Source organism: Ceratotherium simum, chromosome 11, assembly GCF_057802395.1.
Source record: "Ceratotherium simum simum isolate JZ-2026a chromosome 11, ASM5780239v1, whole genome shotgun sequence".
Taxonomy (NCBI): domain Eukaryota; kingdom Metazoa; phylum Chordata; class Mammalia; order Perissodactyla; family Rhinocerotidae; genus Ceratotherium; species Ceratotherium simum.
Genome location: NC_141910.1, coordinates 45,335,430 through 45,396,377, shown reverse-complemented (window position 1 = coordinate 45,396,377; position 60,948 = coordinate 45,335,430). Strand labels below are relative to the sequence as shown.

Genomic DNA, 60,948 nt, shown 5'->3' with positions numbered 1-60,948 from the left:
ATACTTTTTACAAATTCAGATCAAATTATTAATATTGTATAAGTAGGCATCTTCATCAGTTCAAGGGCAACGGGCAAATAAGTAAGTTCCAGATATTCACTATCAATCAAGACATTACTGAAACAAGGAACCGTCTCAAGTTCCGCATGTCCCTAGGTAACAGCTGAAATGTGAGGCTGGCAGCAAACTCCAAACTGAGCCACTGCCTTTGCAGTCCTGGTGTCCTCGTATTGAGGGGAGTGAGGACTGTGGACAGGCCTGTAGGCTCACAGATGTTTCAGTGGGATTTTTAAAAGATCCCTGATGGCAGGTCCTACAGACTCTTGCTACACTCCTATTATCTAAGAGAGGAAGCCGCCACAGCTGTTGGGAATGTCTCCCAGACGCCCAAGAAGAGCAGGACTTCTTCTGTCATTGCACAGCAGCTCAGCACAATCTGGAAAAGTCCCTCTCTCCCCTCCTCAGCATCATGAGGCTAATCAGGGTTTCACCAGCTCACACACCGTATGGAATATGTGGAACAGTAAAGAGAAGAATCGAGCACTGCAGGGGAAGAAAAATAAAAAATACAACCAACCAAAACTCCCAAAAATAAAGCGCTCAAGCATATACTACCTTTTTTTTCAACTTTTATTAAACGGCATTGACTTGATTGGAACTGGCAAAAGTGTTTCATGACTAGTGATGTATCCATGAGTAGCTGTTTCTAGAATTAGTACTTTAGGAAAACACACGGGCGTGAATAAAATGTAACACAGTAATGAGAATGGGCGCTGGATGCTGCAGCATACAGTTTCTTAAGCACCTTAAAGGATACAAACTCCTCTTAAAGGCCACTTCTTCACAGACACGTGAAACAAAACATTTAAACATCTAAAGTTAAACAATACAAGATTCTGAAAGGGAATGGCAACTGAAATGTTTACAGTGTGAACAATGGTGAAACACACAGCAACCTCTAAAATCAGTCATCTCCAACAGATTCGACGTTTGCTAAGTATTAAGCCAAGATAATGCATATTCTGGTGTCCCTTCTTCCAAGAACAGCCCAAGTTTGTTAAGTTTCAGTCTCTCTGGACAATACTGGTAGGTAATATTTATACTGACAATTCTCTTATAAAAAATCAGTGCTGGGACTTCCCATCACTGAAGAATAGCTATAGTATAAATCTCTCAATTCTTTAACCTAGTTCATCAGTGCAGTTTAGATCTAGAAAGCCATAAAAACTCAAATGGGCATACTGACAGTTAATGAAAAATATAACTGCACATGCACAATTAATATTACTCCCCCTTACTCTACAAAGTTGGAGAAGAGTCCATAATTGTTAGTGTTTAACAAAAGAAATCTCTAAAATTCAAAATAGTGCCATATTTCTCTTGGTTCATAATATAAAGAATTAGTGAAGGCATGATCTATTAATACTGAATCACAAACACAAGTTCAAGTGTGCTGAGTTTCCAATAGCAGGAAGGTAATGGTAGCCAGCTTTCAGAATAATGCTATAGGAAATCTAGCTTGTAGTCCACAGATAAAGCTGCTCCTGGAGTGATGCTGCCCTAAGTAGGACACAGAACTAGAGAAAGAAAAAGAAAACTTTTAAATAGAAATGTATATTTTGTATACATTTACATAAAACATATAAACACTTTATATACATTTTATATGTATATAAGAAAACACCATTAAGTAATGAGAACTAACTGCAACGATCTTTAATAGCAATTCTTTTAAAAAAGGTTTTAAAAGGCTACACCCAACAATGAAAAGTTCTCAAGACACATTTATTAGAATTTCCCAGAAATGAGATACCAAAAGGCCATGTCTTTTAAGGTACGCTTAGAGATAGAAGCCCATAACGTTAGCCCAATACCATGAGGCTTGTAACAGAGCCAACGGGCTCCCTGGTGAAGTCAAAGGGTGCCAGTCTGCACACATTATACCTATCTAGGATCAGCGCAGTGGGAACCAATATCTACACGACTAGCCTCTGGTACAACTGTTGAAGGCAGGGCTGGCTGCAGGCTGCAGTGGGGTAATTAAGCAGATGTGAGAAAGAGAAGCTTAAGTAGCTCATAAGGCAGCTATCCCATTTTTCTCAGGCCAAATGAGGCCACTTTTCTAGCTTCTTTCACTTCTCACCTTTCCATTAAAATTAAGGTGGTATATTTAGGCAGCCAAGCCATGGTCACTGGTGTTAAAACAACAATGAGAAAGTCCCACCGAGAAAGGGGAAGGAGAGGTCTCCCTTGAGGAATAGCCCCTCCCAGGCAAAGCTTCTACTCTTGATCCCTGAGGAAGAGGAATCATTAACCGACTGTGGATTTCCAGGATGGGTGGAAAAGAGCATTTTAAATCACCCCACATCCGCACCTTCCCACACATCTGAACACTTCTGAGCATCACACTCCCCTCTTCATTTTCCAGGACTGTAGGGCCACCGCTTTAGTCTGAACCCTAGCTTCTTTTCCACCCAGTCCTCACAATCCAAAGCTGAGACAAAACAACAACACACGCACACAAGCAGCTCATCAGAAGCAGCACAGGATAGACAGACCTGGGCTCACACACTGGAGCCAGTGGCCTGCGTGTGAGGAGCAGAACTAGATGCTTCCCTAAGGCATGCGGGATAGGGTCACAGTTACAGTCCTGGGTTTTCAGAGGAAAAAATTAAAAATCATTTTCCCCCAGAGCACTCTGTTCTCTGGTCATAAAATTCTTCCATGCAGTCAAGTGATAAATAGCTAGAGAATGCTTCAGAAGCTCATTCTATCTCTGGCCCTCAAGGCAGTGCCCTAGGGACCCACTATAATTAAAAATTAAGACATGTTCTTTATGTTCATCTCATTCCTGTTTCACATCTATAGGAACAAACCTTAGAACAATCCAGTTTTCATATCAATGCTAGCACAACACAAAAGCAAAGATGTCAAGTATCAAAAAAAAAATTCAGAATGTAACAGGAAGAAAAAGCCATCCATCAGAAAAACACAGCTTATTAAAAACAATAATGTGAATTTAGTCTTTTCAACTTCCCTGTTAACCTACTAATGGCTGGCTCCACGTCAAGTCTCTTACAGGTAATACTTATGTACTACAGTCATGCGCCGCATCACAACGTTTCTGTCAACAATGGACTGCATGTACAGTGGTGGTCTCATAAGATTAGCACCATGGAGCGTAGGTGTGTAGTAGGCTACCCCATCTAGGTTTGTGTAACTACACTCTATGATATTCGCACAATGACAAAATCGCCTAGCGATGCATTTCTCAGGATGTGTCCCCATCGTTAAGCAATGCATGACTGTATTCACTCTGAGCTCCCAGTATACACTACGGAGGTTCCCTCTTTATGAAGCTATGGTTGAAGAAAAGTCCCATCTCAGTTATCCAGCATCTCAGAAATCCCAACCTTCCTTATGCTGAGCTAACAACTCTGATGGAGAAGAGAGAGAATCCAAAGAAGAAGAATGTTAGCAGAAGAGGATTGCTCTTAAAACTGGATCAAACACTACAGGACACATTTTGTGATGCTTTGAAAATCTGTCACTTGAATAACTGCTACTTTTTAAAAAATTTCATTGAAAAGTATTAGTTCTGCCTATAAATAAGTGCTTCAGTGCCCTCTCTATCAGCTAAATTTTGCTCTTTCCTCAGCAAAGTAAGTGATCTCACTAACTTCTCAAATGATCTCTTTGCCTCGTCACTATTCCATCCTCTGTGGTCTTGATTTTGCTCCTAAGATTTATGGCTCGTTTTTCACTGCCCTGGCTTTATGAAAGTCCATTCTCTTTCTTTTTCTCCCTCCCCTCCCTGTCCCTTACCCCAATTCCTTTCTTATTCCCTTAGGGACTGTCAACTGATTTGACTGTTCCCTCCTTCATCCGTCCTCACTGATCTGTCGTTCTCTTTCTATTGTCCCCAAGATGGCACAACCCTTCTCAAACCCTCCCAGTGTCGACACCTGCGATTCACATAATTATGGCAGTATCTCCATAATACTTCCCCTACTGTCTTCCTCAATGTTTATAATTTAGCTGTGGAAATTATTTCCAGCCCAGGACCTCAAATAAAAGTTAAATCTTATATAACCATAATTTATAATGTTGGGAGCATAAGCAAGCCTTCTATCTATCTACACCCTGCACAAATGAGATTAATAACAAAAGGAGATTAATGCCTTTAGAAGTCACTTTTTAATCTATTAGCAAGATGATGCATTTATTGACTAATCAAAACTTCCCAACCATTGCACATATACAATTATAAAACTCACCTTTCAGTATATAATCAGTTAACAAGCTTGGAACTTTCTCACTGTCCTCTTTCATGGCACGAAGAACTGCAAAATAAAGGAGAGAAAGAAAAGGCAACAATTTCAAATTCAGATCAAAAATATTTAATTTCAATCATTGTAGCCTTGATCTTAATTAATTATATGGTATGACCAATTCATGCAAATTATTGGTTATTTTCTGGATGAGGGAATACAACTGCAAATGCTTAAGAATTTATTTTACTTGAATAAGTCCTTATTCAGGTAAGAACATTTAGTTATCTGAGAGTTATTTCTCTGATTTAAAATCTCTAAACAGTGGAGGCAGGAAAGAGGAATTGGGTTATTTACACAGAGCCTCAGTTTTGTCATAATAAATACTGGAAGGCGAGTGACCATACTGTGCACTTCTATGAGCTCTGGGGAACAGGAACACTTCAGTGCTGCAGATCTCACAAGCTGGAGAAGCTCTTAGATACATGAATAGTTAGCTTTACTCTCCAAGCAGCATCTCTCTCAGTCTTCTTGGAAACTTTTACAGAAAAGACTAAAGTGAAGAAAAGACTTCGATGAAGCAGCACCCTGCCAGGCTGCCTGCCCCTCTATCATCCTACAGAGGAAGCTGGATGAATTAGCCTCATCCTAAAGGGAATCTTTGACAATTTTATCTCCAAGCAAAGTTAAAATAGAAAAAACAGATTAAACAGCTAGTATTATAGTGGTTAAAAAATCTAGACCACCCAGGTACAGATAACCGCAAATGAATATTGCACTTTCACAGTGATTGCCAACTCAAGCTTTCTGCAGAGCATCCTGGGGAAAAAGTCTCACTATTTTTCCCCAGACGTGTAACAAGACAACATAGTGTAACTGTCAAGTCAGCCTTCCTGGGGTTAAACCTTGGCTCTGTCATTTCCTAGTTGTGGGACTTTGAGCAAGTTACTTAATCGCTCAGTGCACCAATTTCCTCATTTGAAAATGAGAACAATAATTAGACCTGTCTCAAAGGCTGATTGTGAGTATGAAGATACTAATTCAGATGTAAAGGACTTAGAACAGTGCCTGGCACATAATATATGATATGTAAGCATTAGCTATAATTATTAACACAACTAATATTATTCTAATTCTTATTACTATTATTATTGCACCTCTAATAGCTTTTACAAGGAAGGCTATGCATCCATAAACACTGGGATTGTCCCCACTGGGCTTCCCCATGGCTAACATCTACAGGTGGTGGCAGCTGAGGCTCAGGGTCTCCCCAAAGTTTTCAGAAGATAACCACTTTTTTTACTTTCAAAGTGAAGGTCATCTTTCCATCTACTGTCTTCAAAACAATCCTGTCCTCATAACTATATTAACTTGGACACTGATTCACACACCCTACATACATGCCTTCAATCACCCAAAGATTCCAAATTGTGTCAGTCTACGAAGACATCATCTAAGAATCGGCCTAAGGACATTTTGATGTGGGAATTATGACTTTGGTTTGGCCAAGTATGTGTTTGTCCTTGATCTGAGAAGCCGAGGTCTCTCAGTAATTCCTGGCTTCTCGGCAATATTTATGTTCCCTTCTTAAAGGCTACTATGTTCAGTATTTCTGCTTCCAATCATGTTTTAGTTTTGTTTTCAGTTCTATATAAAATCACATACCAAAAGCTAGCATTATTAAAAAGTACAGTGGCCTGGGAATCAGGAGACCCAGCCCTCTAATTAACCATTCTGCTGTGTGATCCTGGACACTCATAACTTCAGGGGTTCTCCTGGAAATCAGAGGGCTGGCCACCCAGTTAATCTCTTAATTCTTTATTTTAGACTGGCTGCCATCACTGGATTGATCCACATTTAAGTATGAAATGTTTTGAAAAGTGTCGTTCACCAAAGAAAAGAATAAAAGCTTTAGGCTAGCAGGCAGGCAGCTTGTAAATAAGACACTTATTTCCTTCTGCTCCCCATAACCCATGCCTCTATGCCCTTAATTTCCAAAATAGGTATCATCATCAATATCCACTCATGTGATGCTTTCTCATTTGGCTCCCTCTTTAATTAATGGTTATCACAAACATTTAACTTAGAAAGAACCTAATAGATCAGCAAATTCAATCCCTTCAAGAAAAACAAAGCTGAGTAACTGACTTACCCCAAATCCCACCTACATTAATTTATTTACTATGAGGTAAATAGAGCAAATATTTTTATCCTCATTTTTCACTGTGGCTAAGAGAGAGTAAGTGACTTCCAAGGATATCCCTGTAAATAACAGGGACAGAACCAGAATTCAGGGCTCATTTATGGCTATCATATGAGATATTCAAATATAATGTATATTCAAGTCTAACAAATTATTTTAAAATGCAAGCCCCCTTGAAGGTGGAGTATTTTTGCCTGTTTGTTCACTAAAGCATCCCAAGTGCCCAGAACATGGCCTGGCACAGAGTAAGCCTTCATTAAATATTTGCTGAATGAATGTTCTTAAAATATTACTATCAATTTATGTTTTACCTATTAACTACTACCTTGGGTTCTACATTCCTAAGAAAGGAGAGGTTTTTAGGCCACAGTTCTAAATCTTTCCTACTGAGTTATTGACAGCCATATTTATATAAGATCCATGAAGCACCTTGTTTATTGATAAGTAGATATGTTCTTAAACATACAAGAGGTAATAGAAAATCAAGTTACCTTTTTTCCCCCAAAAGTTCAACTTGTAAATATTTCAAAAGGTAAAGAAAAGCAGGAAAAATACAAATCAACTCTAGATTTAGTGTTGTGTTTAATGTCATAGCCATTTACGGTTTCATTTTCAAAAGAATAAACAATGACATCCATCACTTACTATCCTAAATTGACAAAAAAATAAACAACAACAAAATCAGCCAACTAAAATCAGTATCTAGAATCAGCAAAAGTAAATAAGGCAACAGTTTAATTTTGTCTTTGCTCACTTTTTGTTAATATTTGAAGATCTTCAACAGATGGTGGTCCATGTTTTTTCTCATAGGGAATGACTGTTGTCAAGTACTGCCAAGTTAAAAAAAAGTATGTGTCACTTAAATCTGAATTACCTTATCTGCAAAAAATTGATACAGTTCCTAGAAAGTCTATTTTATAACATGAAACATGAGCTACTTTAGTAATGAACAGGTATCTTGCTATCTCAGCTGGAGCTCATGTTTTGCCCACCTCTATCTGCTTCATACAAGCCCAGTGTCAACATAAATATCCACTTTTTTGCCTAAAATCCAAAATTTTAGAGTAGGCCTGAGGGTGATTTGTTTAATTTGTTCATTTTTAAAGTGAAGTCTTATCTAACAGTCTCCTTGCGTATTTTTCAACACATTTTTAAAACAGTATTTTAAACTAAAAACATAGCTGTAACAGTTCTGCATAACAAAATAATTCCCAACAGCCAAATCATTCTGTTGCAGACCATTGTTTTCTGGTTGAACAAAATGGTCACATGGAAAACAACTCTAAAAACACACACCAGCTTCTTCCAGAAGCCAACATAGACAAATTACCCAAATAATTTTAGAAGTGTATTATTATTCTTATTATTACTTTAAATTATTATAGTTATAAATGTTTAAAGGTATTAAAGAAAAAGAGAAAAATGAAAGGAGAGAATGGTCTGTTGAATAATGAAGATTCTTGTCTGAAATGGAGACCAACTGCCTAGTTCACCACTGTAAAGTCTCATAAAGTCTCAGAGTTATGCCCTACAACTATGTCCCATGAAGGTATAATCTAAAATTATTGTCCAGATTCCCCTACTCTGACCACTCCAACAAAGAGACATAGTTCAGTGTAGCTTGCGTGTGCTCATCTAGAGATCACTGGTTTTCACTTGGAATCTCCTCAGACCCACCCATTATTTAGCCCCTGTCCTAAATCTCAGCTCTATTCCTAATCCTCTGAGTGATTTTTATCCTGTTCATAATAAAAAAAGCAAGATAAAACTACTTAACAATAACTGGTTCTCTAGGTCCAGAAAAGTAGGAAAAGTGTATTGTTCAATCTTTAAGAAACTTAATTGCTACCATCTTTCTGGTGTAGACTTCTCCAAGGTGATGCCCAATGGTATAACAGAATAACTCTTTGTGGAAAGCACACACAAAAAGCCGGGAACACGCCCTCCTGGGGCTTCAGCAATAGCACGTGTGTCAGGCAACCTGGAGAAGCATCAGGAAGCCGCGCCTCGGCACGCAGGCTTTCCGGCTACACTTTCGGGCCTTGCCGCCCCACTCCCGTGTCCAGGGTCAGTTTGGAGGTTATTTTGCCATCTTGTGGATTTGAGAGAGGTGAGAGGCACCAGAATAAAACAAAAATTCAACCATCCCTTCGTGGAGCCCCTTTAAGAGCTGCAAACATCAGCGTGAAGGATTATTTTATGTCGATTAGTTCCCTTCTGGAGTAATACAGAACTATCTCCAGTAAAAACCCTCGGCTCAAATGCCTTCCTCTGATAAACTGCCTGCAAACTACATTCTGCACTTTCTCAGTCTTCACTTAAGAGCTAAATTGAAGAGCTTTCTTTTTGAAGTGAAAATTTCAAACTGTGAAAGGTAAGTTTAAGCACACTCAATGCAGATATGTCCCCCACGTTCATGATATTCCTTAAGTTACACGAAAATGTTACTAAAAGGCAAATTGCAACACATTTGACTGTATATTTATAGCCATATATGATTTTGTATAAATAATGTCTCATGTCCCATTTGGGCAGACAAGTGAGTTGGCTGACTACATGATACACCTTTAAAAACACATGAATTTCATTTAAAAGTAAGATATACTCTATAGACATTTTGACCTAGAACTCTAGTCTAAAAGATACTAACGTCTGGCTTTCTTCCCCCAAAAATGCGATGTAGTTTCCTAGACTTTTAGAATTAGAGTAGCATCTCCTAGCTTAGTTATTTTCATAACTAGATATTCTACGCATGCAATTCATTGTGTCAATGCATTAATATCTATTTGTTTAGAGTGAAAAATGGAGCTTTAAAACACATATTAAGAATGCATTTAGTCTATTGTCCAATTTGAAAAATGCTTTTTACTAAAGAGAAATTCTATGCATTATCAAAACTATAAATATAATGAACTTTCATTTCTCTCTTTGAAGCAACAGCCTGAGTAAATTAGTGTAAGTGCCAGCTTTCAGGACCTTCACTTACACAGAGAATGAAAAAGCAGATAATGAGGAGAATAAGGATAACCGAGCACCTGTTTCTCTCCACCTGAATTTCCAAAGGTGTGGCGGAGGCCATTCTGAATGACATTTGAGATCCCTTCCATGCTGAAGCGCTAAAGGCAGCAATACACGGCCCGGAAGAAAAGGACAGAGAAAGAAGTTCAAAGACTATTAGTAAGAGTACCACTATGACTTATGTGCCAAACAGGCAAGCAGTTAGAAAATGCCACTACTCATTCAGATAAAGCAGACAAAATCATGCTGTTTTTAAAATGTCTTTGCTTCCACTTCTTTGCAAGTCAAATGCAAAATCAACTGCTTTTATGCTACTATATTCATAAAGATTTTTCCTGACGTAGCTGATAAACAAATTTGCTCCAATGCAAACAATTGTAAGTTGTACACATATTTGTTTTATGCAAAATTTAGCACATAATTTTTAAGATACCTTTTGATATTGTTTACCTACATTTTATCAAAAGTCTGAAAACTTAAAACTAACAGTATGCATATTTTCAGCCTAAGTTTGCATATTTCTACCGTAAATTTGGAGAACATTAACATAACATTTGGCAAATGAAAATGCTGTTACTTGGAGAGCTGATTATTGCTTCCCACTCACTCTTCAGGCCACCTGCCAGTGCCTTGGTGCAGAAAATGCAAACTGGAAGAGTACATATGCTTCCTGGAGAGCAGAGTGGGCCCCACGTGCCAGCTAGGCCCCCTAAAACTTCTGCAAAGACTTTTCCACTCTGTTTCTAGGAAACAATTCTAGCTTCCTTCTCCCAGCAACCGCCAAGACTTCCTAGAACTCAGTGTACTGAAAAGAGAGTATTTTTTCCTAAACTACTCATCTTGATTTGTAACCAGTCTACAATGTCATCAGACAAAGTCAAAAGAGTCCAGTGGCACCTCTATGGCTGCCGAGTCAAAGGACTTAGATGGATTCTCACAGCATGACTAATTAAGGGGAAAGGCATCCTGAAAAGGAAGTTCAATCCTGATTCACTGATAATTCCTTTCCCTGGAATTTTATAAGGGAAAGTTGAATCAGTAAATACATTTGAGGAGTCAACATAAAGAGTATTTTACAGGGCTCCAAAGAATAGAAGAAAGGACACCAAAGCAATGGTCTCTGCCCTCAAGAAATGTATAATTAAGCCGAGTGGTTCTCAAAGTGTGGTCCAGGAACCCCCCCAGGGGGGTCCCTGAAACTCTTCCAGGGGCCCACGAGCTGAAAATTATTTTCTTAGAAATACAAAGACATAATTTGCCTTTTTCACCCTCATAACTTATAGTGAAATATTCCAAATGACAGATTGAATTCAGACATGGGAGATTTGAGAATCTAGCTGTCTTTGATTAAGCTAGATATTAACAAAATCGACAAAAATCCATAGCAATGTCATTTTTCTCACTAATTTTTTTTACATATAGTTATTTTTCATAAACATATGCTGTTTATATAAGCATTAATGAATTCTTATTGATACTTTTAAATGAATTAATAAATATTTAAAAATTTTATCAGTTTTAACTTCTAATATAGTAAATATCAATCTATATAAACAAAAGCTCTCTGGGGTCTTCAATAAATTTTAAGAGTGTAAAGAAGTCTTCGCAACAAAAAGCTGAGAAACACCAAAAGCTTTAATCTTTGAAGGAGCTGTGTGCCTCTGCATCAGTCACATACTCAGTAGTACTACTGAAAATCTGAGTACCGTACCAAACTTGACCATCTTGTGGGAGCTTGTACAACTACACCTCTCCCCCTGAATCATCCTTCCTCCCCACCCAGTCCTTCCCAGATCTGCATTCCATTTTGTTTTAGCAAGAATCAAATGTCTGGTCAAGACACCTCAACTGAACACACTCTACTTTACTGACAGCATAACTATTACTTTTGATGAAGTAGGCTAGTTTTAACTATTTTTATCAATTTTTCATATGCCATCACATAATTTGTTCACATTTTTTAAACAGATTATCAAAAGACATGACTTCTTAGGTTCCAGAGTCTGCAATAAAAATTATGGGAAACTCTTTTCAAATAAACAAGTCAGATCCTCTTTTAAAAACTGTTTCTATCAAATGAATTTCCTTTCGAAAGCAACAAAGAAAGGGGCCAGCCCGGTCGCGTAGTGGTTAAGTGCGTGTGCGTCACTTCGGTGGCCTGAGATTCGCAGGTTCGGATCCCGGGCGCACACTGACGCACCGCTTGTCAAGCCATGCTGTGGTGGCGTCCCATATAAACTAGAGGAAGATGGGCATGGATGTTAGCTCAGGGTCAATCTTCCTCAGCAAAAAGAAGTGGATTGGCAGCGGATGTTAGTTCAGGGCTAATCTTCCTCATTAAAAAAAAAGCAAAAGCAACAAAAAGAAAAATACTTTATTTTCTATATTAAGTTGCTCCATTATCTATGGGCATGTTAAATCTAGATATAAACTCAGAAAATCTCAAGCAAGGTGAAAAGTTTTAGATTCAATGTATCAGGAAACTAAGGTATACTTTACATTTGAGCAACACGTTCTAAAAACACTATCTTTACTTTCCCAATTGAAAACTTAATTCCTGTCACTGAAAAAAAAAAGGTTGATACAATTTATTCAATTCCTAAGCTATATATGTAATTTAGGTTTCCTTATTCAATGTGCAGTTGTGGACACTGCTGAGCCATTTCAACTACTGGTAGCTTGACTACTTGTGAAAGATGGCTTTCATGCAATCCAGGCTTAGTGAAAATAAATAAAAATGCAATGATGTGAAGACACGGTAACTTGGAAAAATGCAAAACTAACAGCTGATCCCAGCAAAAGTTAAGTAAAGGAACTCTCCGTAGAACTTCTGCCCTGCAGCTGATGATAGCTGAGTCAGTAGCTGTGGCCAACCAGACCCCACTGCACGCTGACCAGGCAAGCAACGTGGCAGCCGGCGAGGTTCTACTGCCTCCTGTTCCACTGGGAAAATGACAGAACAAGAAAATCAGAAGGTTCACAGGAAATACAAAGAAACCAACTACAAGATACAGCTGAGGACGTTCCTCCACCAATGCTCTGGTTGCCATCAACTCCCACCTCCCCAGAAACCAAACAGAAACAATTTTCTCCCTTTACCGCATTTCTAAACTCTCCCTCTCTTCTAGCTCTTTCCCACAGGCAACTTCAAATTCTCAAACCTCAACCTAGCCCCTTTCCCAAGGGCTTCCTGAAACAGCTCTTCCCAGCATCATTTCTTTGATGCTGAGGTCCACAGACACTTCTTAGCTCTCTCGGAGACATCAGTAAGCTGTCCTCCTCGCAACCGCTCCCTGGATTCCTAGACACCACACTCTCCCAGAGTTCTTGCTGCCTCTCTGGTGCTTCTTCTGAAAAGTGCCTCTTTCTTTGCTCATCTCTTACATCGCGGTGTTCCCCGGGATTTTGTCCCTATTTTTTTTCTCATGCACACTCTCTGAACCTTCCACTCAATAGTTTCAACGTCTGCCTCCACAAATCTACAGCTCCACTTCACTAAGATCAGTAAAGTGCTTAGAACAGAGCCTGGCCCATAGGAAGGGCTCAGAAAACGTTAGCTATCTTGTTTGTAACTTCCCTCCTGAACTCCAGACATGTATGTTTAATTGCCTATTGGACATCTGGATCTAAATATTCCTAAAACTCATCATACCCAAAATCGAATTCATTCTACTCTCTCCTACCAAAAATCAAACGAAAAAATAAAAAATCTGTTCCTCCTTCAACATTCCATACCTCCATCATTCATTTACTCCTTCTTTCAAAAAATATATAGAGCCAGATATTATTGCAGGTTATTAATGATTCAAAGTGAACACATCAGCCAAGACCCCTCCTACCCTCAGGACCCGATATTCCAGTATAACAGGAGCAGAAACAATAAAACAAGCAAATGACCTAGATAACTGCAGATAATGCACGCTCAGCCGATAGCTACAACAGGGCAATTAAAAACTGGACGCCTACTTTATATCAGGAGGTCAGAGAAAAGTTCTCTGAGGAGGTGACATCTGAGCTGAAACATGAATTATACACCCTCCCAGATGAGCTACAAAGGACAATGAACAAAAGAGATCCTCTCAGAGAACAAAACCAAAAGCAGCCAAACTGGCCAACCAAGGAGTTCACTGTGCGGCCAGTGCGCAGGGGTCCTGTCATTCTTCTCCAGCAGGATGTGAAACAGTAGCTACTGAGTATTTCCATTCTCCTCTCCTTTCCCGTAAGAAGTTTTTACTGTAGTGGCCCTGTTCTCTCTCCATCTTTGCGCCCTGGATGTGTTAGAATGGCTGGCTTAGCCTTTGCACCATAAGCGGCTACATCCAGAGCTGATGGAAAGGGCCAACATCCCCCAAGATGCTGGGCTTGAGGCTAGATGCAGTTGTTATTGACGAGACTTTCCTATCTCCCCATGGGGAAGGGGTACCTGTGTTCTATCGGTGCTTACCCAAGTCAGAAATCAATGACCCAACCCTAGCTCCTCCCTTCCCTCATGCCCCAACCAATAGATTCAACCTCCTAATATCCCTGAAATTCAACTTTTTTCCCATCACTACTGTCACTCCCTTGACTCATTTCTTACCTGGTGACAGCAACAGCCTCCTAATCTACTCCTTATCTCTAGCTGTCTCCTTCTAATTAGTTCTCCTTGAAACACTGAAGTGACCATCCAAAAGACAAATCTGAACATGTAACAACCCTGATTTCCTACAGCCTTTAAATAAAGAGCAAATGCCTCAGCAGGGCATACAAAGCCATCCATTTTCTGGCTTCCACTTTGCTGTTTCCACACTCTCTTCTTGAGTTACTCCCTCCCTCACCTTCTAGCTTTCTCATTCAACCTCTAGTCATAATGAGCAACCTGCAGTTCCCCAGCTGTCCATCACCTCCAGGGGGCTGCCCATACTGCTGCCTTGGTATGCCTGTCCCCTCCTTCCTGTCCCCAGGATTCAACTGAGCCTTCCCAGACCCCTAAACCAAACTAGAGGCAAGAGTGATATGTGTACATCTCTACCACAAGACAGTGCCAGGCAGAGAACACTAAAAACATGGGAACCATTTTGAATTTAGCAATCAATTATCACCCTATCCCTAGGTTTCTCAACCTTGACACTACTGACATTTGGGGTCAGAAAATTCTTTATCATGGGGGCAGTGCTGTACATTGTAGGATGTTGAACAGCATTTCTGGCCTCTACTCAGCAGGACACCAATAGCACGACCCCCAACTCCTCCAAGTTGTGACAACGACAAATGTTTCCAGACATTGCCTATTGTCTCATGAGAGGCAAAATCAGCCTGGTTGAGAATCACTGCATGAAGTGCACTGGACAGTTTGTCATCTGGATCCCCAGCCCACAGGCAGCATGCCCCTGAAGGCTGGCATTTCCTCTGCATCCTTAACACCCACACCTGGCACATAATTGAGATCAATATATGTTTCTCTAATAGTCATAAAAGAAAAGAAAATCAAGATATTTTTTAGAGTGGGGGGCGAGGCACAAGATCAAAAGAAAAACAGCAGAGAAAGAAAAAAGTTTGGTTAGGTTACTTTTTAATAAATTCAACTCAGTTCTCAAAATCTTTAAGGACAGAAATAGCGTCAGGCGCCTCTTTCGTATGTCCACAAAGCACAAGCCCGTGCTCGGCACGTAGGAGGCATCTGATCGATAGCCACTGGCCTCAACCGATACATTCTTCAGCAATCGCTACCCATAACAATGAAATACTTCCAGATTTTAGTAAGAAACTAGGCATCAGACTGTAGTCAAATGTCCTTGGAATCAGAAAGTTTTTCAACAGTCAACTTCGATAGAAAAATGTCAAACTAGAAATTAGAGATCTGGGTCTCTCCCAGGTTTACCACTGACCGTGTGACGTGACGGCAGTCACTAAACCTGCCAAAGCCTGTTTCCTCGCCTGTGAAAGAGATGATGAAATGACATCATTTTTAAAGGTCTTCTTATTTGTAAATTCCATGACTCTATGGATTAACTCAACCAAGAAGACTATTTTTTTTTAAGAAGACAAATGGAAACGCACATGCACACGCACACACATCAGTGTGGACTGAAAGGTCACATGAGGCTATAAGATAAGCGCTCTAGGATGACAGAACTGCACACCCAGATGATACATTCAGAGTTATCTACAACAACGGCTTCATTTTCTTATGAGGAAATGAGCACATTTTGAGCGAGGACAAAGACTAGCTCTTACTCGCACCATCCCGGTGACATGCACGGTGTCTTGGTCACAGCAGGCATCTGTAAATGTCTGCTGAACCAAAGTTGTAACACTCCTAAGACCAAAGCCCAAGAGTCTTAGAGCCTATGATAACCATATCATGAGGCCTCTTGACTTCTTGCAGGAGAGAAATTTTTTAAAGGAGGTAAAAGGCAAAAATAATCTGAGGGTGAACAAAAGAAAGATGACATGACAAGATACAAAAGTTACTTAAAGGAGTGCACACAAAATTCTGAAAAAGTCCACTGAAGAACCCAGCCTAGGAAGTCAACAGGAGATTAATAAAGTAAAATAAAATAATCTTGTTGACATGGCTTGTAAAACAATGGAATGACCAAGAAATATAAAACCCCTAGTATAATAAAAAAGTAGCAAGTAGAAGATCAATGAACTAGAAGGATTAAGGAACAGAAAGACTATGGTAGCAAGAGGAGGAAGAAATAGGAAAAGAGCTCTCTGTAGAACACACACAGATTTTGTTTTACAATTGCCCTACAAATTCCAAAAAACAATGCACCCTTTTGGAAGGCAAAATGAATTTTAAAAAGATAAAACCTCAGAGATAGATTAAATTTACTTTTTAGTAAACGTCACCACATTTAGAAACACTACATTTACAACCTTGAGAACAGATGCAGTGTTATTAGGTGCTTATGGTACTTAACTGGGCCAGAGGGAAGATTTTCTCTATGCTTAAATTTTATAAGCAGGGGTTGGGGGGAGGGAGAGAGAAAGGGAGAAAAAGAAATGGAAGGAGGGAAGGAGGAAGAAGGGAAGCGTTTCTCTGTTGAACATTTCTCAAGGAAGAGGTACCACAGACATGTCAACGCACTGACAGAAGCAGGTCTCAAGGTTAGGAATGCTCAGAGAAATGAAGGACATTAAATAAAGATCTGTTACAGTTTAATTAAAGTAAACAGTGCAATATTAGGTATGTCAGAAATCTGCCTCCATTTAATCTACCATTTCCAAATTTGAAGCAAAGGATTCAAATGTTCAAATTCAAAATGAAGAGCTGGTGAAGGTTCTGTGAGTCGAAAATTATTCTGTAATCTATCTATCCTTTTCCTATCACATCTTTATGAAGGAGTTAACATCTCTGTAAAATGCCCTTCTCAGAATGGAATTTTTGATATGGGCCCATTTATGAGCAGGAAAATGATTAAGCACTACAGTATTCACTTTATTGTTCCCCTCACCGCTGACAAAGTGCCAAGGTAATGTGGCAAAGACGGGGAAAGGGTTTACTCAGTCCAGGGCTTCAATCTCATAATTTATACTGAGAATTCTCACAACAGCCTCATGACCATTTCCTTCCCTGGCGTGAGTAGGTATTGAAAGTCTCAAATTCAGTCATTCTCTGGAAACTTTTCTCAGACAAAACCAGAAGCAACAAAGTGTAAACAAGATATAGAAGATTAAAAAGATATCTATAAAAATCTGAAAAAAGACAAAGAAGTGAGCCAAGATCTCCCTGCCCATAGACAACATCCTGCACAGCTCAGAAGAGGAAAACGCAGAGCCGAGGGTTCCTTGCACTCCTCTCTGTACAACTCTGCACATCCTCGCTCCAATGCACACTGGTTCTGCGAGCTAAGGCCTCTGTCGAGCTTTCTTTTACCCATTTATGAAACAGCAGCCATAACAATAATGTCTGCTTTACAGGGTTGTTGTGAGCATTAAATAAAATAATCCATGGGAAGTGCTTAACAAAAGTGTTCAGCAAATACAAATATTCAAAAAATGTCTGGGCTGTATTCCTTTAAAAAGGCTAGAATAACATGTGGGACTTAGCTCCCAAAGAGAAGTAACCATACTTTTCTACTTTTCTCCAGAACAGTAACAACAGTATTTCAAGTCCTCCTCATATAAACAAAAGGGCAACTGAGAAATAAAAAACTCCTGATTAGTCTCTAGCTTAAAGGACTGAAGACAACATGAAGAAAAGACACTACTGTCTATGACTGAATATAGAAATCAGGCAAAAAGCTTAAAAAGAAAACAAGTAACACTTTTAGGTAATTCAAGGTCTTTCTGAACAATAAAAAGAAAAGAGCTAGGAAAAAAACTACCTAAACTGAAAAGCAACAAGAATCAGATCAAGCGTTGTGGTTTGTTAATTCCTTTCTAGAGTCCTAAACATATCAACTCAGCCTGTGCACAGGGTATCTCCAGTTCAACTAATTTCACAGGAAGCAGGATCCAAGACAGGGAAAAGCAAAATTACCCAAGAGGCCAGGAAATTCAGACTCTTCCTGCTACCATACTTTTCTCTTAGCCTCATCTGACACCCTCTGGCACATATCTCTAACTAGCCAGGAAATGGTTTAAAAATCTCACTATCAAAGCTCAGTGTCAGAAAAAAAGGTTAGGAAAAGCAATTAAGAAATACTTTCATCTATTTCTGACTCTTACTCTAATCTATGCTCTACTCCATTAATATTCTTTACACTTACAAGGTTCAAAAGAAAGTGAAATTCAAACATAATTATTGTTCTTTATAAATCACATCTTTTTCAATAGTTTGAATGACATGATTTTCAAATACTATAAAACAGTAGTCTTAACTTTTAAATTAAAATTCTTAAAATAATCAAAATACAAAACATGATAAAAACAAAACTGAAAGCAATAGTTAAGTATAAAAAAATTACAAAGTAGAAATATTCAAATAATTATTAAGATATTAAGATACAAAAATTGATTTTGCTTGTTTTGACACTTCTTCAAATCAAATAATTTTAATGTGAATTATAAAACAATTATAAATGCAAATTCTATCAAAAAATAATTTTTTCAAAAAAACAGATCCAAGTAAATTAGAAAATATGAATTATACCAAAGCAGATAAATATTTGAAAATGTCTTGAATATTAAAGTACTACTTTATAAGCTCACTCTCAGAGCACAGAGATGTGTGTGATATGAAGATTTTCAAAGTTAGGAGTTAAATGGAATAGTATCAATTTAATTTTTTGTATGGGAAGATCTTTTTAAAATTTTACGTATTAATATTAATGTGGTAATTAAATTAAGTGTTGACAAACATTTTCAAAGCTATTAAAACTAGAGTAAAATAATTAACCCTGGCAATTTTATAAATTCCTTCCTGATACTTACAGATACTCTAAACTAAGAATACAGTTTCCTGGCGTATTATGGCTTTTATGTGAATTTGTGTTATACTAACAAACAATTAACAAACCTCTCCAAGACATAAAGAGTCAAGAATAGACTTCCAATTTTTACCACATTAATCGCTGGGTCATGAAAGCTCACTATTACCAGCCTAACACCAAAAACCACTGCAGAAAATAAACAGTAGATAATGGTAAAATATCAAAAACTGGTGGTGACATATATTTCTCTAGGCAATACTATCTTTCATAAAATAAATTTCTCCACTTCTAAGATAATTCATAACTCATAAGTGTGAATTACTAAAATAATAAACATTACACATCCAAGTTTCTCTCCACCCTGATGACCTTCCATTTTATGGCCCTAACACTAATTTTTAGGGCAGACCTTATCCTCTCAAACACCACTACTCAGAAAAGGGGGGGAAATGAGCCCTTTTTCCACTTCTCCTCTACCTTCCTTAAACTACCTTTCATCACTATGTATAAATACAGTCTGCCCAGAGGACTGCCAACATTTTTATTTTTTTCATTTGTTCCCAAATCTCAAGACAACTGGTCTACCTGCTGGTTCTCTTCACTTGGCTACTGGGAATCTGTCACACACAGCACAAAGGACTGTTGTTAGGCGGGGTGCCTGCGGCAAATGGCTAGGAGACGGACTGGCCAAGGCCTTACCACCTGCAGGTACAACTCAGGCTGCTCGATGGGGCCCTGAGGGAAAGAACTCAACACACTCTTAGGATAAAAAAGGCTACATTTTATAATAAATTTTAGTCACAATATAGTGATGTTTTCATCTATACAAATTCATTTAAGTGGAGTTTACATCTTTTTTCCTTCTAATTTTCAACTTTATTAAAATTTAGTCTAAATCAGGAGTTGGCAAACTTCCATAAAGGGCCAGATAGTAAATATTTTAGGTTTGGGGGCCACACAGTCTCTGTTGCAACTTTCCAACTCTGTCCTTGTAACACCAAGGCAGCCACAGACCACATGTAAATGAATGGACGTGGCTGCATTCCAATCAAACTTTATTCATAAAACAGGTAGAGGGTCACTTTGCGCCTTGGGGCAGCAGTTTGCCTTGCCAATCCCTGGTCTAAAATATCTCAGCAAATGTGCAATTTAAAAATTCCAAACTAAAAAGAAAGAAAAAAAAAAAAAGGCAAGTCCAAAAGCACCAAATTCAAATAGCTGTGTCAGAACAGTTCCTTCTAGGCTTAGAGCTATCATAAATTAGAATAACTTCAGAATGATCTAATAGTAGCTGTCTAAATAAATATAAATTTCTCTTACCTTAAAGTCAGTTTTGGTCAAGATTAAGTGAAAAACTATTACTGGGGCATTTTTACATGTAAAAAAGAAACAAAATAAATTGACTATTAGTCATAATACCAGCTAAGTGAGTCATAAAGACAGACGGAGCAATGCATCTGTGAAAGAAAAATACATACAAGAAAGAGCCCTAGCTCTCCCCTATCTTTAAGCAGTTATCTCCCCAACCCCCAAAAGCAATCAATTAGAGTAATATGATTCTTTTTACAACAGAGTCACTGACTGCTAATATCCCAAAACTTTTCAGAATAAACTTCTTTGGGTTAGACTGAAGCAATTATACATTTTTGCTGGTGGTGAGGGCAACACACTAGACCTTGCTTGAAAGTTCAATGTGATTATGGCAAACAGAAAAGATACTATAGATTCTGTCTTCTCAACCCGAGACTTAGAGTAAGCAACCTTATACATGACTTTGATTCTAAAGGAGGAAACTGTCCATTTTCATCCTTATAAGATTTCTAAGGTATTATGCTAAGCAGTTAAACATTAATGTCTTTACAACTTCAGACAACTCTGGATAACAACCACTACTAAATTAAAACATGACTGGGGTGCTTCAGTTTGTTCCTGTACTCATGTGAACTGCCACTGAAGTTCAGTGACCTGTGAATCTACTTGATATCAACAAAAGACTGGCAAAAAAAAAAAAAAAAAAAAAATTCCTGATTAAATAACAATAATTCAAATACCACATCTAAATCCTCTGGAATTCCATCTCCTTTATAGTGAAGTTTCAATTCAACAAATATGCATTAAGTGATGTGCAAAGAACCCAAAATTAGGTGAGGTGCTGGGGAAACAATGTGAACGAGCCTTTGGGAAGGCTGCACTCTTTCTGAGGAAAGACAAGCCAATGATTACAGCAGAGTATGGTACTATGATATCAGAAGTATGTGCACCCTCATAGATAAATACAAAAAACATCTCAAATGTGACATAACAGGCAACTCACAAAAGAATACAAAGGATCAACAGATCTAACCATTGTTTGCCTATCAGATCAGCATATAAAGGTTAATAATATCCACTATTGGTTGGAGGTATAGGGAAATGGCCACTCACTCATGCTCTTACTGGGTTACATTTCTGTAGAACAATTTGAAAAGACAATTGTTTAAAACCCTTTAAACCTTCATATTCTTTTTTTTTTTTTTTTTTTTTTTTTTTGTGAGGAAGATCAGCCCTGAGCTAACATCCATGCTAATCCTCCTCTTTTTGCTGAGGAAGACCGGCTCTGAGCTAACATCTATTGCCAATCCTCCTCCTTTTTTTTTTTCTTTCCCCCAAAGCCCCAGTAGATAGTTGTATGTCGTAGTTGCACATCCTTCTAGTTGCTGTATGTGGGACGCGGCCTCAGCATGGCCGGACAAGCGGTGCGTTGGTGCGCGCCCGGGATCCGAACCCGGGCCGCCAGCAACAGAGTGCATGCACTTAATCACTAAGCCATGGGGCCGGCCCCATATTCTTTGACCTAGAAATTCCACTGGTTTTGGAATAGTTGGAAATGAGTAGACTGTAGTTTCACTAACCAAAAGAAAAAATATAAGAAAGAAATTCAACTTTAGGAAAATGGTAACTTTGGTTTGATAGGATAGATTTCCAATTAATACAAGATATTCAGGGAGAATTGTCTAGTAGGCATTTGGACATATAATAACTAGCATGTACCCAGGATATATGCTAGTCTTACATACATTATTTCATTTAATCCCTCCAAACTCCAAGGACTAAGTACCCAGTGGCAGGAGGAGGATTCACACACAGCTCATAACCCAAAGGTCTTAATCGATATGTTATTCAGCCTCCATGGGTTTTGGCACCTGACTGAAAGATTCAAGGTAAAAATAAAGATTTGCAAGTTTATCTTTCTTTCATGCATTTATTCAGCAGAAATTTATTGAGTACCTAATGTGAACCTAAGAATACCAGGAAAATAAAGTTACATTTCCTATCCTTAGGGAACCATAACAGAGACAGACATGAAGACAAAAAATTGCAATATGGTATGACAGTGCTAATAGAAATAGTTAAGAGGAATAATACTAACCCCAAAAGAAGGAGAGAGTAGTCAGTTCTGCACTGGAGGAAGAGTCATCGAGGAAGGTTCTAAGAAAGGAAGACAATGCTTGACCATGATTTTGAAGGATGAGTTAAAAAAAAAAAAAAAAACAACCTCCGAAGTGGATAGGGGAAGCAGGAAAGGAGAGCCACTCCAGAACAAGAGAGTGGCATATATAGAAGCACCAAAGCCCAAAACAGCACAGTCAGTTCAAAGAAACGCTTGTAGGCCACTATACTGATGACAGACCATGCCCTTCACCCATTCCAGTCTCTACATCCCACCCCTCTGTTTCTCCAGATGCTAAACAGGACAAAGGAGATACAAAGTTTACCATTCTCTTGAGTCTCATTTCTGAAAGAGAAGACCTACTCTTCCAAACTCTCCTCCCAAAAGAGAATTGGGAAGGGACAGGACAGGCTGCCTGCCAATCAGGAGGAGCAGTGACACAGTGACCACCCTATCACCACCCCAACAGCATCACTATCAACCACCTTACCCAGCCTTTTGTTTTCTTGGTAGTATTTATTACTACCTGAAATTGCATTGTCTACTCCTTCTTTCCTTTGTTTATTGCCTGTCTCCCTCATTAGGATATAAGCTCCAAGCGGCCATGGCCCTTGTCTGTTTCATTCACCATTGTACCTTCAACAGTGCCTGGACAAGGAAGACACTGCAAATATCTGCTGAATGAATGAATATTGTTATCTTATCCAACATGCAGCATATTATTTTAAAAATTAAAACAAATCAAGATAACATTTCACTTTTACAAGATATTTAATATTTTCTTTAATATTTAATAGTATTTTCAAGACCCTAAAAAGATTTTCTAATGCTCTAAATAGCATCCCTAAGCACTCTCTTTTTTTTCACTGCAGCAAATGTCTGAATTGAAGCATGTCTTCAAAATTAACACCTAAAGAGTTTAACTGCTCTGTTCCCATCCAGATATTTCATTACAGTATCTTTGGACCAAAGAGAACAAGCTAGCAATTATGGATAAAATGTTATACCAACTACAAATTGATGTTTTGTTCCAATGAAACACGCTTAAGGAAAAATGGAAGGGAGCTGTTCCATGCTTAAGGAAGAAGTCCAAGTCCTGCCAATAAAACAAAAATATCTAAAGTAAGAAGAAAGAGGGCCGGCCCCGTGGCTTAGCGGTTAAGTGCATGTGCTCCGCTACTGGCGGCCCAGGTTCGGATCCTGGGTGCGCACCGACATACCGCTTCTCCGGCCATGCTGAGGCCGCGTCCCACATACAGCAACTAGAAGAATGTGCAACTATGACATACAACTATCTACTGGGGCTTTGGGGGGGGGAAAAGGGGAAGATTGGCAATAGATGTTAGCACAGAGCCAGTCTTCCTCGCAAAAAGAGGAGGATTAGCACAGGTGTTAGCTCACGGCTGATCTTCCTCACAAAAAAACAGAAAGAAAGAAGAAATAAGTGTCTAATGTTATTAGAAAACAGGTAACACATATCTGGAAAAAGGTCAGCAATTTTTAGAAAGTAGTGTCACTGACGATAGCTAAGGCATAGAGATCAGGCCCTGCCAAAACCGCATGTTACATAAGAGGTCTGGGAAGGCAGCATCTTTTGGAATCTGTTTATCCAAGTGGCCACCTCACTTTAGGGCTCTTTTGAGCCACCCACCACTATTTTCCGAATCACAAGGTTTCAAGCTTCTTGTATCACAGATGGGATGGTCTTTCTCCAGCATTTTAGCCTTACGAAAGATAGAGGAACTGGTACCGCAAGTTTAGCAATGCCATTATTAGCCTGATTAAAGGTTTTGACACAAACAGTAGATCAGAACTCAAGAAGCAGCTTCACAAGTCCAAATATTGTAAAACAATTTACTGTTACTATGAATCTATGTCAAGACTAAAAAACGTTCAAGGAAGACCTAAATGTTGCCTTGTCAAATACATTTCTCAATATAAATGCCACGTATAATCACGCAATGAACTCACTCGAAGCCTTTTTATATGGGAGTTACAAAAAGAAGCCTTTAAACCCCGCTAGGGATATATTTACTTTCCTCAGCCAAGTGTTAACACCAATAAATAGAGGATTTACATGTAATCCTTAAAAGCAGATAGGCAGAAATTACCAACCATGCTATGACTTTTTAACTAAGCATTTTATTTCATCACATTTGTATAAGAGGGCAATTTATTTTTATTTTTTTGTGAGGAAGATCGGCCCTGAGCTAACACCTGCCAATCCTCCTCTTTTTGCTGAGGAAGACTGGCCCTGGGCTAACATCCGTGCCCATCCTCCTCCACTTTACATGGGACGCCGCCACAGCATGGTTTGACAACTGGTGCGTCAGTGCGCGCCCGGGATCCGAACCGGTGAACCCCGGGCCGCTGCAGCGGAGCACGAGCACTTAACCGCTTGTGCCACCGGGCCGGCCCCTAACAGGGCAATTTAAAAGGTACAGTTTTTTAAAATACAGGATGCAAAATATCTTCCCTGATATTTTAAAGCAAACTTTCTAGGATTGCATAGTCAAACAAATGTTTTGGTTTTTTGTTTGCTTGTTTTCAGAGTAGTCACTAGAAGTGACTAAATAAACACCTATTTAATCAATACTGCCATTTCTCAAAAATATTTTATACCACATATCTGAGAACTTTTTCAAAGTCAGTTTATAAGCTATGTCCTTTCTATGTACAAATAGACACTACACTAGAAAACGTCCATCTGCTGCTGGCCAAAAACAGTAGAATGAATCAGCTAAATGGTAAGATCCTTTTTGTTTGTATTAACTGCTCCCTGGTGGCCGAGCAACCCAGAACTGCATTCTCCTTCCAGATTCCATCACAGTCTGGTTAATGAGATCTATTTCTTTGACGAGTATTCTTTAGAAAAAAATAAGACAATCAAACACAGAATTTATATTATTGCAAACCATAATAGCAGTTTGTGGTGATTTGTATTAACATGTTATGGATATCACAAATTAAAAAGGTATGTTCCCTTTAGAAAAATGGCTCCCTTTGCCCAACCATTATACTCTAACAACAAAACCAACATTTCTTCACATACAAACAAAATGAAGGCGGAAATATACAAGTCCGCAACTGATCAAAGAAAAATGACATGGCCATAAAATCAATAAGGAAATGCATCTCATATAACTTAACGTTTATGATCAAGTTTCATCAAGTGAAATCAACAGAATCATTTAAGAAAAATGAAAAAGCTGAAAACAAAAAACTTTATACAAAGAAGCAAAGATTCAAAAATTCTAAACTTGTTTTCACCAGTCAGTAATATTCCAGTCTGCCGAACAGGAGGCCAGATGGCTGATGTCATGTAACTGCCTCTAACAACTTCACTGATAAATCAGGAAGAACTGGTTTACAAATCAATCTGTGCTTTTAGGCTCAGCACAGTTTGACTACCTCTAATTGTACCCCCTTTTAACCTTTTATTGTAAAGTCATAGAAGATAAGCAAAAATAAGAAAATAATACCATTCATAAGCCCACCAGCCAAACATAAATAAGCACTATTAACATTTTGATGTATTAAAATGGTCGCCTGCTAAAGCTTCTTTTCTTTAAGACAACCGCCTTCTTCATTCCCCGTCTTCCCTCCATTTACTTCCCTCCTAAACATTTCAATACTGCATTATCTGAATAACCATTATACCCTCACCAAGAAAACACCTCTCTCAAGGAGCTGAGTGCAGTGGCATTCTTGGACCGAGTCCCTTTAGCGCTCCGGTGAGAAGCACACGCCGCCCGCCCGTGCAGGCCCTGCCCGCCTGCAGCCGGCCCACAGCGCTGGGATTAGCAGGGAAGCTGTTTCCAGTGTGTGACGCCTCCTGCAAAACACCACTTACTGTGCCGGGCATGTGACCTCTCTCGTTCTTCCCGTTCTGAGAGCTGCCATTCTTGAGTTTCTTTTTCTTTTTGGCTGTTTCTCTGTGCTCTTTCTGTTTGTTTTGCACTTCAATGAGAACAGAAATAAAGCTGTTTTTCACTTCCTTTTCAAACTCCAGTTCATCTCGCAGGGCCAACTGCTGCACCAGCTCCTCAGAGTATTCCTTAATGGCAGTCTCAATTTCTTCCAGTAGTTCATTTAATTCAGACACTGAGAGCCTTTTTACTCCTATGACGAAAAGCAAAGCACAGCAGATAGTAAGACAAAAATGTTCCAAGAGAGCACAACAGGGTGTTTTATGCCAAAGAGCAAAAATCACATTCTAAGCAATTAAATTGTTCGTCATCTTCTCAGAATCCTAAAACTTCTGGTGGGCAGGTCTGAGTAGAGGTAGGTGGGCAAAGGTACTTCTCAAATGGCTGAGAAGTATAACAAAATTGTTTACTTGTCTAAATCAATCATCCCAAGAACAGTATTTCAGTCAAGACTGAAAAAGCTTGTACAAGGAAAAGAACAAACACAAAAGCCTAGGGAGAGTACAGAAACTATCTACTGACCAGAAATCGCAAGCAATTTAGCAGAGTTCTAGCACACTTCTGAAGAGAGAAGAAGGCAATTTGAAAAAATTAAACTAAACGCATATTTAATCATATATGCCCCAATGTGTGAATTTTACTGAAGATTGAGAAGATGAAAGGGAAGAATATTCCCTGAAACCCATTTCAGTTTTTCCTCAGCACCTCCCCTCATGTGAGAAACAGGATATCATTGAAGTCCTAACCCCCAGTACCTCAGAATGTGACTGTATTTGGAGACAGGGTCTTTAAAAAGATAACTAAGTTAAAATGAGTCATTAAAGTGGGCCCTAATCCAGTGTGACTGATGCCCTTATGGAAGATGAGGACACAGATACACACAGAGGAAAGTCCCTGTGAAGACAGAGAGAAGACGGCCATCTGCGAGCCAAGGAGAAAGGCCCCAGAAGAAACCAAATCTGCTGACACCTTGATCTTGGACTTCCAGTCTCCAGAACTGTGAGGAAACAATTTTCAGTTGTTTAAGCCACACAGTGTATGGTACTTTGTTACAGCAGCCCGAGCTGACTAATACAGGATTCAAAGGTGAATATGACACCGCCCCTGAGCAACAATAATATGCCTTGCATATTACTGGAGGGCCAGGGAAGGGTCCGTAACACAGTCCCTGAGAATCAAAGATTTCTGGGGATGGTCACCTTATGCTTGAGATATACAAAAAGCACAAAGAGCACTGATTTAAGGAGGGTATCTTACTCTCTTCATAACTGCTTGTACTAGACCTCTTAAGAGTTTGAATTTCCTGGGAAAGCATTGAGAGCCGATCTGATTGTGTAGGCGTTTCATCATCTTCTGGGTCTGGTGATTCCTGCATCATTTCTTCGATTTCTTCAATAACCTTCCAAAATACATACACCACTGTTAATCAAATTTACGCAAGAAAAACAATCCCACTGAAACACGGCGCACACCTGAGGCAGCAAGAGTGGAAGTACACTGAATTCTCCATTAACCAACAGTGTGCAGGAGCGGGTGTTTTGAATAATCAAAATTTTGATTGTGAGAGTGAACATGGTTTGTCAAAAAAAATTTACAATATACTAAACACAAAACTAAAAAGAATATGATTTAATATGTTCGTCATGATTCAGGAGGCCCTATCAGATCTTGCAATGTCTGAGAAATGGTGCTACAAACACATGTATAATTTACTTAAGACATGCAAGAACCAGATCATAGTTATAGTTAAAAGAAAGCAAATGACAGAAAACTGACCATATACCACATGCAAGCGCTCAATCTAAAGCCATTTAATCAAAACGACATAAAATTTAGAAAATACAACAGCATAAAAAAACTTATATATAAAGCAAGAATTACCTCTATGGCAGCAATATTTTCCTTTAACAGCAGAAAAAGAATTTCATATATTAATTCAACAAAAGATAAAAGGATATTTAAAAATTACTTAAAGTGTAGAAGCTTAAAAGAGAAAGAAAAGCTACACAAAAGCAGGAAAGTTTCAGAAACATATCTGCCTTTTAAACAATGATCTACTGTCATATGCAATGTTGCTCAAATCTTACAACAGTATCTTGTCCTGTTCCAGAGTCCAAAAGTTGAGAAGTACATAGAACTCAGTGAAAATTTTAAGGAAAGCCAGAAAAATTACTTAACAGTTAGAAAAAACAGACCTAAGACTTAAAAAAAAAAACTATTAGAAAAAATACAATAATAAAAATCAGCAAGCTTAACATGTAACACTTGTATGGAGGAAAAATAAAAATAAACCGGAAGGAGATGGGGATTATGTTAATTAGTACAGTTTTCCAAAATAGGCTTTGTAAAATGAGACACTGAAGGAGGCTACAGAATCTGTTTCTCTAAGTCTTAAAAACAGGGATAGCTTATGGCTTTCAGGCAGATTGCTGAGGAGACAATGAATTCTTGGGGTCATGTCTTTCTACCTCCCACAGCCCTCTAGAACCTACTATCTTGCTTCTTAAGCACCGCTCTTTCCAGGTCTATAAGAATTCAACCACAAATATGACTAAGGAGCATCAAAATGACACATTTCTAGTGTACTCCTCCCAACCCTGCCATAATACATCTCTTTACTGACCTCATCTTACCAGCCTAAAAATACAGGGTGATAGAATTCACAGTCCGAGTAGCCATGGAACATTTTATTTCAAGGAGAAGTTCTCGCATCGCATTTTGATAATACAACAGAAGTGGGAAGAGTATTTAAGAAATGAGAAAGCTGATTCAACTGGTTTTAAGTGAATACAGGGTTGGCATTATAAGAGCATTCCACAGGAATAATGCTCACTTCTTTCTGGGGCATACAATATGTACTTCTAATAAGTGCTAATGATTTTTACATAGCCTTCAAAGAAACTAGATAATTTCTGCACAGATATGGTATAGTTTGCCCATGTCTGGCTATTCCTAAAGAAAGAAGAAAATTCACAGTATTTTTTCGGATTTCTGTGTAAGCAATAACCCTCCCCTAGTAACTCGCTGTACTATTTTAACAACGCTTATCTTGGAAAATTACCTATATTCGAAAATATTCCCAACTAACATAATCCCATCTGCTTCAGATCACAAACACTTTCTTCTTTTCTCTGTGGAGGAGCTAACTATTAAGCCTATATAACCAGAAAATATAGAAAAAATAAGTAAATTCCAACAACCCATCCCTTATTGCCACAATAAGAAATCGTTTTTCAGCGTGAGGTTCCCTTTGCCTCCCGTGGATGAATTTCTGTTTCAATACCTGATCTGCAGTGAAGAGGGGCTCGTCATCCACGCAGGAGACGATGATGGAATGCATATCCAGCTGTTCTCTCAGCTCCTCATCGTCCGATGAATCAAAGAACAAACTATCACTTATCTAAAAACAAAAATACTCTCTGTTAAAAGCAGGACATTCTAATCAAAATAAAGTTGAAGTATCCAGGTAAAGAAGACTGCAGAGGTAAAGAAGTCATCTGCTGAGAACTTTCCCTCCAAAGGGAGAAATTATTACAATTGTTCTGTACTAGGCAGTGTGTAAGGTGCTTGACATATTCATTTCAAACAAAAATGAGAGGAATGTAGAGTAAATATTAAATTGCTAAGGTGCTGCATGCATCCCCTATTGCCTGATACAGATACACACTTAGCTGTTTTTCCGATGGGGAAAGAGTGCTAAAAAAAGTTGACCACTAAGTATAAAAGTATATGGCATTTGTTAGGAAGTCGTAGGGAATTATAGCAAATGGGGGAGAGGAAATGGGCAGAGTTGGCCACAAACGTTATTTAGTTAACAATCTAACAGTAAGATTGGTATATGTTAAAATTCCAGAGAAAACACAAAGTTAGTTACTTGCAAACTAACTTCTAATATTCAGAGTAAAAGATAAGTAATGAACTCCCTGGCAGACAGGAACTATCCACAACGGTCACACTTAGCCCTTCCAGTTGAATATTTCTTCTTCCGAAGAAAGAATACCTCTGGGTTCCAAAAATATCTTTAAACCTAACTGTGCTGGAGATTTTCCATTTGCCTCACCTCCATTTTCCACCTGCTCTGTGACCCAGGAGGCTGACCTCTGTGGACTACATCAAAGGATGCCCTTGACTTTTGGCTTCCAGTTGAGGTAAATACCACTGGTAGACACTAGCAGGAGACTGGAAGGTGGGAGGATGAGGACTGGGCATTTATTCTGCTGTCTCTCTCCCTGCCAGACTGCCAAAGGCCACAGCTCCTGCCAAGCAGACCTCTGCCCCACAGATACTCTCTCCTGGTTCTGGTAACTTCTTGCCCTCCTTACCTCTTCATGCCCCGGAGTGCTAGTACTGCTTGCTGTTGCCAGCCCTGGGGTATCAAACCATGCCTAGCTGGTGTCCCTTAACCCTGCCCACATCCATATAAACAGCCCCTTTAATAATGACTTAGAGTTTGGTACTAGTACTAACTGTAAAAGCCTTAGGTGGAAAACTCAGCAGATTAAAATGGACAGATGATCATCTATATGTCATCTATCTAATGTGACATGACTATTCAGATGATGAACAGAACTGAAATTAGAACACTATTCCTCAGGAAGGAGGAGCACACAGTGAGTTCCCAAAGAACAAATGGGCAACCAGGAACCATGTAAGAAGCAATCATGTATTTCTATTAGAATATCATTTAAAAATAATATTTCACCTGAGAAAATTATTTTATTTACAAACGCAGAGGATATATACAAAATGGAGGATACAATTGAGAATTGTAGGTCCCTACTGCCTCCCTAGTTCCTCATGCAGGAGCATCCGAAGATTAATGGTGAACACAGCCCACAGAGTAAGAAACCTGCAGGGGACAAGTACAGAGGAACCACTGGTGCGCTCCCTTTCCTAATGTTACACTGGGAGAGGAGCCTCATCAGCACTCCAGGGTCTACCTGCTACCACAAAATGCAACTCCATGCTGTGCCACAGTGATGACACACCTCCTCATTCTATTTCTCATGCACCATCAGCCTAGGAAAGGCCTGGCCATGGCCTTCAGTACGTCATCATGACATTTCAGAACACCGTGAGGAAAAAAGAACATAAAAGCTTCCAAAGAGAAAAAAAAAATCACATTAAAAGGATCAAGAATCAAAATGTCATTTGAATTCTCTCAACAGCAATAACAGAAGCTAGAAAAAAAATCATTGTAATTTTCGTATTTCGATAAATTCCACCCTAGAATCCTATATCCAGCTAAACTCACAATTAGGTGGGAACTTAGCATAAAGACATTTTCAGACATTCAAGTTCTCTAAGTATTTACCTCTCATGTACCCTTTATCAGAAAGCTACTATAGAATATGCTCCATTAAAACCAGGAGGAAAACCAAAAAGAAAGCAGACATGGGATCTAATACAAGAAAAAGGTGAAGAGAATTCTTGTAATGATAGTAAAGTGAAGATCCCAGAATGATGGCTGTGAAGCTAAACTAGAGAGTAACCAGTTCAGGCTAGAATCATTACTTACTGCAGAGGAAATCAAGAAAAGCATGAGGGAGAGAGGAGAAAGACTGACAGATTATCTACTGTATTTCATTTACTAAAACGAGTTTTATGGCTCTATTAAGGCTGAATTACTTAGTTAATGATAACCTAAATAAACCATAAAAAAATAATTATTACTGCCCCAAAAAAAAAACAGTACAAGAGGAAGTACTCATAAAGTACTAAAATGGGGCAACCGTAAACATTTAAATAGTCAATATAAATGATGAAGGTTAACCTAATCAAATATTTTGATATAATTATATTGAGAAGATGGGGGAAAGTAAAGTTTCTTGAGGGTTATGGTGTTGGGAGTTGGAGGGAGGGCTATGAGAGAGCTAAACCCTCATCCTCTGGGTAGAAGATGAATGGATAAAGTCTAAAATTGAAAAATTAAAACAAGTAAAATGATATGAGCATGTTATTTGTTAGAAGAAACAGTTGAAGCAGCTGAAAGTGGCCACCTCTGGTAAGTGGAAATCAAGGATGGGGTAAGTAGGGCAGAGGCTGCTTTTTTCATGTTAAGTCCTATAGTTCTAGACTACTTCTTAAATTACGACAGTTATCCTTTTAATAAGAAAGGAGAAAGGTCAATAGATTAGGTTGTTGATAAGAGAGGATGTTTGATTTCAAGATTGTAGAAGTGGAGATGAGTGCCACAATATGATCCTACGGGTGTATGGACGATGTGGAGAAACCAAACAATTACCTTCACTGATCCTTAAATTTCAACACCCCCCAAAAACACTCCTCTATGTTGTAACTTGAGGACCATAGTTTTGTTTTATTTTTCCCCTTATAAACAAGCAAAAGTTTCAATTTTAAATTTACTCCTAAGGAAGATGTTATCTTCCTCCTGTCTCTATACTTGAAGATATGAAGATGCATTAACTAAGGCCCTGTCCTTGAAGAAATGCTCATGGTAGCCGGAGGAACAAACGCTCATGGTAGGCAGATGAAGATGGCACCCGAGATGTTCCTAAGGCAAAATGATTTAGAAGCATTCTACCACATAAGCATGATCAAGAATGGCACTGGATTTAGAACAGGTTTACAGCTATTGCCAAACACATGAGTGATACCACTAAGCCATTAGAATAAATTTCCATAACAACAGAAATAATGATCCCAGATCATCTTTCCAGGGAGGGAGCCAAGCCCATTCCCCACAGAGAAGAGATGGCATATGCTAAGGGCTGGAATCTCTTTCAGCCTTTGAAAACTAACCTTGGCTGTCATGGGTATCATTATTCATTCTCCCATTCGGCATCAACGTGCCTTCTCTTTGCCAAGCATTCCCATCACTCCTTCCTGTGCCAGGGCGAGATACAGAGCCGGTGGTGCTGTTGCCCTGTATGAAACTGAAGCTGCCTCAAATGGAAAAAATGTGCCCATGTAAGAATTTGGAATGTACTAGTTGCCTCACTCTAGTAGAAAAGACTCATCAAATTTAGAAGCGTGCTATCTTAAACACCAATGAAAGAAAAACTAAAAACTGAAATCTGGCAAACTGTGGTTTTCCTGAATGTTGAGCAAAAGAAATTTCTTCTCCTTTTGTCAAGGAAAAATTTCCTACAGACTTTGTTTTACAATTGGGATAATCGAAAGAATGCTTCCAAAAGGTAAGTTTTGCATAGTTCAGTTCTGGGTAGAATAGAACACACAGTTGGCAATGGCAGATAAAATAATTTTCCCAGTTAAAAAAAATGTAACTATATGCTATCTAATAGAGTAACATGGCTGCTTCTTATATACTTCCTTGCTGCCCATTCGTTCTGCAGGAACTTAATGGGTGCTACTCCTGCCTGAGGTACGGAGTTCTAATTTCGGCTGTATCCATCACCTGTGTCGTCATGTCAAGAGAGATAGATGACAGATGATGGATGATCACTTGTCCACTTTAATCTGCTGAGTTTTCCAGGTTGGGCTTTTATAATGAGTAGTAGGACTAAACTCCCAGTCATTACTAATCACTGCCCTTGCCTATACCATTACTCTGGAATTGGAAACAACAGTCAAAGGCAGAAAAGGGGAGTTACTTTCCAAGATGCAATCTAAGAAAACAAGGTAGTATACAGTTTCCTCAATGAAACTAGGTTAGAATGTCCCAGTCATGCTGCTAATGTACTTCCCTTTGAAACTATGAAAGGATCTCTTCTGTGCTTTTGTTTTTTTTTTTTGGTACAGAAGATTGGCCCTGAGCTAACATCTGTTGCCAATCTTCCTCTTTTTGCTTAAGGAAGATTGTCCCTGAGCTAACACCTGTGCCAATCTTCCTCTATGTTGTATGTGGGATGCCACCACAGCGTGGCTTGATGATGAGGGGTGTGGAGGTCCATGCCTGGGATCCGAACCCACCATCCCTGGGCTGCTGAAGCGGAGCATGTGAACTTAACCACTATGCCACCAGGCCGGCCCCGCCCTGCTTCTGTGCTATTTTTTAATATGGCAAACAAAAAAGTACTCATTGACCAGCTATTGTAGATTCAGCACTATGTTAAATAATATAGAAAACACTTTTTTAAAAAAAGAATTTTTCATCATGGTCTCTGACCTTATAGTCTCGCTGAGATTATTCATTCATTCACTCAACAAACACTTGTCTTAGTAGCCAGACACAGCGGTAGTTACTAAAATGACAAATATAAAGATACCTACCAGGAAGTCACAATCTACTGACAGACTCAGAAATACATGATTAATAAGAGAACACAGTAGTGATCTGAGATGTGGACAAAGTGCCGTGGGGACTAGCACAACGGGGCTACATTCTGTGGGACAGATAAGTCCTTTAAGATGTTCACACCCCCACGAGTGTAATTGATTCCCACAGAGAGGAGCGCATTTTCCTTCCGTGCAGGGATTGAGGCCATGGCTAAAGGACCATCTGTCAGAGATGCTGTAGATGGGGATTCCCCCAAGTGAGAGGTCGGATTAAGTGTCCTTTAAAGTCTTTTCCAACTCTAAAATTGTATAATTCCATGAGATCAGCAAAGGCTAAAACGGTAATAGGAAGCTTCAGAGAGGAAGGGAAACTTGAACTAAGCCCAAAATGATAGCGAGGACCTAAATAAACAGAAGACAGGGCGCAAGATATTTTGTTTTATTCCTTTTCACTAAATATATGCCAAGTCAGTCTGCAAAACGCTTGACAGGGTTAACTGGAACAAACAGTAAGAATTCTATCTCTACTAGAACACTGGGAAATATAGTCAGAATTCTATTTTACTAAAAGATAATAGGCAGCAGGCTTTTCTGAATCACATATTTAAGAAAATCATTTTCACAAAACGTTAACAATATTATTTAAAATACTGAGAGCCCTACTGCATTATACTCTCAGTAATTACACAAATACACTTAATGCCAAAAGATCTGGCATCAGTTTACATTGTTATTTGATAAGGAACTTAAACAGTCAAGGCCTGAAACTTACATAATTTGGCAACATTTCTCATCAGCTTTAAATAAACGTGACACTGTGATTTTCTACTTAAAGCAATTCTCTTCCCTTTTCTGTGCCCCTTGCTGTCCTATCACCTATCCTCACACTTCTTACTCAAGGAATCTTCACTTTACAATAACAAGGCAGACACAGCAGCCTCCTACAGTTAGCCAAGAACACATTAAAAAGTCAAGAACTGAAATGCCTTTTAAAGGTTCCCCAATATTCACAAGAATGCATAGTCTTCGGAAAACATGTCCTGGCCAGCAAGTCATTAAACTCATCAGCAAGTTAACTCTATGTTGATATTCCAGTACCCTCAATAAATTAAACCGAGGGCTAGAATTCTCACTGAGCACTCTCAGCACAGCAAAATTGTGTTATTTAAGCTGGAAAAAATTGCTGATCATTGGTGTTCATATACAGGTGATGGAAATTCAGCTAAACATACAAAAGTGACCATGTACTGGGGAAGAATTGGAGGAATGTGCTAGTAAATTGATAGTCGCGGAACCAAGATGGCAATAGAGGGCCATTCCAATTGCTATAAGCTTGGAAATAGGAGGCAATTCAATGAATTTGTGTTAAATAGAAATGTTACTTGTTAATTCTATTATCAGAATCAGTTACTCAGAAACTACTGGTTCAATTCCTAACTTACCCCTTTTTCTGAGAGGTTCAGAGTAAGCAAATGCAGGGTCCTAGTATGGGAAGACTTCCAGTCTACAGGCATTACATTTCCATAATTATCTGTCAGGGCATTCCAAATCCTTAAAAAGAAAAAAACTACAATCAATGAAAGTGAACACTCTATATGTCTTTTATTAAACAAATATCCAGTACTACAGTGAAAAAAAAAGAACAAAAAATATCAAAGCAAAAAAATAAAAGGCCTATTGTTTCTCAGAAAAACATCAACAAAGTAGAACCTTCTAAATAAGACTACATGAAAATCATATCATTGGGCTGACAAGACAACCTGAGGGAGGATGAAGTGGAATAGAAAACTCTCCCAAAGTCAACAGCTAACACCTCCACTGTACTAGGTGCCACGCACTGTTCTCAGCAATTTGCATGTATTAACTCATTTAATCCTCAAAAACAACATTATGAAGAACCATTATTATCCCCAAGCTTAAGTAATGTTTCCAGAGCCACACAGGTAGTAAATGCCCTATGCTTTACATGTATTTTTCTTCTATAACTTCGAAACATACAACCCATTTCATGGAGTAAATGATCTCTCTCTAACCAAAAGTTTGTTACTCTTTCTGGAGAAAGGATTGTCTCAATGTGAGACTAAGGTTTAATATCTAATTTGTAATATAACAGACTAAGGACTAAGATAAAATGAAAAGGGAAAGAAAGAGAGTTCACAATAAAATGCACACAGGTTATATCCAACGCAGTTACCCCACCTTAGTATAAAACAGCATTTCGGGGAGGCAACAGGACACCTAAAATTCAGGAAACAGATTCTTGTCTCCATTCTTCCTCAAACAATGAGTCTCTGGCCATGTCCTTTAACCCCTCTAGGTATTAGCTGCCCTTCTATAAAATGAGAGGCTTGGATGAGAATAACAGACATTCCTTCCAGCTCTATTACTCTAAGCATTAATTCAAATGAGTTGTATTGAGGAAAGTCCTAAACCACACCACATAAGGACAGCAAACTCCAATCCCATGGCCAAAATTCAGGTTTCAGTACCAAGTTATAATCAGCATTAAAAAAAAAAACATGACATTATGGGAAAAAAATGAGTTCAGAAATATAAATGAGAGGAAATTTAATTGGACACTGCACATATAAGCTACTTAATGGTCAGAGATACACACACAGATGTCATAAGGGAAAAAACTCTAAAGTTTATAACAGGTATCTAAGTGTGAATAAGCCATTAAATAACTGGGTGAATTTTTTTCCAAGAGTGTAAGCCAAAGGATACAAAAACAAGACTGCTAGGGGCATAAAACTAAGAAAGCAAGCTTAAGAATAGAGAAGCAACATACTAGATTTAATGACTAGGGATTTGGTGCTAAAGAGAAGCAATGTGACCACAACTGCCAAAAACATAAAATCCCAAAATGATGCTTGGCCTTGGAACGCACATCAGCCTCAATGAAAATGTGAACCCAAAAAGCTCTAGACAACTGGCTCGTTTACCCAGCACATCTCCCATATGCATGGTTCATTCCTCTTCTCCTCTCTGCTGGAATCACAATCTCCTCTAATGCCAATGTGCTCGGAGTGGAGGCAACACCTCTGGATTGCTAAACGCGCTAGGTTTCTGGCCCACACCCTCCGGGGTGAAAGACTTTCTAATAGTGAATAACTGACTATATACCTAATCCTGGTCAGGAACTTGAACAGGATATTCTAGTACGTGAAGACAGTCCAGAGTTTTTGGGTTTATCTGCTTGTCTGCTCCTTCTTAAATGAGCCTGTAATAAAAGGACAAGTGGAATTCTTCTAGGAATACTTCACCTACAAGAGGTAACTGTGGGTGAATATGATCTTCCAAGAAAGCGAAGGACAATTAACAGTCCTCTATCTCCAGCAAGGTCAGAACAACTGTAGTTGGAAGGATATGGGGCCGACTTAAGTGAAAGATTTCTAGAATTTTCCAGTCAAGACAAGAATTCCCTTCATTCTTATCTTAAAGTATTACAACCAGTCATAAAAAAACAGCAAGACAGCTCTTTCCCAAGGAGGTCAAAGTCCCGCTGACATTGGATCCTGCACCAGACTCCTCTAAAGTAAAACCTTAGCAGAAAAATGCAATCCATATTTAACCAAAACTAAAACTGGGGCTCAGAGAAGTTAAATAAAGTGCCCTAAGGCAAGGCACTATCTGAGTAAAAGAATTCTCAACTCTCTCTAGTGAAAAGAGCAGGGATGGACTCAAGAAATGGAGAGCAGATTTATACAATAGAAAGGGGACAACGAGAGTGGTCACCAGCCCCAGGCCCTAAAAAGAGAGAAAGAGATTTGTAATGTATTCCCAAATCAAGCAACAGGTATTACCACCAATAAAGAATCTACTAAAAACTGTTATCAAGAGTAGTAAAATATTTTTTTAAGTTTTACATCAATGTAAGATTTAAGCAGAGGCTAAAACAAACTACTTCCCAGACAGCAAAAACAGGGAATCTTAATTATCTGTGTACAAACCACTAATTTATTATAAGTTACTCTTGATAAACCCAAATACATAGTTTTAAAATCCAGAATATGTCCTGAGTCCTAGTGATTCAGAGTATATAAATCTACATACACATAAAACTATCTTCTCTTTGGGAACAATCTTTCAAGAAGGCCATATTTTGCCACTGACTGCATGCATATCTGTGTGTGTAAAATCCAGTCACAAACTTCCCCCTACACCTGAGCAGAACACCATACAGAGGTACCAATGAAAAGACATGGTCTCCAAGCTACCTGGGCCCTAACCACTGCTCAGCCATGTTGACAAGCCCCCATTCTCAACCCCCCTTCTCAAGCTTCCTACCTTATTCTGATAAATCTCCTGATTCACAAAGGAAAGGAGACCATCAGGCTGCAAGCCCCTTACAATGCCCATGGATCCTTCTCTCTCTCAAGAATTCTTCCCCAACCTCTGATCTCTCTCACCCCTACCCATATCCTCAGTGTTTACTCCATTAATTTCACCCTCAGCCTCTCCAGGGGCTCCTCTCCTGCTACTACACAATATGCTCAAGTTCCCTCACTCGCACCATTCCTTTTACCATCTTTTGAGGTAAAATGTGGCACATAATTACAACGCTTATTTAATCAAATTACAATTGGGGTTCAGGGTGGTTAAATAAAGTGCCTCAAGGAACTCTGCCCCTTTCTCCCCCCAGCTCTTATAGATTCCTTTGAATTTCCTATTATCGTACTTAGATGATGCTGTACTAATACAGTCGCCCCTCCCTATCCGTGGGGCATTGGTTTCAGGACTCCCCTGCAGATACCAAAATCCGAGCATGCTCAAGCCTCTTACATAAAATGAAATAATATTTGCATATAACCTAGCACATCCTCCCATATACTTTAAATCATCTCTAGATTACTTAAAATACCTAATGCAATGCAAATGCTATGTAAATAGTTGTTAGACTGTATTGTTTAGGGACTAACGACAAGAAAAAAAAGTCTGGACATGTTCAACACAGGCGCCACCATCTTAGGCCTTCCGTTGGTTGAATCCTGGACGAGGAACCCTCGGATATCAAAGGCCAACTGTAATGACGTGTTAATGCATAACCAGAGCCTTTCCTTTTTGCCTCTGTGGGGGCCTGCGCTCTACCTGGGCTCTCAGATGGACCTAACAAATCCCTGTGGCATAAATGCTGCTTCAACGTTGGTACCTTTGCACGTGCTATATCCTCGAGCTATAATGCTAGAACTTGCTTCACCTCCCACTCATCCATCAGCATCCAGTTACCACATTTCTTTCTCTATGAAGTCTTTCCTGACTCTCCTACATCTCTTTTAAATCTCCTATATTTTGCACATGTATCCATTAGAGCACGTGTCACACCCATACAAATGTGTTTCCAAATCTAGCTCCCATCCTAGGTTGTGCACTACTTGAGAGGGGCAATGTCCAGTCATCTTGGTATTCCCGGTGCAAAGTAGCCTCTGGCACTTAGCGGGCGCTTAATAAATGCTAGTTGAATGAATGAATGGCTACACACGTGCCCGAAGAGGTACCGTCTCTACCAGCTTTGTACAAGGAGATTCCCCTCTACACCAAACATGGGTTGGTTTCCAGGGAGGAGGAGGAGGAGGAGGGCAGCGGCGGAGGTTTAAGGGAGTGTGGGGGGCGGGGGAGCAGGGATTTAAATCGCCCGGCGCGCGGAGGCCGAAAGCCCCGGGGAGGGAGGTGGCGGCCCGGAGAGCGGGGAGGGGCGGGGCTCCCGAGTCGATGGAGGCGGAAGGAGGGCGCGGGGAGGAGCCTGCGGCCGGAGTCCCGCCGAGACTGCGGACCGAGGGCCGGCCGGCGCGGCGAGGGCAGGAGAGGGCAGGGGAGGCTCCCGCCCGCTCGCGGCCGCGCCCGCACTCACTCGTCCCCCTGCAGGAGGCTGCACTCCGTGATGGGCCGCACGGCCGCCCTCGGGGGCTCGGCGCCCGGCCCCGAGGGGCGGAAACACAGGCTCAGCTTCTCCTCCAAGCTGCAGGCCAGCGCCGGGAAGTCGTCGCCTCCCCCGCCCGGCCCTGCCCCGGCCTCGGGGTTCGCGTTACAGTTCTCCTGGTCCTGGAGGCTCCGGGCCGGCTCCTGGAACTCATAGAAATCCTGCCAGTCCCCGTCCGCCGCCATCGCCGCCCGGAGCTGTCGCGCGCCCCGCCCAGGCCGGGCCCGCCCCGCCCTCTGGGCCCCTTCCAGGCCGGCCCGGCCCCGCCCCGCCTCCGGGCCCCGCCCCTCCGGAGGCCCCGCCCTCTCCCTCCGGCCCCAGCGCGGACCTGTCCTGGGCCGCCCAGCCTGGGGGTCTTCCCTGTTCGCGAGTCTTCTCGGTGTTGACCGCGGGTCTCCGTAGAAAGCAAAATCTTAACTGCATTGAGTCACTTTCTGTATTCTCTGTCGTTCGGGAATAGCTTCCCTTAGCTTCCCTTGCTGGGAACCTGGCCTAAATGTGGCTAAAATAAAGGGCTTCTTTAAACTTGCGACCTGGTGTCAGATTATGCCCGGAAGTGATTTCCCTGCTCCTTTTGTAACTTTCCAACCAGAATAGCAACCAGAGTCGCTTGGAAATGCTTACGTGGTACCGAAATTCATTCCACAAATATTTTGTCTCCTACTTTCAAAGCACCTACTAGACCCTGTGGAACATGCAAACATGAATAATTATGTGAGTTAATATTTGCAAGGCACTTAGAATATGTGCCTGACAGTAAGTACCTTATGTGTATGTTATATAATTAATACATGGCTGCTCCCTACAAAGGCTTACAATGTAGTTGAAGTGATGACTCACAGGAAGTCGTTTATACCATATAAAAAGTAAGCATGATTGGAGAATAGAGAGTTAGTATTTTTTTTTTATAATTTTGTTTATTTATTTTTCCCCCAAAGCCCCAGTAGATAGCTATATGTCATAGCTGCACATCCCTCTAGTTGCTGTATGTGGGACACGGCCTCAGCATGGTCTGAGAAGCGGTGTGTTGGTGCATGCCCAGGATCCGAAACCGGGCCGCCAGCAGCGGAGCGCACGCACTTAACCGCTAAGCCACGGGGCCGGCCGAGAGTTAGTATTTAATGGGTAAAGAATTTCAGTTTTGTAAGATGAAAAGAGTTCTGGAGATGGATGGTGGTGATGGTTGCAGAACAAAATGAATGTACTTAATACTACTGAGCAGTACACTTAAAAATGATTAAGATGGTAATTCTTAACCATTCTTATGGTAATTCTTATCCAGCTGACCCAGACTCTCCTAATAATGTACATAGCTAAGGCAAAATTGTGGGGTTTTTTTCTTGACTTATATCTCCATTTATCTATGTGGTGTGTGTATGTGTGTTAGTGGAAATGAAAATTACTTACCTTTAGGACCCAAATGTAACACTGTCTTAATTTTTCATATGCTTGCAAATAAAGTGCAACTGGTTTAGCTTTAGTGGTCTCAGAATTTTATTTTAGTCTAATTTTCTACATAAGATACTTTTTACTTTTAGCTAAATGCAAATTACCTGATATCACCCCAGACACTTTGAATAGTCCCTTGCAAAAACAAGATTTGAATCACTTTTTGTGTGTGTGTGGTGAGGAAGATTGGCCCTGAGCTAACATCTGTCACCAATCTTCCTCTTTTTGCTTGAGGAAGATTGTCCCTGAGCTAACATCTGTGCCCATCTTCCTCTACTTTGTATGTGGGATGTCACCACAGCATGGCTTGATGAGTGGTGTGCAGGTCCGCACCCAGGATCCAAACCCACGAACCCTGGGCTGCCGAAGCAGAGCGTGTGAACTTAGTCACTATGCCACTGGGCCGGATACTTGAATCACTTTTCTTAAGCAATTTATATTTGCACACCCATAGTAACCTTGGCACGCAACACCATCTATAAAAATGTTTCAAAGGGATGTGTCTGTGAGAAAACTGCCTATGCTACTTTATGGGCACAGAGCAATGAGATTAGAAAGAAACATAGCATGGAATAAAACGTTAATTGGTGCTTTTGTAGATTTTAAATACTTATTGTAAACATGAAAGAGTAATAGCAGAAAACAGTTTAAATGGTGGAATGTTTGTAACCAGGTAAAATTACAAAGTAGCAGTATTTCTCTTCAATGCCATCCACACCTCTCTTCCCACGTGGTGCCTGGGAACTGCAAGATGCTCCACAGCTTCCAGAACATCCAACAGGAGACCATGGTCCACCCAGGTTGTGGCCCATTTCCTTATGCCCGCCCTTTCTTTAGCTCCTTTGGTATTTGACTCAGACTGACTGCTTTTTTAGAGATTCCAGCTCCCAGTTTCTATTCCCTAAACCCCTTCGCTTAACATTTCCTGACAGCAAGCTTAGCCCACTTTCCAGCAACTCTTCTTCCCACCAGCCAAATTCTAGCTTCCTGATATTGCCACAGATCTGGCAAAACCATAGGCTCCTTGCCAGTCTCACTGGTTCCATCAGTCCATCGACACCCAAAGCCTTCTGATTAAGAAGAGGCTCCCTCATTTCATTATATCTTACATAGCCTGCTTCTAGTTTGTCCCCCCAAATCTATTTATTTTGGACTTTTATTTCCCGCCAGGTCGTAGGGGAGAGATGAAAATGAACATGTGTAAACATGTTTGCTCGCTTCGTATATTAAGAAAAGTTAGCCTATAGAATTAATTTTCAGCACTAGATTCAAAATGAGAAAGAGGCTATAGAGTAACTTTTAAAGACAGCTTCAGAGCATTTGAGTATTTTGTTCAGATTAAGCATTCAAGATGGAAAAAGTTACTTCTCTTGTTTGACAAAGTATCTAAATTTTACACATATATACTATATCGTGGTGGAAATTTAAGTAACAAAAAATGGAAAAGTAGATTATTCAATATATACACTACCTAAAGGTATAATTAATCAGAAAATATAAGAACAGCAAAAGAAAGAAAGAAACTACTGAATACAGGACCAGAAAATAATCTGTTGTCAAAGTATTACATATAGTAAATGCTGCAGGCATTAAAACTACAGTAAGACAATTAGAAGGTACATAAATGAAAATTTCTTGGGAAAAGCCAAGCTAATGGTTAAGTTTATTCAGTAACTAGGAAAAAAAGAAGAAGCTGATGAAAAGAAAGTAAAAAGAATTTAGAAATCTATATGTTGACCCAAGAATTTAAGGAAAAGTTGCTTGCTTGCCAAAAAAGGAAAGGGTAGCTTCTTTCCATTTTGCCTCTATTAAAAAAAAATCAAGAAACTTTTGAGTAATCAAAGATCACAATCTAGTAAAGAATTTATTAGTAAAGAATATTCTATTTTAATTATTCAAGTTTTATAGGGATGAATCCTCAGTTTCAATGATCAGATCAGGGTCTTGATCAGGCAGAACCGCCCTGAGCAGAAGCAGTGCTAGGCCACCAAGAGAAGGAGCCAAGGGTACAGGCCATAGACACACCCTTACAAGGTACCAAAAGAACTAGGTAGGGAAGACACTGCCAAGTATATACCTGGTTGTGTTCTGGGTAATCGAATGCTAGTCTCAGAAAAATTAATGGAAACAACTATTGGCAGTGGTTATTTATCTAACATTATGATAGTTCTAACAATTTAACCTTCAAGGATTCTATTATGGAAAGTACCAAGTATACATTCTAAACAGCTTAAATTCTCTGCTTTGGAATATTCTTAATTTTCTCATCTAAAATTAAGATTGTGCGGAATTGAATATGCCAAATTTTATTAAACAATAATTTTTTTTTAAAATTCTGAGGACTTATGGTATTCTATGTGCCGAGGCATCTTGGGATGGCGAAGGCCTCTATGCTCTATTTTTTCTACGATTGTCAGTACTCTGTGTCCTTACTATTCATATTACGATGGAACAAAGAATGAGGAGTGGAAACTCTTCCCTCAACAAACAAGAGGAAGAGACTGCGTGTGGGTCTTAAAAATTGTAGAAGAATTTTCCTGCCTCCTTGAGGATTTTAAGTTAGAAAAAATATGAGCAATAGAACTATCACAAGGAGAAAGTAATATATTTTCTATTATTTCTTCTCTTCAGAAGATTGTGACCTTGGCTTTTCCACATCAACAGTCATCTCTAACTTTCCCATAGAGAAGAGTTCTACCCTTGATTGATCAAGCTGACATTTTTGTGCACAAGCAGCAATGAGTTTGGTACCTCTGGCACTGGGGTCCTTATACATATTCCAACATCTTTGTCTCTCAGTGCCTGTCAATCACCTGTATTTAATAAACTCTTTATTCTGAATTCTTGTCTCATTACTAACCAAGATCGTTCAGGTTAAAACTAATCCATAGTGATGGAAAGCAGATCAGTGGTGCCCGGGGCATGGGATGGTTTGGGGTAGAAGAATTAACAGCAAAAGGACACGAGGAGGGCCGGCCCCGTGGCTTGGTGGTTGGGTGAGCGCGCTCCACTGCTGGCGACCCAGGTTCGGATCCTGGGCTCGCACCGACGCGCTGCTTCTCTGGCCATGCTGAGGCCGCGTCCCACATACAGCAACTAGAAGGATGTGCAGCTGTGACACACAACTATCTACTGGGGCTTTGAGGGGAAAAGTAAATAAATAAAATCTTTAAAAAAAAAAAAAAAGGACACGAGGAGAATTTCTAGAGTCATGAAAATACTCTATAACTTGATTATTATGGTGGCTATGTAACTGTATACATTTATCAAACAGTAACCTTAAAACAAATGCATTTTATTGCATGTAAATTATAACTCAATAAAACTATTTTTTAAAAAGGTGTGGCTTTGTAGCCAAAAGGTAGAAACAACCCAAAAGTCCATCAATAGATGAATGGACAAGCAAAACATGGTATATACATACAATGAAATATTATTCAGCCTTAAAAAGGAATAAAATTCTGATACGTGCTACAATGTGGATGAACCTTGCAGACATTATGCCAAGTGAAGCCAGACACAAAAGGACAAATACTCTATAATTCCACTTACATGAGGTACCTAGAGTCAATATGAGGTACCCAGTCAAATTCATAGAGACAGAAACTAGAATGGTGGTTGCCAGGAGCTGGGGGGAGGGGGAAATGAGGAGTTAGTGTTTCATGGGTACAGAATAAGGGATAATAAACAAATTCTGAGATGGATGGTGGTGATGGTTGCACATAATGTGAATGTACTTAATGCCAAAGTATTCTTTAAAATGATTAAAGTGGTAATTTGTATGCTACATATATTTAACCATAATTTTTTCTAAAAAGGTGTAGCTTTATTGAACCACTTATTAGACTTGCCCTGTACAGATGTGCCCTACTTATTTAACATCTGTTCTCCTTAAAAGTGGATCTACGGGCCGGCCCCATGGCGTAGTGGTTAAGTTCAGGGCATTCTACTCCAGCAGCCCAGGTTCATGGGTTCAGATCTCAGATGCAGACTTACACCACTCATCAGCCATGCTGCAGTGGTGACCCACATACGAAGTAGAGGAAGATTGGCACAGATGTTAGCTCAGGGCTAATTTTCCTCAGCAAAAAAAAAAAAAAAAAAAAAGTGGTAATTGTTAATGAATTAATTTGTTGTTTATCTCTCCTATTTTACCTTTCGATTGAATCTGTATTTTATACTCTAAGTATATAAATTAATTTCATGAGAAAGTAATACAAGATTAATAAAGTCATTTGAAGACTTGAGTTTTCAGAGAGGCATTTGAGGAACTAATTCTGAGGAGCAGAAATTCAGTGGAGATGGGAAATCTCTCCGGCCTACACAGGAAAAAAGATGAAGAAAAGAGAAAAAGGTGCCAACCTTCCAGAAAACAAAATAAGTTCACTTTCCATTGAATTGGACAGGAAAATAAGTAAAAAAAAAAAAGAGAGAGAGAGAGAGAAAGCTCTATCGAGCACAATGACAGACTGTTGGAAGGTGACACTGTGGAAGACTGACAGGGCACATTCAGAAGACCAGGTGGCCTCAACAGAGGCTCCACCAGGGAGATAGAAAGACTAGATGTGGACAATTCAGAGGAGTTTGCAATCGAAGAGAAACCAGGAGGCTTGGATCACATTTGGATGCGATAAATGGATTCTGTAAATGATTATACTTTCTGTCTGATCCAGGTTACACATTTAATGTTTGTCATATGCATTATGTTCTATTTTCTGGTATACTTACTAATGTAAATTTCTTATAAAGGTATTTGTCCCAAATTTTCCACTCTCAAGACTGTTAGGACAAAGGGACCATAGCATCCAGCAATATTCCGTGAAACTGAGGAGTTCCCCAAAATTTGCACTGATGAGGGAGCTGCAAGAATAATATTAAAACTGCAGGAGAGGGCGGAGTCAAGATGGCGGCGTAGGCAGACTCTGAACTCACCTCCTCCCGTGGACACAGCCAATTTACAACTACTCGTGGAAAAATTACCCCTGAGACAGAACTGAAAACTGGATAAGAGGAACTCCTGCAACAACGGACAATCCTAACTGGGGTAGAAGAGGCAGAGACTCCCTTCTGGAGAGGAAAAACGCCGCCTTCACAAGCCGCCAGCTTCACGGCCGCCGGAGCAGCTCACAGGTACGCACCCTCCCTGGAGGCGCGGGGTCCTGAGCCGGGGAGCGCCCCCGCTGTGGGCATTTTGTGGACCCAGCACAATCGACACCAGTGGCATAATATCTGACTTTGCCTGCTACTAAAGCATTGGGGAGCACCCCCAGAACCCGGTTCACAAAGAAACTAAAACTGGCTCTTAAAGGGCCCGTGCACAAACTCACCCGCTCCAGAAAGCATCCTAAAATCACCAGAAAGAAAGGTACACAGTGCTTCGGTGACAAGAGACTCACCTAATAGGCCCTGAGTGCATCACGGTGAGGGGTGAGACCTCTCCAGGGACTGGGACATTGGCGGCGGCCATTGTTGTGGCCTGGTGTGAGCGTGCTGACACAGACGCCATTGGAGTTCTCCCTGAGACCTGCTAGCCCAGGGTCTGCTCCACCCGCTAGAGCACCGATTTAATCCAGCTCAGCCAGGGCAGGCAGCCCACCCTAGAGACTGGCCCCACCCAACAACAAGCCCTCAGGCAACGTGTGGGCCTGCATAGATTGGTGACTGGATTCTCTGCAGCCTGGCAACTGAGCTGACTTGAGCGGGGCAGGGTGTGCACAAGGAGCGGGTGGAGAGTGTGGGGTGGTGGTGGAGTGTGTGGGGCTCCCGCCGTGGAGAGACTGGGTCCGCTTGGGGAGGTCGGGGCGCTCCCACGGGGCAGGACTGTGTTGACTGTGTGTGTGGACCTGTGGGCAACAGGGCTTGTCAGCTGCAGAAGACTTGTGCTTCTCAAAGACCCACATAGGAGGTTTGCCCCACCTTCCAAAACCTGAAACAATTGGGTGCTCCTGTGCCTGAGGGCAGCCCCACCCAGCTGCAATCCCCAGAGAGCTGACAAGAGACCTAATAGGCTAGAGGTTTACAGCAATTGTAAGGCCCTGAGCCTAACAACCTGCCACACTGGGGGCCTACTCACTTAAAGGAAATACTGCAACAAAAATGTGGTATTAGAACTTACAGCCAACTGTGCTGGGACTCCCCACACCTGATAAAGAGACTGAAGGGCCCACAACAACTACAAGCAGCTGAGCATTACAACAGCTGACCAGGAGCATAACTCAGCCTCCCTGGGCGCCTATAGGGAGAGCTAATAGGCCACAATAGAAGGACACACGTAGCCCACATAGGGGCCACCCCTGGAACATTGAGAACTGAGGGAAGCATACTGGAAGCCTCCTAAGGCATCACTTACATAAGGTCACCTATCCAAGAGCAGGAGACGAGCTGACCTACCTAATACGTAGACACAAGCACAGGGAAAGAGGCAAAATGAAGAGGCAAAAGAATACATTCCAAGTAAGGGAACAGGACAAAACCCCAGAAAAGGAACTAAGTGAAACAGAAATGAGCAACCTACCCGACAGAGAGTTCAAACTAAGAGTGTTAACGATGCTCACTGATCTGGGGAGAAGAATAGATGAACTCAGTGAGAATGTCAACAAAGAAATGGAAGATATAAAAGAACCAATCAGAAATGACGAATACAATACTGGAAATGAAAAATTCATTAGAGGGACTCAAAAGCAGAGTAGAGGATACAGAAGAACGGATCTGTGAGCTGGAAGAAAGACTAGAAGAAATTACCCAAGGTGAACAGGTAAAAGAGAAAAGAATTAAAAAGAGTGAGGACAGTCTAAGGGACCTCTGGGACAACATCAAGCGCACTAACATCCGTGTTATAGGTGTCCCGGAAGGAGAAGAGCGAGACAAGGGACAGCGAATCTATTTCAAGAAATAATAGATGAAAATTTCCCTAACCTAAGGAAGGAAACAGACATCCAGGTACAGGAGGCACAGAGAGCCCCAAACAAGATAAACCCAAAGAAGCCCACACCAAGACACATCATAATCAAAATGTCCAGAATTAAAGATAAAGAGAGAATCCTAAAAGCCGCAAGAGAATGTCAAGTTACATACAAAGGAAACCCCATAAGGCTATCAGCTGACTTCTCAGCAGAAACCTTACAGGCTAGAAGAGAATGGCACGATATATTTAAAGTGCTAAAAGGAAAAAACTTACAGCCAAGAATACTCTACCCAGCAAGGTTATCGTTCAAAATGGAAGGAGAGATCAAAATTTTCCCAGATAAGCAAAAATTAAAGGAGTTTGTCACCAAGAAACCAGTGTTACAAGAAATGTTAAAGGGACTGATTTAAGGGGAAAAGAGAAGACCACAAATAGGAAAAATTATCTATTTCCACGATTAGAACGTAATGGATACAAATGCACAAAAAGAGGTTAGATATGATATCAAAAACATAAAAGGAGGGAGGAGGGTAGTTAAAGAGTACAGCTTTCAGACAGAGGTCAAACTAAAGTGACCATCAATTCTGTATAGAAGAAGTAAGGAACAGAGAAGGACTACTAAAACACTGAGGGAAAAAAAAAAAAATAAAGTTAAAAATGGCAGTAAGTACATACTTATCAATAGCTACTTTAAACGTCAATGGACTAAATGCTCCAATTAAAAGGCATAGGGTGGCTGACTGGATAAAAAACAAGACCCATATATATGCTGCATACAAGAGACACACTTCAGACCTAAAGACACTCACAAACTGAAAGTGAAGGGATGGAAAAAGATACTCCATGCAAATGGCAATGAAAAGAAAGCTGGGGTAGCAGTACTCATATCAGACAAAATAGACTTTAAAACAAAAACTGTAAAAAGAGACAAAGAAGGGCATTACATAATGATCAAGGGAACAATCCAACAAGAGGATATAACACTTGTAAATATCTACGCACTCCAATGTAGGTGCACCTAAATATATAAAGCAATTATTAACAGACATAAAAAGAGAAATAGACAGTAACACAATAATAGGGGGGACTTTAACACTCCACTTACACCAATGGATAGATCATCCAAACAGAAGACCAATAAGGAAACATTGGCCTTAAACGACACACTAGAACAGATGGACCTAGTAGATATATACAGAGCATTCCATCCAAAAACCGAAGAATACACGTTCTTTTCAAACGCACATGGAACATTCTCCAGGATTGATCACATATTAGGCCACAAAACAAGTCTCCATAAATTTAAGAAGATTGAAATAATACCAAGCATCTTTTCTGACCACAACGGTATGAAACTAGAAATCAACTATAGGAAGAAAATAAGAAAAGCCACAAATACATGGAGATTAAACAAAATGCTACTGAACAATGACTGGGTTAACGAAGAAATCAAAGAAGAAATCAAAAATACCTGGAGACAAATGAAAATGAAAATACGACATGCCAGAATTTATGGGATACAGCAAAAGCGGTTCTAAGAGGGAAGTTTATAGCAATACAGGCCTATCTCAACAAACAAGAAAAATCTCAAATAAACAATCTAACAATGCACCTAAAGGAACTGCAAAAGAAGAACAAACAAAGCCCAAAATCAGTAGAAGAAGGGAAATAATAAAAATCAGAGCAGAAATAAATGAAATGGAGACCAAAAAAACAATAGAAAAATTAATAAAACCAAGAGCTGGTTCTTTGAAAAGATCAACAAAATAGACAAACCTTTAGCTAGACTCACCAAGAAAAAAAGAGAGAAGGCACAAATAAGTAAAATCAGAAATGAAAGAGGAGAGGTTACAACAGACACCTCAGAAATACAAAAGATTATAAGAGAATACTATGAAAAACTATATGCCAACCAATTCGACAATCTGGAAGAAATGGATAAATTCTTAGAATCATACAACCTTCCAAAACTGGATCAAGAAGAAGTAGAGAATATGAATAGACCAATTACCAGTAAGGAGATCGAAACAGTAATCAAAAACCTCCCCAAAAATAAAAGTCCAGGACCAGACGGCTTCCCTGGTGAATTCTACCAAACATTCAAAGAAGACTTAATACCTATCCTTCTCAAACTCTTCCAAAAATTGAGGAGGGGGAAGCTCCCTAACTCATTCTACGAAGCTGACATTACCCTGATACCAAAACCAGACAAGGACAACACAAAAAAAGAAAATTACAGGCCAATATCACTGATGAACATCGATGCGAAAATCCTCAACAAAATACTAGCAAATCGCATACAACATATGTTAAAAAGATTATACACCATGATCAAGTGGGATTTATTCCAGGTATGCAGGGATGGTTTAACATTTGCAAATCAATCAACGTAATACACCACATTAATAAAATGAAGAACAAAAATCACATGATCATCTCAATAGATGCAGAGAAAGCATTCGACAAGATCCAGCATCCATTTATGATAAAAACTCTGAATAAAATGGGTATAGAAGGAAAGTACCTCAACATAGTAAAGACCTTATATGAGAAACCCACAGCTAATATTATCCTCAATGGTGAAAAACTGAAAGCCATCCCTCTAAGAACAGGAACCAGACAAGGATGCCCACTGTCACCACTCCTATTTAACATAGTATTGGAAGTGCTAGCCAGAGCAATCAGGCAAGAGAAAGAAATAAAAGGGATCCAAATTGGAAAGGAAGAAGTGAAACTGTCACTATTTGCAGATGACATGATTTTATATATAGAAAACCCTAAATAATCCACCAGAAAACTTTTAGAAGTAATAAACGAATATGGTAAAGTTGCAGGATACAAAATCAACACACAAAAATCAGTTGCATTTCTGTACACTAACAACGAAGTAGCAGAAAGAGAAATTAAGAATACCATCCCATTTACAATTGCAACAAAAAGAATTAAATACCTAGGAATAAACTTAACCAAAGAGGTGAAAGATCTGTACACCGAAAACTATAAAACATTTCTGAAAGAAATTGAAGAAGACACAAAGAAATGGAAAGATATTCCGTGCTCTTGGACTGGAAGAATTAACATAGTTAAGATGTCCATACTTCCTAAAGCCATCTATAGATTCAATGCAATCCCTATCAAAGTTCCAACAACATTTTTCACAGAAATAGAACAAAGAATTCTAAAATTTATATGGAACAACAAAAGACCCCGAATAGCTAAAGGAATCCTGAGAAAAAAGAACAAAGCTGGAGGTATCACACTCCCTGACTTCAAAATATACTACAAAGCTATAGTAACCAAAACAGCATGGTACTGGCACAAAAACAGACACACAGATCAGTGGAATAGAATCGAAAGCCCAGAAATAAACCCACACATCTATGGACAGCTAATCTTTGACAAAGGAGCCAAGAACATACAATGGGGAAAAGAAAGTCTCTTCAACAAATGGTGTTGGGAAAACTGGATAGCCATATCAAAAAAATGAAAGTAGATCCTTACCTTACACCATACACAAAAACTAACTCCAAATGGATTAAAGACTTGAATGTAAGACCTGAAACTGTGAAAGTTCTAGAAGAAAACATAGGCAGTACGCTCTTCGACATCGGTCTTAGCAACATCTTTTCAAACACCACATCTGACCGGGCAAGAGAAACAATAGAAAAAATAAACAAATGGGACTACATCAAACTAAAAAGCTTTTGCACAGCAAAGGAAACCATCAACAAAACGAAAAGACAACCTAACAATTGGGAGAAGATATTTGCAAACCATACATCTGATAAGGGCTTAATCTCCAAAATATATAAAGAACTCATGCATCTCAACAACAAAAACTACCAACCCAATTAAAAAACGGGCAAAAGACCTGAACAGACATTTCTCCAAAGAAGATCTACAGATGGCCAACAGACACATGAAAAGATGTTCAAAATCACTAATTATCAGGGAAATGCAAATCAAAACTACAATGAGATATCACCTCACGCCCGTCAGAATGGCTATAATTAACAAGACAGGAAACAACATGTGTTGGAGAGGATGTGGAGAGAAGGGAACTCTCATACACTGCTGGTGGGAGTGCAAACTGGTGCAGCCACTATGGAAAACAGTATGGAGATTCCTCAAAAAATCAAGGATAGAACTACCATATGATCCAGCTATTCCACTGTTGGGTGTTTATCCAAAGAACTTGAAAACACCAATTTGCAAAGGTACATGCACTCCTGTGTTCATTGCAGCCTTATTCACAAGAGCCAAGACTTGGAAGCAACCTAAGTGCCCATCAAGGGACGAATGGATGAAGAAGATGTGGTATATATACACAATGGAATACTACTCAGCCATAAGAAACAACGAAATCCAGCCATTTGTGACAACATGGATGGACATTGAGGGTATAATGCAAAGTGAAATAAGTCAGAGGGAGAAGGTCAAATACCGTATGATTTCCTTCATTAAGTAGTAGATAGTGACAAAAAGGGCCGGATACATAGGGACAGAGATTGGATTGGTGGTTGCCAGAGGGGAGGGGGGAGGGAGGAGGGTGAAAGGGATAATTCAGTGCATGTGTGTGGTGATGGGTTGTAATTAGTATTTTGGTGGTGAACATGATGTGGTCCATGCAGAAATAGAAGTACAATGATGTACACCTGAAATTTTTACAATGTTATAAACCAATGTTACTGCAATAAACAAAAAATTAAAAAAATAAAATAAAAAAATAAAAAAATAAAAAAAAATAAAAAAAAAATAAAACTGCAGTGTCCTGCTCCTGTGGAATTTTATTTTCTCAGGCCTTTGTTTCTCATTTATTTTCTCCCTCCAAAGTTTTGTTTCCAGAGACATTAAAGTTTCTTGTACTACCTTTAGAGAAGGAAAATTTCGTTGCTAGTGGGGTTGGGTTTGGATGAGATTAAGGGTGGGGATGTCTGTTCTACACATAAAATCTTAAATTTTAAAAAGCTGTGGGTTTAACAGGACTTTTTTTCTTTTTTTTTTTTTGAGTAGTCAAAATGTCTTGACATCAAAAGGACTGCATCAATTTTGCTGCATCAAAATAGCCTCATCAAATAGTTATAGACCTAAATAAACAAACCACTTAAGTCAGATAAGGGTTGCATCTGCAAAAGCAAAATAGTGCAGCCTATTCAGACGATTGTTTACATAATTTAAGCAAACACATGCCCAATTGCTCAATTTTCCGCTTAATTTGACAAGGGTAGTCAGAGACGCAAGCTAATTGTTTCTAATCTGATATTAGAGGGTGAAGACTAATGTCTTGGGAGTTCCTTGCTGTTGTTTTTTATAGAAAGAAATGTTATTTTTATTCCATGTTGTAGAGAAAGAGTAACCTTGTGACTCTGAGGGACTGATCTGTCCTTTGGAAGACTGGATTAGTGTCTACCCTGAATGTCCCTGAGACTCACCAGACTGGGAGTCCCAGTGGACTGAATTAGCATTAGTGCCTGATTTCAGTAGCTTGACCAGCCCTCGCGTGTGACTGCAGGACTCTGGGCACCGCTGCTGCCTCAGCTCAGGTCGTGAGTGGGCACTGGAGAGGGCAGGCACCCTCAGGGCTGCAACTCCCCACAGCCGCCAAGTAACTCCAGCCTCAGCCTTCTCCTCCTGTTATGAATTGAATTGTGTTCCCCCAAAATTCATATGTTGAAGTCCTAACCCCTCATTACCTCAGAATGTGACTGTATTTGGAGATAAGATCTTTAAAGAGATGACTAAGTTAAAACAAGGTGGTTGGGGTAGGGCACTAATCCAATCTGATTGGTGTCCTTATAAGAAGAGGAAGAGACTGCAGGGGTGCATACGCACAGCAAAAAGACCACGTGAGGACACAGCAAAATGGCAGCCATCTGCAAACCAATGAGAGAGGCCTCAGAAGAAACCAACTCTGCTGACACCTTGAGCTTTGACTTCCAGCCTCCAGAACTGTGTGGAAATGAATTTCTGTTGTTTAAGCCACCCAGTCTATGGTATTTTGTTATGGCAGCCCTAGCAAACTAATACACCTCCCAAAGTCATCCCAGTGGTTTCTGGGAGTCCTCATGGGGTACCCCACTTGAGCGCAGGACAGATATGATCCTGTTCCTTCTTCTGGCTTCCTGGTCAGCCCTAAGTATTGGTCTCTCCTAGAAATAACAGTAAGAGGGTGTTACATGGTGACCTACCAATAAAGAGCAGAACCAGACCTTTCCTCATACCTCATTACTCATCCATAGGAGAAAAGACTAGAACTTATAAAGGATTAGAGCCATTGAGATGCAGAGTGGCCAGCCAGATTGAGAGGGGTCAGATATTCCCTGCTCAAGCCAAGTGAGAAGGCTTCCCAAGAACCAGAGAATGGGGAGATCTTGCATGAAGGCTGAACAGTGTCTTTCTCTCCAGCAGGACGGTTACTGAGATGCAGGACCTGGACTCCAGTGTGGGACAACCATGAGGGGCGAGTTCTTGGGAGAGCCTGGTGTATGTCCCCTGGAGTTTGGGGGCATATGTGAACTTACAAACTGAGCTTCCTCTTGCCTAGAGACTTCTGAAGGCAGGAGACTGGAGGAGCTGCCCATGATGACAGGGCCAAGAGAGAGGGCTGCTGAGGGAGCAGCCCAAACTTACACTGTTTGTTGGGCAAGGGTTATGATTTTACCCTGGGGGTCGAGTGGAAACTCCAGAAGTTAGCTAGACTCAAGTCATCTTGAAAGGGTCCCACCAAAAAATGTTAGCAGGGTTGAGCAGATCCCAGCAGAAGACTACATCAACCTAGGAGGAGGAGAGGATGCAGAGTGAGAGGGGATGTGATGGAGACAGAGTGAAGAGTGAACCAAACCCCTTCCGTATGCTGGTCCCCAGGTCAGCCCTGAACAGTACAGGGGAGAAGTGTGGCATGAGTATAAGATGGAAGTTGTTATTTACGTTGAGTCACACTTCTTTATGCCTGAAAATGAGACTGTTTTTATCTATGAAAGTGACTGAAAAGCCATAGAATCTGGCCAAGATGCCAGCCAGAAGTATGGAAGGGAAATTTGGACAGAGATGTTTAAAGGCTGAGTTGAGAGGGAAAAGGGAGTCTTTTCCTTGTTGTACGCTACCAAATTCAACCCATTCAACATATCAGCTCCATGATACTCTAACCACCTTAGACAGACACTGTACCAGCCCATCTATTCTCATCTCTCCTAGCTGATTCCCACTCCCTGCCCCGGCCAGGCACAAAGCCCTCTCATTTTCTTTCGACAACAACAAACAATGTCCCAATAAATATCAGCTCATGCAAAAACAAATGCTTAAGGAGTTTGCTTTCCCAATACAATCAAACTCAACCTCGACTGAGATCACCTGGCACCAATATAGCAGTAATTAATCTACATTAAACCATTAAATAAAGACAATACTAAGTAGAAATAGGTACTAGAGGATGGAAGTACAGATGAGGACCATCTAAATGAAAAGTCTTCCAAAAGTCCGGGCTGCAATCAGGATACAATGCAGTTGCTTAAATAGATCACAGATCAAGGGGAAAATCCACCAAATATCTGGTCCCATCATAAAAGATTGATGGATGGAAGGTATTAACTACTGGAAATCACAGGGGACCGAAGATACCAATTCTGCTGAATAAGGGAAGTTTGAGAGAAAGTGCAGTTTGGGTGAAGGTGACAAGGTTACCTTTTGCTGTGAGATGCTTTAATTTGGGCCAGCACTTGCGTCCATCATCCCTACCTGAAAGTTTAGGTTTTGGTATTTGACAAATAAAGACCCTTTCTCCTTTGCTGAATACCTGGTTTAAGGCTAATACATGTCATCATTTTTATTTGCCAAAAAAATTTTTTAATTATGTATTTCCTCTCCTTTGTTATTCGAGTTTGCTTTGTCACAAGCCTAAACTTCCCAGCCCCCAAAACAGGGATGCCTGTGTACACATTCACAGAAAATGTTGCTAGGAAGGAAAAAATAATAGTTCAGAAGATTCTAAAGCCTCTCTCACTTCTGATAAGATTTCACACCTGCATTTGATAATCTTTCAATAATGGGATAAAAAGAGCCAAAATTTAAAAGCAGCAGAGACCATTTTCTCTGTCATCAACACCAAAAAATGTTTTAGGTTACAGAGAACTGAAAATATCTCTCCAATTCTCCCAGTAAAATGCATAATGAAACAATAGCATATGGATAGATTCTTATATTCAGACAAAGGAGAGACTATGATAAGTCTCTATTTTTATGGGCAGTGTCCTACCCATGAATGATTTATAAAGGGGAATTTGTTTCTTGAATTGTTTTGAAGATCGATTTGTTTCTAAGTTTGTTCTATATCTAAAAGTGATATTAAAATAGTCTGCCATAAGCAAAGGGTGACGCAAGCTAAAGACTTTGCTTTTAATACTCCCTAAAGCGGGCATTGATTTTATATGTGTTTAATAATAAATGTTAAATGACCCAGGAAGCAAAGACTCATTTCTAGTGTCTAATGAAATAAACAATAGTTCTTTGAAATTAAATTCTTTACTCAAAGATCTGCTGTAAGGAAATGTGGCGTTTACATCTTTCAAAAATGTCAGAAGAGTAAAGAAGGATTACCAAATTACTAACTTCTTCTTCATATTTTATCTGCAAATAATAGTGGTTATACAGCCATCAAATTATTTTTGAAAAATAAAACTTGCTAGTAATTGGTTTCATAGAATAATGATATTTTCATTTATACCCTTGCAACTTTTAATTAGGCTTTGAACTTCTTTGAATCATAGGAAGTTCTTTCTCATGGATGGTAATAGTATTATCATATTGCTTGTTTTGACAAATTGAAAATACCTGGTTTTAAAAATAAATGGTGGGTAAGACACACTCCTCCATGCTGTTGTATGATTTTTAAATCTATGCATTCACTCATTCAGCTCAACTATAGCCTTCAAATATTATTCCTTACCCAAACCTCCTGCATACATATCTTATTTTATTCCCTTTTTTTAAATAATTTTTATTTATTTAATTTTTTCCCCCAAAACCCCAGTAGATAGTTGTATGTCATAGCTGCACATCCCTCTAGTTGCTGTATGTGGGATACAGCCTAAGCATGGCCAGAGAAGCAGTGCGTGGGTGCGCGCCCGGGATCCGAACCCAGGCTGCCAGCAGTGGAGCGTGCACTTAACCGCTAAGCCACGGGGCCGGCCCTATTCCGTTTCCTTCAAATTTTTCTATTCCATTTATCTCCTTCCCTATCTACAATTTTAACTATTTTCCACTTTCTCATGTATTTCTTCATTCTTTCGTTCTCTTCTTTTGCTCCCAATGACTTTCTCTACCCTACAAATTTTTTTATGAGACATGGACTCAAATCATGCATGTGTTTAGAACAGCCTTTTTCCAGTTACTCCAATATTTTCATTGTCATTCAGAAGGACATTTGAAACTCTCCTTCCTATCTGGGTAGTCTTTTCTGGCTAGCCCAAGCAACCTTCGTCTTACAGTCATAGCCAGTGATCAGGCAGGACAGGTCCTGGCCAACCATCCTGTTAGAGGATGGGCACACTGCAAGATCGGGGTGGGGTGGGGAGTTGCCGCAAACCATACCTGCCACTGGAATTGGATCAGCCTGGGGGCATGCCCTACATCCAAGTTATTAGCAGAATAAAGTATTCACAAAGCAGCGATGGACTCTATAGCAACCTGTATCAGGATCGCGAGGGTCTCTGTCTTCACAATTGAGCAAAGCACAGCGATGAGGGATCCAGGGTCAGGCAACATCTAGAGACTCAGCCAGGCAGGAAAGGGGTTAAGTTTAGAGTAGTCTTCTGGCAAATAGCCAGGCCTCTCCAGGTCACGACTGGTCTTAGAAAATGCGGAACAATTGAACCTGCCTGTAGGATCTGGTGCGGAGGTGGATTTACCATGAAGCTGAAGCAGCTTAAGCTTCAGGGACCCTCACTTGCACCAGGCCCTTATAAGACCCTGGGAGAGGCCCTGGCAATGCAATCAAAGATTGCTGTCAGTTCAAGAATATTAAAACAGCAGTCACTGCACAAAATGTTTGCCTTGCCCTGAAATCTTACAGCTTGTATAAGAAACTTGAGAAAAGTTTTTCAAATTTGATGATAATCTAACATATTTACCTGACAGTGTTACTTAAAGTTATGAACCTGAAACTTTTCTAAACTATCAATAATAAAGAAAAATATTTTGATAAACTATGTTAGAGGAAAGACTGAATTTTCTTTCTATTGTCCATGGAAAATGATGTTACAAAATTGCGGTCAAATGAAGAGACAATTCAAGAGTAACAGCCAAAATGTAAGGGGAAAGTATTATAGAGATATGTTAATCATTTTTAAATATTACGTTGTTTTCCTGAATTTTATAGGGTTTGTGATATCTGTCACCTTTTTGGAAGACATATTGTTTGTTATAAATTTTTTCTCATTCTAAATAAATATTTACTTTGATAGCTAATTTTCTATTTTTTTTCTTAAGCAGATCCCACCAAATTATACAAGCTTCAGGATCGACAAAATCTGTATCTGCCCCTAATCAAGCAGCCTCTACTAAGGACGTGGATGGAGTCAGCCAGATATGGCCTGACACCTACCATTATTTGCAAGTAGTTAAATACGCATGATTACACAATTTTTAACGCGTTAGTTAAAACTGCAAAAAACTGGACTTTACTTCAGTATGTACAACATGTGTCTTGTGGGGAGATTTTATTAATGCCAAACAGGGAAATATCTGTGGCAGACACTGCTAGCCTATATCCACACTGGATTCCTCGTCTTCCTGGGCATACATATGGACCACATTTCCCAGGCTCCCTTGCAGTTCTGTGTGGTCATGTGGATGAGTTATAGCCAATGGAATGTCCACAGAAGAGATGTACACACCTTCCAGACTTAGCCCATGAAAACCTCTCACACATGAGCCTCCATTTCTTCCCCCTCTGCTGGCTTAATGCACACAGGACAGTGACCTTGAAAACCATTGTTGAAGATGACAGAACCACAAAATGTAAGGAAGCTGGGTCTCTGATTCACTGGTTGGACAAAAAACAAATTGAACATTTTGGTCTTCAAGTTAGTGAGAAATAAACTTTTTTTTTTTTTTTGGTGAGGAAGATTGGCCCTGAGCTAACATCCATTGCCAATCTCCTCTTTTCGCTGAGGAAGATTGGCTCTGAGCTAACATCCATGCCCATCTTCCTCCATTTTGTATGTGGGATGCTGCCACAGCATGGCTTGATGAGCGGTGTGTCAGTCCACACCTGGGATTCGAACCTGCAAACTCCAGGCCACCTAAGTGGAGTGTGCAAACTTAACCACTACACCACCAGGCCAGCCCTAAAATAAACTTTTTATTGTGTAGCCACTGGGATTCAGAGGTGAGGCTGTTACAACAACTAGTAATATCTTAATAGTACTGTTCTTTTAGTGGAAGAATAGCACTCTTTTAAAATTATGCTATACATAAGTTTAATAAGACCCTACTTGTTTGTGTATAAAAATATGTGTATTTATATATATATGTTTTTATGAATATAAACTTGTGTATATAAATATGTCTACAGTCACATTTTTCTCTCTTGTGAGTCCCATTTTACATTACTAATTAGTAATAGGCTACAGTATATGCTTAGTATTCTGAGATTTGGATATTTTCTAAAATTAAAATGTTAAAATTAACATTTCTAAGACGTTATAATTTCTAAAGACATAGACCTATCCATCAGTGTAACAGACCTTTAAGGATTGTGAATTCCTGTTTGTTAGTGTATTTAAGCTGAAAGGATCTTCCAAAGATGCTAGAGAAAGGGACTACATTGGGATGGAGGTTGGACCTGAGGACATCTATGTTCTTTGTCAACTCTGATTCTCTCTAGGTCCCACATTCTAAGTATAAAGCAAAGTTCCACAGGACCCCCTGGGTCAAATTATGTTAATGATTATAACCCATGTTTTATCACACTTGCCCTTACTGGCTTATGTAGGTCTTAAGCCAACACCATGTCTGTCCTCACCTTCAGCCAGGGGGATGCCTTACATATGCTTAGAATCAAGTTCTTTCAGTTTCTGCTGCTTCTGGCTACCAAGGTTCCTTCAGAGGACTTCGGCTTCTGCTGGACACCAGTCCCACAGCGGCAGGACACATGAAGGGGCTAAACATTGCACAGGCTTCTGAGTCCCATGGGTACTTCCCCCAGGGCGCCATCATGCCTAGTGTGTGCCACTGTGGCAGCTCTGAACTGTTGTCCATTCCCATGA

The 60,948-nt window shown here is 39.8% G+C and overlaps 1 protein-coding gene across 6 annotated transcripts; it reads right to left on the bottom strand.

Moving 5' to 3' along the window:
• Positions 1–612: 612 nt before the first annotated feature.
• Positions 613–47,302, bottom strand: FEZ2 (fasciculation and elongation protein zeta 2). 6 transcript variants are annotated; one of them, XM_087436910.1, is made up of 10 exons: positions 47,178–47,302; positions 35,855–35,963; positions 29,497–29,613; positions 28,095–28,115; positions 27,471–27,612; positions 26,138–26,406; positions 9,510–9,590; positions 7,229–7,304; positions 4,278–4,343; positions 613–1,577 (listed from the first exon to the last, which is right to left on the bottom strand). In XM_087436910.1, the coding sequence occupies exons 1-10, from the start codon at positions 47,285–47,287 to the stop codon at positions 1,561–1,563; spliced, it is 1,008 nt and encodes a 335-aa protein (XP_087293036.1). In that variant the 5' UTR covers positions 47,288–47,302; the 3' UTR covers positions 613–1,560. The 6 variants fall into 6 exon arrangements, with proteins under 6 accessions (XP_087293036.1, XP_087293034.1, XP_087293037.1 ...); XM_087436908.1 differs by lacking the exon at positions 47,178–47,302 and adding an exon at positions 40,264–40,537; XM_087436911.1 differs by lacking the exon at positions 47,178–47,302 and adding an exon at positions 36,612–36,868.
• Between the last annotated feature and the right edge of the window lie 13,646 nt (positions 47,303–60,948).

Coding starts and splice junctions, on each gene's coding strand:
- FEZ2 (XM_087436908.1), bottom strand. CDS start 40,517: ATGGCGGCGGACGGGGACTGGCAGGATTTCTATGAGTTCCAGGAGCCG. Junction 35,964..40,263: donor AGCCTCCTGCAGGGGGACGA/GTGAGTGCGGGC, acceptor TTTCTTTTTAAG/GATTTGGAATGCCCTGACAG. Junction 29,614..35,854: donor TGAACCTCTCAGAAAAAGGG/GTAAGTTAGGAA, acceptor TTTTGTTTTTAG/ATAAGTGATAGTTTGTTCTT.